Genomic DNA, 72089 nt, shown 5'->3' on the forward strand with positions numbered 1-72089 from the left:
ACTTTCATCACCCTGTCCTTACTTTGATGTTGTTGTTCCAATTTGCGTGTGGTTTTAACTTCTTCCAAGCATTGACTTATGCTACTTATCCTCCTATGCATTATTAACTGTCGAATTTTTGTGCTGATTGGTAACTGTTGGCTCCTTTATGCAGATATGATGCTGGGGAAGGATAGGATGGCTGAGCTACGCTCAATAGCCAAACTCCATAATCTTGCGGCGGGCTCCCAAACCGTCCCAAACTCTGTCGCGGAGATCGTCGTTGCCCAAGGCCAGTCTCCACCAGTTGGCCCGTCCAATGCTGTTGCTCTCCCCGCCGCTGAGCGAAAGAAACTGCCACCCAAAAGGGCTAAGAGGAAAGCCCCCAAGGGTTGTATCCGACGAGGAAGCGGACGAAAGCACCGAGGACGGGCTGATTTGCAAAAGGAAAAGGGGAGTTACAACTGAGCCACTGGCAGCTGAGGTCGCCCCTCCCGACTACATCGAGAATCCCCCAGTGCCTCCACACCCTTCGAGTCCGCTGGGGACGTTCTCACCTCCAACACCTCGGCTGCTGAAGTTGCGCCTGAACAGCTTGCTGATACACAAGCTTCCTCCCAAGCTGCAACAGAACTACCAGCCTCACCACCACGCCTCGAGGCTCCCCTCGCCATCCAACCTTGCGAGGGTGGTGGTGAGCATCAACCCCTACCTCCTCCTCCAACACCGGGCCTTCCAACTCCCCTCCAAGAAGCCTTGAAATCTTTCAACATGCGCCTACACACCATGGCCGACGAATGCCTTCCTCAAATTGTCGGCGAAGGGCTAAAAGGCTCCTTGGACAAACTTGAGCTCGATTGCCGCATCCACCAGGAGGTGGCAAGCACCGCGAGAGCCGAAGCCGAGAAAGTCAAATGCGACATGATGATGCAAGGCTTAGAGTTCTCGCGGATCGAAAACGCTCTCAACGAAGAGCTCCGAAGCTTGCGTAATGACAAGAAGGAATTGCGCAAAAAACTGCACGACAAGCTTCAGGACGCTGTTGAGTTGGAGAGTAAAATCGTTCCTATGAGGAAGCGAATCGTAGAGCTGGAGGAGGCCCGAAGGTCCGACGCAGATAAAATGTCCAAACTGGAGAAAAGGTCGACCGAACGGGAAACTCTTCTGGGCAAAGTTGAGCAAGATCGGGATAAGGCAGCCAAAGAATTGAGTGAGACGGCTACCGAGCTTGCCCGGGTTCGTGAAGAGAACAGCGGGTTCACGCAGAAAGCCGACGAGCTTGAGCTTGAAATCACCCGGGTTCGCGGAGAGAACGACAGGTTCAAGGAGAAGATCGACGAGCTTCAACTTGAAATCACCCAGGTTCGTGAAGAGAACAACGGTTCAAGGCAAAGATCGACGAGGTTCAGCTTGAGGCCGCCCAAGTTCTTACTTCCGGCTTTGGAGCAGCTTTGGAGCAGTTTGCTTGCAAATTCCCTTATCTCGACCTCTCTGAGTTTTCAGTGTACAACGAAGTGGTGGATGGCAAGATTATATGCCTCCAACTTAACTGCTCCCATCTGCCACTTCAATTTTATCACTTTGGAACCTCTTGTACTTAACTTTGATTTATATGTAATAATTTTCATTCTGCTCAAATTGTTTTGATATGCATGAATACGCGTGACTCTAGCTTTATCTTTTGTGCGACCACCTGATAACTGGTTGGTTTTTACTCAACCCAATTAACTTAGCACAAACTGACGCTTAATTCTCTGGAAATTAGCTTAACTTTGAACAAACGGTTAGTCTATAGCAATAACATTTGACGCGAAATTATTTACTGGGCAGTAGGCGTGGGTCATTCTTAGTATCTGAAATTTCGCTTGCCTGATTTGCCAAGTGACATGTGTATTTCTAGGTTATCGCCTGAAACTTCGTTGATCTGGCTCTCGCCGTGTAATGCTCTTTCCATTTCAGTCCCAAGCCATGGGCTTTTGGCGATGCCGTTTTTCTTTAACTGAAAATGTCCCCTGCGGGGCCATCACATGACTTCATCTTTGCTCATCTAGAAGGAGAGCTGCCCTCCGGATCTCCCCCCAACCTTCCCGAGTTTTTAACCTGAGATAACTTAAATCATTGTTCCCTCATCTGGGGTAGAGCCGCCTTTCGGATCCTTCTCTACCTCCCTGAGTTTTAGAACAATGATTTAGGTGGTGAGGTGTCCTCTGCGAACCTTCCCCAACCACCCTTTAACTTCCGATTTAACTGGTCTTACTAGGTCAATATTGATGTTTCACTCAAGGGGAAAGGAGTTTTTCTCCAACTCTCCTTTCCCATACTTAATATTATTAACACCCCTGACTTTTCGGCTTCATCTTGCCTGAACTCACTCGGGGGTGAGAAGGACTTTTCCTGATGCCTCGACTTGCCCAGGGGTTACATCTCCTCCCCCCTTGGGTGCATTGAGGGCTTTCAACTTGCCTCAATTTGCTTACGCAAAGAGGTCTTGTGATCTGCTCTTGCCTGTACTCGCTCAGGGCGAGGAGGACTTTAATCTTTTCTCGCCTACACTCGCTCGAGGCGAGGAGGTCTTTTTGATCTCTTTCTCGCCTACACTCACTCGAGGCAAGGAGGTCTTTTTGGTCTCTTTCTCGCCAGATGGCGATAAGAAAGTTTTATACTTGTGCCTCCGATCGCCGGGGGGCGGTGAGGACTTAAAACTTCATACTTTGAAAACTTTGTACTGGATGCATGCGACTTGGATTTACCATTGTTTAAAACTACACAAGGGCGATAAAGTCCCTTTGTGAAAACTTAAAAAATGATGAGCATGCAAACTTAATAACTGGGAAATTTCGATAAACTTCGAAACCTTCTTTATTGGGTGGCCTCATTAAAACCCTCCTTAGGAAAAAAGAGTGCCCCCTTGAAAAATTGTTTAAACTGAAACATCTTAAGCTTGTTCGAGTTAATTACTACTTACAATGCCTTAACTGTAATAAAACTTGAGATGGGTGGCGTTCCAAGTGCGAGGAATCGCCCCTCCTTCCAGCGACTCCAAGCGGTAGGCGCCGTTCCCGAGTGCTTCGGTTATTCTGAACGGTCCTGTCCACTTGGGCGACAATTTGTTCTCCATCTCGTACTGGTGAGCCTTCCTCATCACCAGGTCACCATCTCTGAATTGTCTCGGTCTTATTCTGGAGTTGTACTTACGCTCAACTCTTCTCTTCACCGCCTCAGCCTTCACCCGCGCTTCCTCCCTGACCTCATCCAGCAAATCCAAATTCATTCTCCTTTCTTCGTTCGAGTCTTCCGCCACGAAATTCTGGAATCTTGGCGAGCTTTCTTGGATTTCGACTGGAATCATCGCATCTTATCCATACACTAAGCTAAACGGGGTTTCATGGGTTCCCTATTGCTCAGTGGTATGATATGCCCACACTATGCGGGGAACCTCTTCAGCCCAAGACCCCTTGGCCTTTTCCAACCTCCTCTTCAAGCCTCTCAGCAGGACCCGATTAGCGGACTCCACTTGCCCATTCGTTTGCAGGTGCTCCACAGAAGCAAACACCTGTTGTGTCCCGATGTCCTCGCACAGCTTCTTCAACAGGTGACTTGCGAACTGAGTCCAATTATCTGACACTAAACGCTTGGGCACACCAAAACGACACACAATATTCTTCCACACGAAACTCTGGATTTTGTGCGCGGTGATCTGGGCTACTGGTTCTGCCTCAATCCACTTCGTGAAGTACTCGATCGCCACAACCAAATACTTCATTTGCCTGATCGCCAACGGGAAGGGCCCCAGGATGTCGATTCCCCACATGTGGAACGACCAGGAGATGTAGATTGACTTTAACTCTTCTGGGGGCGCCTTGTGCCAATCGGCGTGCTGCTGGCATTGCTTGCAACGCTGGCCATACCTCTTGCAATCTTCCTTCATTGGGCCAGTAATATCCTGCGCGGACAGTCCTTGTTGCCAGAGCTCGACCCCCGATGTGGCTTCCACAAATCCCTTCGTGGAGCTCGGCCATAATTCTCGTGCACTTCTCTCCGTGTACACATACAAGAAGAGGGTGTGTAAATCCGAACCTATACAGCTCGCCATCGATGAGGGTAAACTTGCTGGAGCTCTTCTTTATCTTTCTGGCCTCTGTTGAGTCCATAGGGAGCACGCCATCTGCCAAGTAGCGCTGGTATGGCGTTACCCATGTATCTGGTTCGTGGATAGCGCAGACTTGCATCGTTTTTACCTCTTCCGCTGGGCGCGCTCTGACCCTCGGCATCCTCAAAGTCTCCTGTGTTAAAGATCTATGGCTCCTCGCCGTCCTTTCCATCGACCTGCAAACATGAAGAACCTGGTGATCTGCCACGAATGCTCGAGGTGTCTTCAAAGTTTCTTGAATAACGGTCCTCTGTCTGCCCCCCTTGCCCGAACTGGCGAGCTTGGCTAGCAAGTCAGCTCGGGCATTCTGCTCTCTTGGCACGTGCACTACTTTAAACAAAACAAAGGATCTCCTTAACTCTTGCACGTACTGCTGGTAAGCCGCCATTTGCGAATCTTTGGCTTGGAACTCGCCGGTCACCTGCCCCGTGACCAACAGCGAATCACTCTTGGCCATCAGCACCTTTGCCCCCATCTCCTTTGCCAAAAGAATACCGACGATCAAAGCCTCATACTCCGCTTGATTGTTGCTTGCCTTAAAAGCGAACCTCAGGGACTGCTCTATCAACACACCGTTGGGTCCTTCCAAAATAACCCCAGCCTCGCTACCCAGCTGGTTGGACGACCCATCCACTGAGAGTACCCAACGAAAATCATCCTCAGCATCTTGCGCTGTTTCAGAAGATAGCTCGACCACGAAATCAGCGAAGATTTGCCCCTTGATCGGTCCCCGGGGCTCATACTTGATGTCGAATTCCGACAACTCCACCGTCCACTTCACCATCCTCCCAGCTACATCTGGTTTCTTCAAAATCTTCTGGATGGGCAAGTCAGTCATCACCAACACTATAAAGCTCTGGAAGTAATGGCGCAGCCTCCTCGCCGAAAATACAACTGCCAGTGTCGCCTTCTCTAAGGCCTGATACCTCACTTCTGGGCCTTGCAACACCTTGCTAACAAAATAGATGGGTTTCTGGACCTGATCTTGATCCTGTACGAGCACCACGCTTATTGCCCTCTCCGTTATGGCAAAATACAGCCTGAGGGGCGTTATCGCTTGGGGTTTGCATAGAACTGGCAGGCTCGCCAAGTATTCTTTGAGCTTCATAAAAGCTTCTTCACACTCCCTCGTCCAGAAAAACCTGTTATTCCTCTTCAAGCACTGGAAGTATGGATGGCCCTTCTCTCCACTGGCGGATACGAATCGGGACAGCGCGACCATCCGTCCCGTGAGCTGCTGCACCTCCTTCACAGTGGCAGGGCTCCTCATCGCCAAAATGGCGGCACATTTGTCGGGGTTGGCCTCGATTCCCCTCTCCTACAAGAGAAATCCTAGAAATTTCCCTGTCTCCACACCGAAAATACACTTCTCAGGATTCAGTTTCAGTTTGTACCTAGCTATCGTAACGAACAACTCTTCTAGATCGGCAACGTGCCTGCTCTTTTCCAGGGATGTTACGACCATGTCGTCAACATATGCCTGTACATTCCTCCCGAGCATAGGGGCGAGCACCTTGTCCATCAGCCTTTGGTACGTGGCTCACGCATTCTTCAACCCGAAGGGCATCACCTTGTAGCAATAGCATGACCTTTCCGTCATGAAAGCGGTCTTTTCTTCATCCATGGAGTGCATTTTGATTTGATTGTATCCTGAGAAGGCATCCAAAAAGCTGAGCAACTTGCACCCTGATGCGCTGTCTACCAGGGCGTTTATACTTGGCAAAGGATAAGAATCCTTTGGACAGGCCTTATTCAGATCTGTGAAGTCAACACACATCCGCCATTTCCCGCTACTCTTCTTGACCAGAACAACATTGGCGAGCCATTCTGGGTATTGGATCTCCCTGATGTGGCCTGCTGCAAGGAGTTTCTGCGTTTCGTCTTTGATCGCCTGCCTCTTTTCCTCCTTGAACTTTCTCCTTCTCTGACGGATGGGCCTGACTTGGGGATCCATTACTAAACGATGGCACAAGAAATCGGGATCGATTCCCGGCATGTTTGAAGCAGACCACGCAAATGCGTCCAGGTGTCTACTTATCACCCTGGCGATTCGGTCCTGTGTCTCGCTATCTAAGGTTTTCCCCAGTTTAAACGTCCTGTCGTTGATCTTCTTCTCAAGCCATTCCTCCACCGGCTTAGGCTTCTTCTCGCTGGCGATCAGCGCCCTCGCGATACCTGTCTCCCAGCGGTCTCCAAACAGTTCCTCCCTTCCTCTACTCGGGCGGTGCTCTCAGACCTCGCCTCGATATCTTCCATTTGCACATCGCCCTCGGCGGCCACCACCAACGTTGTACCCGCAACTCGCCGGTTTTCCCGCTCAGGCTCCACGCCATGGGGCGGCATTGTGGTTACGTGACATATAGATCTCTTGTTCTTGAGGCTGTTTTCATAGCACTTCTTCTCCTCCTTTTGGTCAGAACAGATGGTGATGATCAGCCCTTCCATTGATGGTAGCTTGACTTTCATGTGCCTTGTTGAAGGCACGGCTCCTGTCCTGTTGAGTGTTGGCCTTCCCAACAGGATGTTGTATGCCGACGGAGCGTTCACGACAAGATACCTGATCTTCTCTGTTCGTGAGGCTAAGCCATATGTGAACGTCGTCCTTAGCTCAATGTATCCCCTGACCTCCACTTGATCACTGGCAAAACCGTACAAGCAGCCCCCATATAGCCTCAGTTGGTCGGGGGATAGCTGTAACTTTTCAAAAGTCGGCCAAAACATCACATCCATCGAGCTTCCTTGATCCACCAACACCCGGTGGACAGTCCTTCCCGCCGTGACGAGCGAGATCACAATAGGGTCGTTGTCGTGAGGCATAACGTCCCTAAGGTCTCCTTTGGTGAACGTGATGTCCACGTCAGGTGAGTGATCCTCAAAAACTTCCACCGACATCACCGACCTTGCGTACTTCTTGCGATGCGATGCAGTACACCCTCCACTTGAGAACCCACCGGCTATGGTGTGGATCTCACCGTAAATGGGCACCTCGTGCTGTTGTCCCTCGTTGCCCGCCGGTTGGGAACCTGTCGATTGGCCCGCTTTCTTCTCCAGCAAGTAATCTTTCAAGAACCCACACTTGACCAACTCGGCGAGTTGGTATCCCAAAGCCAAACACGAGTTGATAGAGTGGCCAAAGCTCTTGTGGAACTCACACCACGCGTCTGGTTTTGGACCCAAAACCTTTTCTGTTGTCTTCTCAGGCACCTTGAGCCTGGCAGCAATATTCGGGATGGCGATCAGATCGGCCAACCCCATCACGAACTCATACCTTGGCAGGCGATTAGTCTCTCTGGGCCACCCCGGCCTCTTCCCCTTATTCTTCTTAAGGTCATAAGGATGACGCATCTTTTGTCTGGGACTGGACCCTTGTCTGGGCGCGCGGCTTAGCTGGGGCCACGTTTCCCCTTTTCTCGGAGACTTTGCTTTCAGCGGCGATGTGAGCCACGGCACGTCGCCGGATTTCAGCAAACGTGGCAGGGTGACTCCTGATAAGCGATTCACTAAAGGGTCCGAGCAACACACCCTTCTTGAAGGCATGTACAAACATTTCCTCATCTTTACCTGGCAAGCAGACTATCTGAGCTCCGAATCTGTTCACGTCGAACAGGTCGTAAGACACCAACGGTGGTGCCTTGTTGACTATATACTGCTCAACAAACATCTTGGAAAACTGCTGGAACGTGGTAATATGGCTAGTAGGTAAACTGACGAACCAGTCTAGCGTTGTTCCACTAAGAGTGCTCATGAACACCTTACAATAGACCGCGTCCGACCCCCCGAGAGCATCATCTGAGTGTGAAACGCCTTGAGATGAGCCTTAGGGTCCTCCACTCCGGTGAAAGACGCCTTCACCGCCATCGTATTAGCAGGGACCACTGAGTCCATGATCTCTTGAGAAAATGGCATGGGAAAGCTGCGCGGTGGGGATGGGGGCGCAAATCTGTCCCCAACCGCATGCTCCTCCCGTTCATGAAGAGTTTTACGCAGCTCCTCGTTGATCCTGTGGAGCTCTTCATTCCTAGCTTGTGAGGCCACCAGCGCCTCGTGCATTCTTTCTTGCTCAGAACGCGACGCTGCTACGTTCTCCTACAGCTTCTTAATCATATCCATCACCTGCGTCCTGGACACAACATCCTCATCTATCGACGGCGCGACTAAACTGGACCGCGTTGTCTTCATCCTTCCTCAACAAACTCAACAACTCAAAGAAACTCCAAACGAACGGTGAGAACTTCGAAAACTGACTGCGACAGCAAGCAGCCGAACAGAAAACACCAAAACTTTAACAAACTCGAACTGTGGTTGGGAATCACCTTTTATACAGCCCCACGGTGGGCGCCAGATGTTCCTGCCGGTTGACCTAGCGCAAGAGCGTTGCCTCGTCACGTTCTCCCTCACCAGCTTGGCACCATGTGCCCTTCAAGTCCACACCACAGATAGCCTCTCTGAGAACCTGAAAAACACAAGGTGGCGCCTCTGCGGCCGGTGACGCTCCGACGCTCAAGTCAGTGACAAGAACACCCAAAAATTGAGAGAAAAATATACTCTGTAGAACCATACTAAAGTGCACACAACCCTAGCAATGAGCCATAATGAAAAACGTACCTCTGCAAATTCTGTTAAGTTTACCTTTATAGCTAGGTTTTTTCTCTCTCCAAGCAGTTACGCTTTGGACGCGTGGCTCGCATCCAACCCTGCACGTGTCACCATCTGGGCTGGGGTAGCAGGTGGTACCCAGCCCTACACATGTCATCATCTGAGCTAAGGCAACTCGAGCGTCATTTCCATATTACATCCAACCCTACACGTGGCGTCATCTGGGTTGGGGTAACTTGAGCGTTATTTCTGTGTAGTAACCAGCCGCGCGGCTAAGTCTCTTATTCAAAGAGTCATCTGGCACGTACTACGCTGTGAAACACCACATGACAAGGCGAGTACCGGATGCAACAAAGTGCATCACCTTTGTGATATCGCTTGTCGTGAGTGTCACCCTTCCTCTTGCTACGCCATACACGTTCTAGCTGGGGAAGCCTTGCCACCAACGAATGTCCACTCTGGGAGTCCCGTCGCCGATGAGCAAGGTGTTCCCCCCAGCTTACTCAACCTTCGTTCCCTTCGCTGGTGTAACAACCATCTCACTGGAATCACTCGCTGGAAACTACTCTTCTGAGCCTCCAACAGTTAACTAAGTTTAACTAGGTCGCCTCACGTCTGACCACCCGATCTCCCATTGTCTAACACGTCGACGTCATACAAACCCGACGACAACCGGCTATGTTCATTGCAGCACGCCGCTTCCATGGGTCGGCGACTATACTCACTCCCGAACCATTCATCTCTCCCTTGTCCACGTGTTCTGCTGAGCACGCCCCACATGGTCACATGCCAGACACGTCATCACAACCAATGACCTGGTCGGTATAATCATGGTAAAACATTTTATTAATCATAAATAGTTTTATAAAAAGCCTAAAAATTTAGATCAGATTTATTAATGTTAGCTTTTTGTTCGAAATTATTGGTGGGAAAGTTATGCGGAGAGGGTAAAGAAAGAGCTACGAAATCTAGCAATAAGATTTTTAAGTCTAACTTGTAGTGTTATTGGGTGCAAAAGAAATTGGAACATATTTGATCAAGTGCATACTAAAAGAAGAAATTGCTTAGAAGAACAAAATTTAAATGCTCTTGTCTTTGTTAAGTATAACTTTCAACTTAAGATGAGGACAAAAGGTTAGAGAGGAAAAAATGGATACTTATGATCTTATATGTTTATCTGATATGGAATCAGATGATGAATGGATTACTGAAAAGGAAGATCTTTGCCTACCAAATGATGTTTCATGGATGGATATACATTAATATTTTACTCTTAAAGAGAGGACTTCAAGCAACAAAAGGAAGAGAGGTTCATGAAATTTAACTACTAAGGTTGATAGAAAGGGAAAATCCACCATAATCGCAAATGATAATGAGATTGAAGATATGGTTGAAGATGTGGAGGTAGAGGATGAAAATAAACTCCAAGAAAATGTTATATTAGAGGAAGAATATGATCTGAATGACGTTGATTTCGAAGATGATGAATGAAAACATAAGATTAGGATATAGAATTTAAATATAGAAAATATTTTACATTATATTATATTTTGATTGTGTGAATTGAACATTTTAACGAAATCTAGTTCCAGATCCATGTATTCTTTTTGTGCTATCTTTTTTTGTACTAGATTGAATTAAATTGCAACGAAATCTTTCATATAATTTTGAATTATTCTTTTTTATTTTAGTTGTTTTCGTTTTTTTTCTTTTTCTTAAATTCGAATCCGAAAAGACATTTATCTTTCTATTCATAATAACATTCGGTTCTATAACCATGTTAGTTGCCACTATTTATGTGTTGAACTTGCAACAGGATTTGAAATAAGGTAACACGTGATACCTTTAAAAAAACACCAGATTTTTAACCAATGTTAATATAGTAATATTTTCAAACACCATTAGCAGTCACTATTGTAGGTGTTGGTAAGTATGCTTATACATGATGACATTTCGTGTAAACATTACTTCAGCCACGCGTTATTAGACCATTAGTTACAACTGTTAGTTGTTCTAACGGTTTACTGTTTCTCTCCACCTCCATTCTTCTCACTCTGTTTATAACTCCTTCTTGTTGTTTCATCAATAAGATTTTCTTTCTCTTTTTGTTATTCTAATATGGTATCAGAGTCATTTTCGAGCCTATCCTAGCGAATGTTTGTGTTGGGCCTATCGTGCCACCCGCTATCGGGCCGCTATCGGACCACCCATAATATATAGTCCCACGCACGAGTTGGCAGTCTCGGCGTGAGGGGGGTGTGTTGAAGATCCCACATAGATTAGAGATTAGAGCCTTTCATAGTATATAAGTGGGTGCAAACCTCACCTCATTGAGCCGGTTTTAAGGGGTTGAGTTAGGCTTAAAGTCCATTTCGTAATGTGGTATCCTGAGCCAATTTTTTTTTTCTCCATGGCCTCTTCCTCTTCCTCTTCCTCGTCTTCTTCAACCTCTGTCCGGACCACCTTTGTTGTGGCTACGTCTCTCCCGGCTCATCAGTTCAATACCCCTTTCTCTCTCAAATTAAATGATGAGAACTTCCTCATATGGAAGCAACAAGTCCTCGCCACCTTGCGCGGTCTTGATCTCATGCATTTTCTGGATAACAATCATACTCCATCGGAGTTCCTACAAACTTCCGAAACCCCACTTACGGAAAATCCAACGTTTCGCTCTTACCACAAACAAGATCAGTTGATCGTTGCATGGCTTCTCGCTGCCATGACTTCTCCGCTTCTGACAAAAATGGTGGGTCTAGAAACCTCCACACAGATCTGGCATCGTCTTCTCACTCACTACGCTTCCCACACTCGTGCCATGGTCAAGAAGTTTCGAATGCTTCTAAAGACGCCCAAGAACGACAGATCCATCTCTGCGTATCTCAATGACATCAAGAAAGTTGATGATTCTCTAGTTGCAGTGGGTTCTCCGCTATCGACTGTCGATCACATTGATGTCATTCTTAATGGTCTATCTGCGGATTTTGATGGGTTCATCACGTCTGTTCTTTCCCGCAGTGACCCGTACAGTGTTGACGATCTAGAAGCACTCTTGCTGGCTCAAGAAGCACGCTTTGATAAACACAAACTATCGCATGATACTCTTCTTCAGGTAAATACTGTCTCTACTCCTACTCCTTGGCAATTCAAAACTCAAAATAAAAAGAAGTTCCATTCCATACTCCGCGTGGAGGCCGCTCTACAAATTCTTCTGGACCTAGCTTTTCTAGTTCGCACACTCGTCCTTCCTCACCTCAACCCTCTCCCTGGACTTCTATCAAGTTATCCTGTCAGATTTGTCATAAACTAGGTCATACTGCAGACACTTGCTGGCACCGTTATGAACCACCTGCTACACATCACTTTCATGCCAACGTCTCACAGTATGCACCTTCTTTTGACTAAGATTCCACTCCATCCATTCTTGGTGCTCCTTCTACCATTGACGACCCCCTATGGTACCCTGATACTGGTGACACCCACCACGTCACAAAAGACTCAAAGATTTTCTCACAGAAACAACCCTACCATGGCCCAGATGATCTTAAACTAGGTAATGGTCAAGGTACGCACATCTTACACACTGGCTCTGCTGTTTATACTTCTCCACATACGCACACTACTTTTACTCTTAATAACTTGCTTCATGTTCCTGCTATAACTAAAAATCTCATAAGTGTTGCTCAGTTTGCCAAGGATAACCATGTCTATTTTGAGTTTTTCCCTAACGTTTGCTATGTTAAAAATCAGGCCACTCATCAGATTTTACTTTAAGGAGTTCTTAAAGATGGCCTGTATGTGTTCCCACCATCACCCTCTGATTCCAATCACTACACTGCTAACTCTGCTTCTTACAAACCTTCTATTCCGCAATTACAACTATGGCACAACAGGCTTGGTCACTGTAATATGTCTATTGTTAAACGTATATTGAATACCTGCAACATTTCTTTTAAGTCAAACAATCATTTATGTGATCCTTGTATTCGCGGGAAGCACCATCAACTTCCTTTTCATAAATCTGATACACATTACACACACCCTTTACAGCTTGTTTTCATTGACATTTGGGGTCCTGCCCCCGTGTGCGCATCTAATGGTGCAAAATACTATATGTCGTTTTTAGATGCTACTACCAGATATACGTGGTTGTTTTTGTTGCATCAAAAGTCTCAAGCTTTAGATATGCTTATTTGCTTTAAACAGTTTGCTGAAAATCAAACAGGCTTTAAACTTTGTGTTATTCAATCCGATAATGCAAAAGAATTCATTTGTTTTAAACCTTTCACTCAAAAATTTGGAATCCTTCATCGCTTTACTTGTCCTCACACACATGAACAAAATGGTTCTATCGAACGTAAGCACAGGCACATCACTGATATGGGGCTAACCCTTCTTGTTGCTGCATCTCTCCCCATTAAATTCTGGGGTGAAGCTTTCACTACTACCGTGCATATCATAAATATTCTGCCTACTCCTGTTCTGTCAAATAAAACACCACATGCATCACTATTTAACATTGAACCTGATTATCGCACGTTAAAAACTTTTGGTTGTGCATGCTATCCATTACTGAGACCTTATAATCAACACAGACTTGATTTCAAGTCTACATGTTGTCTCTTTCTTGGTTACAGCGCTTAAAACAGGGGCTACATTTGCCTCTCACCTAGTGGTAAAGTATACATCTCTTGTCATGTTGTTTTCCATGAAGATTTATTTCCCTATAATATGCCTGAATATCGTTTTCACACTTCTGCTACTGATGCCCCTATTTTAGCATCTCCCGTTTCTCCTCTCACTGTGCTTGTTGATCCTGTTGATAATTCAACGTCTCATCCTTCTACTCCCTTTGACCCTTCTATATTTACACATTCTAATACTTCGCCTCTGCTTGTGCAATCTTTGTCCCCTAACAATGAACCCGTTAATCATCATCCCATGACCACACGATCAAAAGCAGGTATCTTCAAACCAAAAACTTTTCATACTGCAGTTAGTCACCACTCTGCTGTTCCTACGTCTGTCCAAGAAGCACTATCCTCTCCCTCCTGGCTTCAAGCAATGCACGATGAATACACGGCTCTTCTCCGCAATCACACGTGGTCTCTTACATCTCTTCCAGTTGGTGCTAAAACCGTTGGGTGCAAGTGGATATTCAAAAACAAGTTTCATGCAGATGGTTCATTTCAAAGACATAAAGCTCGTCTTGTAGCAAAAGGTTTCCATCAAACTGCAGGTTGTGATTATAATGAGACATATAGCCCTGTTGTAAAGCCCTCCACCATTCGTTTGGTGTTATCGCATGTTGTCACTGCCGCATGGCCCATCCATCAAGTTGACGTCAATAATGCATTCCTGAATGGTGATCTTAAAGAGGATGTTTATATGACCCAACCACCAGGTTTTGTGTCTTCTTCTCCACACCTCAACCCTCTCCCTGGACTTCTATCAAGTTATCCTGTCAGATTTGTCATAAACTAGGTCATACTGCAGACACTTGCTGGCACCGTTATGAACCACCTGCTACACATCACTTTCATGCCAACGTCTCACAGTATGCACCTTCTTTTGACTAAGATTCCACTCCATCCATTCTTGGTGCTCCTTCTACCATTGACGACCCCCTATGGTACCCTGATACTGGTGCCACCCACCACGTCACAAAAGACTCAAAGATTTTCTCACAGAAACAACCCTACCATGGCCCAGATGATCTTAAACTAGGTAATGGTCAAGGTACGCACATCTTACACACTGGCTCTGCTGTTTATACTTCTCCACATACGCACACTACTTTTACTCTTAATAACTTGCTTCATGTTCCTGCTATAACTAAAAATCTCATAAGTGTTGCTCAGTTTGCCAAGGATAACCATGTCTATTTTGAGTTTTTCCCTAACGTTTGCTATGTTAAAAATCAGGCCACTCATCAGATTTTACTTTAAGGAGTTCTTAAAGATGGCCTGTATGTGTTCCCACCATCACCCTCTGATTCCAATCACTACACTGCTAACTCTGCTTCTTACAAACCTTCTATTCCGCAATTACAACTATGGCACAACAGGCTTGGTCACTGTAATATGTCTATTGTTAAACGTATATTGAATACCTGCAACATTTCTTTTAAGTCAAACAATCATTTATGTGATCCTTGTATTCGCGGGAAGCACCATCAACTTCCTTTTCATAAATCTGATACACATTACACACACCCTTTACAGCTTGTTTTCATTGACATTTGGGGTCCTGCCCCCGTGTGCGCATCTAACGGTGCAAAATACTATATGTCGTTTTTAGATGCTACTACCAGATATACGTGGTTGTTTTTGTTGCATCAAAAGTCTCAAGCTTTAGATATGCTTATTTGCTTTAAACAGTTTGCTGAAAATCAAACAGGCTTTAAACTTTGTGTTATTCAATCCGATAATGCAAAAGAATTCATTTGTTTTAAACCTTTCACTCAAAAATTTGGAATCCTTCATCGCTTTACTTGTCCTCACACACATGAACAAAATGGTTCTATCGAACGTAAGCACAGGCACATCACTGATATGGGGCTAACCCTTCTTGTTGCTGCATCTCTCCCCATTAAATTCTGGGGTGAAGCTTTCACTACTACCGTGCATATCATAAATATTCTGCCTACTCCTGTTCTGTCAAATAAAACACCACATGCATCACTATTTAACATTGAACCTGATTATCGCACGTTAAAAACTTTTGGTTGTGCATGCTATCCATTACTGAGACCTTATAATCAACACAGACTTGATTTCAAGTCTACATGTTGTCTCTTTCTTGGTTACAGCGCTTAAAACAGGGGCTACATTTGCCTCTCACCTAGTGGTAAAGTATACATCTCTTGTCATGTTGTTTTCCATGAAGATTTATTTCCCTATAATATGCCTGAATATCGTTTTCACACTTCTGCTACTGATGCCCCTATTTTAGCATCTCCCGTTTCTCCTCTCACTGTGCTTGTTGATCCTGTTGATAATTCAACGTCTCATCCTTCTACTCCCTTTGACCCTTCTATATTTACACATTCTAATACTTCGCCTCTGCTTGTGCAATCTTTGTCCCCTAACAATGAACCCGTTAATCATCATCCCATGACCACACGATCAAAAGCAGGTATCTTCAAACCAAAAACTTTTCATACTGCAGTTAGTCACCACTCTGCTGTTCCTACGTCTGTCCAAGAAGCACTATCCTCTCCCTCCTGGCTTCAAGCAATGCACGATGAATACACGGCTCTTCTCCGCAATCACACGTGGTCTCTTACATCTCTTCCAGTTGGTGCTAAAACCGTTGGGTGCAAGTGGATATTCAAAAACAAGTTTCATGCAGATGGTTCATTTCAAAGACATAAAGCTCGTCTTGTAGCAAAAGGTTTCCATCAAACTGCAGGTTGTGATTATAATGAGACATATAGCCCTGTTGTAAAGCCCTCCACCATTCGTTTGGTGTTATCGCATGTTGTCACTGCCGCATGGCCCATCCATCAAGTTGACGTCAATAATGCATTCCTGAATGGTGATCTTAAAGAGGATGTTTATATGACCCAACCACCAGGTTTTGTGTCTTCTTCTCCACACCTCAACCCTCTCCCTGGACTTCTATCAAGTTATCCTGTCAGATTTGTCATAAACTAGGTCATACTGCAGACACTTGCTGGCACCGTTATGAACCACCTGCTACACATCACTTTCATGCCAACGTCTCACAGTATGCACCTTCTTTTGACTAAGATTCCACTCCATCCATTCTTGGTGCTCCTTCTACCATTGACGACCCCCTATGGTACCCTGATACTGGTGCCACCCACCACGTCACAAAAGACTCAAAGATTTTCTCACAGAAACAACCCTACCATGGCCCAGATGATCTTAAACTAGGTAATGGTCAAGGTACGCACATCTTACACACTGGCTCTGCTGTTTATACTTCTCCACATACGCACACTACTTTTACTCTTAATAACTTGCTTCATGTTCCTGCTATAACTAAAAATCTCATAAGTGTTGCTCAGTTTGCCAAGGATAACCATGTCTATTTTGAGTTTTTCCCTAACGTTTGCTATGTTAAAAATCAGGCCACTCATCAGATTTTACTTTAAGGAGTTCTTAAAGATGGCCTGTATGTGTTCCCACCATCACCCTCTGATTCCAATCACTACACTGCTAACTCTGCTTCTTACAAACCTTCTATTCCGCAATTACAACTATGGCACAACAGGCTTGGTCACTGTAATATGTCTATTGTTAAACGTATATTGAATACCTGCAACATTTCTTTTAAGTCAAACAATCATTTATGTGATCCTTGTATTCGCGGGAAGCACCATCAACTTCCTTTTCATAAATCTGATACACATTACACACACCCTTTACAGCTTGTTTTCATTGACATTTGGGGTCCTGCCCCCGTGTGCGCATCTAACGGTGCAAAATACTATATGTCGTTTTTAGATGCTACTACCAGATATACGTGGTTGTTTTTGTTGCATCAAAAGTCTCAAGCTTTAGATATGCTTATTTGCTTTAAACAGTTTGCTGAAAATCAAACAGGCTTTAAACTTTGTGTTATTCAATCCGATAATGCAAAAGAATTCATTTGTTTTAAACCTTTCACTCAAAAATTTGGAATCCTTCATCGCTTTACTTGTCCTCACACACATGAACAAAATGGTTCTATCGAACGTAAGCACAGGCACATCACTGATATGGGGCTAACCCTTCTTGTTGCTGCATCTCTCCCCATTAAATTCTGGGGTGAAGCTTTCACTACTACCGTGCATATCATAAATATTCTGCCTACTCCTGTTCTGTCAAATAAAACACCACATGCATCACTATTTAACATTGAACCTGATTATCGCACGTTAAAAACTTTTGGTTGTGCATGCTATCCATTACTGAGACCTTATAATCAACACAGACTTGATTTCAAGTCTACATGTTGTCTCTTTCTTGGTTACAGCGCTTAAAACAGGGGCTACATTTGCCTCTCACCTAGTGGTAAAGTATACATCTCTTGTCATGTTGTTTTCCATGAAGATTTATTTCCCTATAATATGCCTGAATATCGTTTTCACACTTCTGCTACTGATGCCCCTATTTTAGCATCTCCCGTTTCTCCTCTCACTGTGCTTGTTGATCCTGTTGATAATTCAACGTCTCATCCTTCTACTCCCTTTGACCCTTCTATATTTACACATTCTAATACTTCGCCTCTGCCTGTGCAATCTTTGTCCCCTAACAATGAACCCGTTAATCATCATCCCATGACCACACGATCAAAAGAAGGTATCTTCAAACCAAAAACTTTTCATACTGCAGTTAGTCACCACTCTGCTGTTCCTACGTCTGTCCAAGAAGCACTATCCTCTCCCTCCTGGCTTCAAGCAATGCACGATGAATACACGGCTCTTCTCCGCAATCACACGTGGTCTCTTACATCTCTTCCAGTTGGTGCTAAAACCGTTGGGTGCAAGTGGATATTCAAAAACAAGTTTCATGCAGATGGTTCATTTCAAAGACATAAAGCTCGTCTTGTAGCAAAAGGTTTCCATCAAACTGCAGGTTGTGATTATAATGAGACATATAGCCCTGTTGTAAAGCCCTCCACCATTCGTTTGGTGTTATCGCATGTTGTCACTGCCGCATGGCCCATCCATCAAGTTGACGTCAATAATGCATTCCTGAATGGTGATCTTAAAGAGGATGTTTATATGACCCAACCACCAGGTTTTGTGTCTTCTTCTCCACACCTCAACCCTCTCCCTGGACTTCTATCAAGTTATCCTGTCAGATTTGTCATAAACTAGGTCATACTGCAGACACTTGCTGGCACCGTTATGAACCACCTGCTACACATCACTTTCATGCCAACGTCTCACAGTATGCACCTTCTTTTGACTAAGTCCACTCCATCCATTCTTGGTGCTCCTTCTACCATTGACGACCCCCTATGGTACCCTGATACTGGTGCCACCCACCACGTCACAAAAGACTCAAAGATTTTCTCACAGAAACAACCCTACCATGGCCCAGATGATCTTAAACTAGGTAATGGTCAAGGTACGCACATCTTACACACTGGCTCTGCTGTTTATACTTCTCCACATACGCACACTACTTTTACTCTTAATAACTTGCTTCATGTTCCTGCTATAACTAAAAATCTCATAAGTGTTGCTCAGTTTGCCAAGGATAACCATGTCTATTTTGAGTTTTTCCCTAACGTTTGCTATGTTAAAAATCAGGCCACTCATCAGATTTTACTTTAAGGAGTTCTTAAAGATGGCCTGTATGTGTTCCCACCATCACCCTCTGATTCCAATCACTACACTGCTAACTCTGCTTCTTACAAACCTTCTATTCCGCAATTACAACTATGGCACAACAGGCTTGGTCACTGTAATATGTCTATTGTTAAACGTATATTGAATACCTGCAACATTTCTTTTAAGTCAAACAATCATTTATGTGATCCTTGTATTCGCGGGAAGCACCATCAACTTCCTTTTCATAAATCTGATACACATTACACACACCCTTTACAGCTTGTTTTCATTGACATTTGGGGTCCTGCCCCCGTGTGCGCATCTAACGGTGCAAAATACTATATGTCGTTTTTAGATGCTACTACCAGATATACGTGGTTGTTTTTGTTGCATCAAAAGTCTCAAGCTTTAGATATGCTTATTTGCTTTAAACAGTTTGCTGAAAATCAAACAGGCTTTAAACTTTGTGTTATTCAATCCGATAATGCAAAAGAATTCATTTGTTTTAAACCTTTCACTCAAAAATTTGGAATCCTTCATCGCTTTACTTGTCCTCACACACATGAACAAAATGGTTCTATCGAACGTAAGCACAGGCACATCACTGATATGGGGCTAACCCTTCTTGTTGCTGCATCTCTCCCCATTAAATTCTGGGGTGAAGCTTTCACTACTACCGTGCATATCATAAATATTCTGCCTACTCCTGTTCTGTCAAATAAAACACCACATGCATCACTATTTAACATTGAACCTGATTATCGCACGTTAAAAACTTTTGGTTGTGCATGCTATCCATTACTGAGACCTTATAATCAACACAGACTTGATTTCAAGTCTACATGTTGTCTCTTTCTTGGTTACAGCGCTTAAAACAGGGGCTACATTTGCCTCTCACCTAGTGGTAAAGTATACATCTCTTGTCATGTTGTTTTCCATGAAGATTTATTTCCCTATAATATGCCTGAATATCGTTTTCACACTTCTGCTACTGATGCCCCTATTTTAGCATCTCCCGTTTCTCCTCTCACTGTGCTTGTTGATCCTGTTGATAATTCAACGTCTCATCCTTCTACTCCCTTTGACCCTTCTATATTTACACATTCTAATACTTCGCCTCTGCTTGTGCAATCTTTGTCCCCTAACAATGAACCCGTTAATCATCATCCCATGACCACACGATCAAAAGCAGGTATCTTCAAACCAAAAACTTTTCATACTGCAGTTAGTCACCACTCTGCTGTTCCTACGTCTGTCCAAGAAGCACTATCCTCTCCCTCCTGGCTTCAAGCAATGCACGATGAATACACGGCTCTTCTCCGCAATCACACGTGGTCTCTTACATCTCTTCCAGTTGGTGCTAAAACCGTTGGGTGCAAGTGGATATTCAAAAACAAGTTTCATGCAGATGGTTCATTTCAAAGACATAAAGCTCGTCTTGTAGCAAAAGGTTTCCATCAAACTGCAGGTTGTGATTATAATGAGACATATAGCCCTGTTGTAAAGCCCTCCACCATTCGTTTGGTGTTATCGCATGTTGTCACTGCCGCATGGCCCATCCATCAAGTTGACGTCAATAATGCATTCCTGAATGGTGATCTTAAAGAGGATGTTTATATGACCCAACCACCAGGTTTTGTGTCTTCTTCTCCACACCTCAACCCTCTCCCTGGACTTCTATCAAGTTATCCTGTCAGATTTGTCATAAACTAGGTCATACTGCAGACACTTGCTGGCACCGTTATGAACCACCTGCTACACATCACTTTCATGCCAACGTCTCACAGTATGCACCTTCTTTTGACTAAGATTCCACTCCATCCATTCTTGGTGCTCCTTCTACCATTGACGACCCCCTATGGTACCCTGATACTGGTGCCACCCACCACGTCACAAAAGACTCAAAGATTTTCTCACAGAAACAACCCTACCATGGCCCAGATGATCTTAAACTAGGTAATGGTCAAGGTACGCACATCTTACACACTGGCTCTGCTGTTTATACTTCTCCACATACGCACACTACTTTTACTCTTAATAACTTGCTTCATGTTCCTGCTATAACTAAAAATCTCATAAGTGTTGCTCAGTTTGCCAAGGATAACCATGTCTATTTTGAGTTTTTCCCTAACGTTTGCTATGTTAAAAATCAGGCCACTCATCAGATTTTACTTTAAGGAGTTCTTAAAGATGGCCTGTATGTGTTCCCACCATCACCCTCTGATTCCAATCACTACACTGCTAACTCTGCTTCTTACAAACCTTCTATTCCGCAATTACAACTATGGCACAACAGGCTTGGTCACTGTAATATGTCTATTGTTAAACGTATATTGAATACCTGCAACATTTCTTTTAAGTCAAACAATCATTTATGTGATCCTTGTATTCGCGGGAAGCACCATCAACTTCCTTTTCATAAATCTGATACACATTACACACACCCTTTACAGCTTGTTTTCATTGACATTTGGGGTCCTGCCCCCGTGTGCGCATCTAACGGTGCAAAATACTATATGTCGTGTTTAGATGCTACTACCAGATATACGTGGTTGTTTTTGTTGCATCAAAAGTCTCAAGCTTTAGATATGCTTATTTGCTTTAAACAGTTTGCTGAAAATCAAACAGGCTTTAAACTTTGTGTTATTCAATCCGATAATGCAAAAGAATTCATTTGTTTTAAACCTTTCACTCAAAAATTTGGAATCCTTCATCGCTTTACTTGTCCTCACACACATGAACAAAATGGTTCTATCGAACGTAAGCACAGGCACATCACTGATATGGGGCTAACCCTTCTTGTTGCTGCATCTCTCCCCATTAAATTCTGGGGTGAAGCTTTCACTACTACTGTGCATATCATAAATATTCTGCCTACTCCTGTTCTGTCAAATAAAACACCACATGCATCACTATTTAACATTGAACCTGATTATCGCACGTTAAAAACTTTTGGTTGTGCATGCTATCCATTACTGAGACCTTATAATCAACACAAACTTGATTTCAAGTCTACATGTTGTCTCTTTCTTGGTTACAGCGCTTAAAACAGGGGCTACATTTGCCTCTCACCTAGTGGTAAAGTATACATCTCTTGTCATGTTGTTTTCCATGAAGATTTATTTCCCTATAATATGCCTGAATATCGTTTTCACACTTCTGCTACTGATGCCCCTATTTTAGCATCTCCCGTTTCTCCTCTCATTGTGCCTGTTGATCCTGGTGATAATTCAGCGTCTCATCCTTCTACTCCCTTTGACCCTTCTATATTTACACATTTTAATACTTCGCCTCTGCCTGTGCAATCTTCGTCCCCTAACAATGAACCCGTTAATCATCATCCCATGACCACACGATCAAATGCAGTTATCTTCAAACCAAAAACTTTTCATACTGAAGTTAGTCACCACTCTGTTGTTCCTATGTCTGTCCAAGAAGCACTATCCTCTCCCTCCTGGCTTCAAGCAATGCACGATGAATACACAGCTCTTCTCCGCAATCACACGTGGTCTCTTACATCTCTTCCAGCTGGTGCTAAAACCGTTGGGTGCAAGTGGATATTCAAAAACAAGTTTCATGCAGATGGTTCATTTCAAAGACATAAAGCTCGTCTTGTAGCAAAAGGTTTCCATCAAACTGCAGGTTGTGATTATAATGAGACATGTAGCCCTGTTGTAAAGCCCTCCACCATTCGTTTGGTGTTATCGCATGTTGTCACTGCCGCATGGCCCATCCATCAAGTTGACGTCAATAATGCATTCCTGAATGGTGATCTTAAAGAGGATGTTTATATGACCCAACCACCAGGTTTTGTGTCTTCTTCTCCACACCTCGTTTGCAAACTTCACAAAGCTTTGCATGGCTTAAAGCAAGCACCCAGGTCATGGTTCCAAAAGCTAAGCACCACTCTTCAAAACTTTGGTTTTCATTCTACAAAAAGCGATAACTCTATGTTTGTTCGTTACACCTCTACACATACTATTTTTTTCCTAATCTATGTTGATGACATTATCATCACAGGTTCTTCCTTGCATGAAGTTCAAAAACTCATATCCAAACTCAGTTCATGTTTTGCTCTCAAGGACCTAGGCCCTCTACATTACTTTCTCGGCGTTGAAGTAAAGCACCTCCATCATGGTGGACTGCACTTGTCTCAGCAAAAATACATCATTGACCTGCTTCACCGCACCAACATGCACGGTGCCAAACCGCTGCCCACACCCATGCAGACCAACCTCCGCCTACAACAGGATGCTTCCCCTACTCTCCATGATCCCTCACAGTTTCACTCTGTCGTGGGTGCACTCCAGTATATCCTCATCACTCGTCCAGAACTGTCCTTTGCAGTGAATAAAGTATGTCAATTCATGCACAACCCTCAAGAACACCATTGGAAGGCAGTGAAACGCATCCTTCGTTATCTTGCTGGCACTAGTTCTCATGGCTTACTCATTCAACCCAGTTCTACCACATATATCCATGCCTTCAATGATGCTGATTAGGGCAGTGATGTTGATGATAGGAAGTCCACTACTGGTTATTGTGTGTACTATGGTCTTAATCTCATTGCTTGGTCGTCCCACAAACAACGTGTTGTTTCGCGCAACAGTACTGGAGCTGAATATCGAAGTATTGCCACTGCACTAACTGAAGTCATATGGCTACAATCTCTCTTACATGAGCTCCATATCCAAACCAAGCAACCTCAGCTGTTTTCAGATAATTTGGGAGTTGTCTTACTAAGCACGAATCCTATCCTACACTCTCGCACCAAACACTTTGAATTAGACCTTCATTTCGTTCGGGACTATGTTCAACAAAATAGGCTTTCCTTACTTCATCTTCCTGCTAGATTTCAAGTAGCCGACATTCTTACCAAGCCCATCTCCAGTCCTTCCTTTTTAGACTTTAGACGTAAACTTATGGTTGGTGTTCCACATAAGTTTAAAGGAAGGATATTAGACCATTAGTTACAACTGTTAGCTTTTCTAACAGTTTACTGTTTCTCTCCACCTCCATTCTTCTCACTCTGTATATAACTCCTTCTTGCTGTTTCATCAATAAGATTTTCTTTCTCTTTCTGTTATTCTAATACGCGTCTTGGAACTTCAACCTACGTATCATTTTGGCAACTCGCTTCACTATTATAATGACACGATAGACAGTTATATCCATACATTTAAATTATTTTTGTGGAATACACTATTGAACAGCTCAACCTTTTCCTGTGTTCTGCAATTAACTGCCACTATAAAATACAAAAAATAAAATTAAACAGTCTCAACCAACATAGAACAGGATATGAAGGTAGATCGTCTTCATTAATGGGTCAAGAATTATATTTGCTATATACATTGATCCCTCCCTCTAGATGTAAAATTTAATAACTTGATCATCTGTACAAAATTGATCTTATTCAAGAACAATTATGATTCAGCGACTATTGTCCTCCAAATATGCAATGCATATACCAATGTGGACCACCATGATGCGCATCAACCCAATACATGTACTCAACATTCCCAAATAGTGTCTGCACCGTGATGATCTCCAGCCAATTCCCATAACCTGTACAATTCTCGAGACCCTATAAAAATGACAACGTCCTCCACTTCTCCCCTTTTTTTCATCACGAGGAGTGCTAAAAAGAATCAACCATTCTCATTGTTTAAAAAAACCAAAATTGGTTATGCAACTGTTCACTGCCAGTCTTTTAGGAAGCAAATTCCGGCTCACTCAGACTTGAAATAACTATCATCAATTGACAATTGGTCAAATGCATCGAAGTTTGCCTTCAGGCCAACATATTGGCTACCTTGTTGAGCACAACCACCATTTGGCCACCTGCAGCCTCCACCTCCAGAGCCAAATGGGCACAGAGTTTCACATACCCGAACAATCCCACTGTTTCCATCAACATCATCTGCTGTAACTAGTACTGAAACAGGCAGATCCGTTTTGTCATCACGCACAGTACTATTTGATTCTTTTCTAGAGGAACAGCACAGAATGTCTGGGTTGCTTTCAATGTCAACAGTGCATTCACCACTACCAGAGACATGAACCTTGCACCCCATTGACTGAATAGCACGCTTTATGGCCATATTTTCTTTGCTCGTAGTCTTTGCCATGTTCATAGCTGAGTTGTTTAGCTGCTTCTCCCGTCGTAATTCTGCATTCAATGACTCCATGGAATTTGTAACTTCTTTAGCTTTTCTTTCTGCCATTTCTTTACCCTGTTACCATCCCAAACAGATCAATAGTTACACAGAGGGCATTGTAAGGAAATAAATATTTTTTTGATAACTGACAAGAAAAAAGTGAACGGCAGCCACCAAAAATAAGGAGCTACAAATGTGTTAATCAGTAGTGGGTTTCCAAAAAAGAAGCAAGACAATAGTTTTTAAATGGGTCATATTCCAATCAGAAAATAGAGGAAAATAACTACCTTCTGCATCTCAGAGCATTTTATAAGTATCTTCCTGCATTGTGCTTCAATCTCCCCAGCTTGTGCTTCTTCTGGGCATGCCCAACGAAGGTGGAATTGGGGCCACAATGTAGGGGCCAATGCTGCTGCTGGGGGCAGAAGAGGACCATTATGCTTGAGTGGATCATAGAAGGGATTGTAATGCACATGGGAACCTCCTTCTGATGTCCGCAAATCAGCTAAATATACCCACAGACATCCACATGCCTCAAAAACATTGCATTGCTGCCTCTCCTTCTCACTACAAGAATTACAATCAGAACAAATACAATAACCAGCACCAGGACAACTGCAATTTGTCCAATACTTATTTCACATTTCCAATACTTTAATCCCCAGGTACATTAATCATTGTTACCTCTCTTGAGGTCATGCTAAATGACATTTATGCCCCCTAGTTTTAAAATAAACATACACCTCCCTTCTGTTTTTAATAAAATGACATTTATACCCCTTCTAGATTTTATAAATAGGCATCCACCCCTCCCTTATTGTTTTAATAAATAAAATGGCATTCATCGCCCTTATGTTTTTTTTAGTAAAGTGACACTCACCTTATTTTATTTAAACATAACATTTACTAAAACAAATAAAAAAGTAGGAAAATTAAAAATTAAAAATTAAAAATATAAAAAATTAAAGAATTTTTTAAATTTAAAATTAGAGAGGTGAGTGTCACTTTATTAAAATATAAGGAATGTAAATGTTAATTTATTAAAAACATAAGGAATATGAATGTCTATTTAAAAATTAGAGGGAATATACGAGTTTTTTTTAACAAAAACATTAGCAAGTTAAGTATCTATTTGAAGACTAAAGGAGATGCGAGTGTCATTTAACACGATTTCAGGAGAGGTAGGTGTAATAACTCTTTTTCATTTAATAGAGTCACAGATATGAGGTCTTCTTTATTGCTAATCTTAATACAAAAGTGCAGTGCTCCTTATACTAACAAACACCTCATGTTTTAAAATGAAATCATCAAACCAGTATCATGTGCTACTGTAGGTTATATTACTGAGTAGGGTTCAGCACCCTTGCGATATACATATATGGCTTTGAATGAAAATTAAAAGGGTTAGCAGTTACAGAGCTCACATCACATTAAAGCATACGAGGATAACAGAAACTATAACAGTAAGCATCTCCGAGAATAACCATAAAAAGTGCTGACTGAGTGAACAAGCAGAACATCATATCATAAATATAACAAGATGCAGTTTGATATAATGGATAGAGAAAGACTGATTTGAGAATTCGCTTACACAAACTTATATTTGACAATCAAAGATGGCACCTACAGTAAACTAGTAACAATATACCTAGAGAGAACCAAACCTGCAGGTCGACCTGGCTTATTATGGGTTCAGACGAGACTGTATCAAAAATTAGACTCAACCCACCTACGACCTAGTCCACCTAGGTTGAACCCATGGTGGATAGGTTGACACACCAACCTATCTAAATAAAGAAAAAATAAAAACATCTAATTGCAAAGATAATATGAAAAAAAAAAATTAATTCATTATGTATCATATAAAAACTTGGAATAGATAGATAAAACTATCCGAGAAAACATAAAGTTCACAAGGACTGAAGAGTGAGTTGGTATGGCATTTTTCATTCTTTATTATTTTTTAATTCTTATTTATGAATTATATGCAATATTCAATTTTTGATTATGAAGTCTTCATTTTCATGTATTATGTTTAGTTAAATATATTAAAAAAAAATTAAAAATCATTCTTTTTACTTTTAAAAATAACATAAGTTGATGAGTTAAACAAGTTGGTCAAGGTGAACTCACCCCCATCATACCCGATAGCCCATTTCGACAGCTATAAATATACGATGACAATACTTTTGTCCCAGTTAAATAACAAAATTTGAGGGATAAATGAAACCTAACTTTTCACAACTGTTTACTATATGTTAGCCTATGAGCAAAAATTCTATATTGCTATGATATTATGATTCTTAAATCCTAAACTACGTCTTACTAGTGAACCTACTCAATGCTACGTTGTATCTTTCACTACATTCATAGTGAAAAGAGTTAGAAAAAGGGTGTCAATGGCCACATCCATTCCATGGAGAAGACAAGTTACAAACAAAGTACCTGTTACATAAGAAGTTCCCAAAACGACAAGAAAGCATGCAGTCTATGAAGTCCACCAGGAAGGCCTGGACATTAAAAAATATAAGTTAATAAAGGAAAAGACACTAGAAAGAAAACCATGCAACGAAACAACTACATAAAATATTCAAGGGTACATACCGCAGAGAACTGAAAAGCAAAAGGATACATCCGCAATAATTGTGAAACACAGTCAACCCACTGAAACAAATGCAAGAAAGTAAGCCCACAATAGAAAAACACTGAAGATAACTGTTATACAAAACGTAGATTCAAATCGAAGTAAACCACCAATTCTAAAAGGCCAAGATAGAACAAAGCCATCCAAACTCCAAACCTAAACATGCAACTCTCCACATAATGAAAGCCAAGCTGAAATTGGTAGAAAATTATATTTTATGCATGCATACAAATAATGCCATTAAATGAATTTGAGTACAAGCGAACTCACTAGTACATAATCAAATTAACCAACCATCATTTCAAGTGAATAATACAAAATCATCCTTAAAAATGAAGAGCACGCCTGTAGTTAAATATAATTTTAAAAACATGAAAAACCAAAATAAACTAAAGATTGTCCAGAATCGGTGTAGGAAACAGGTACCACAATTTGATACTTTAAGCAAGGCAAATGTATGTACTTTGTAGCATAAAACAAAACCATCAAATTTTAGTGATATCAACCTTGAAATAATTAGCTTAAGCCATTAAAATAGAAAATGAAGCATGTCCTGTAGTCTGAATTTGAATGAGATTTCTAGAAAGGAAAAAACAAGAAACATAACCCAGTTAATTATTATAAACTACACAGTCGATTAAATGATGCCTATAAACAACAGAACCCCTTCTTCCCACTGGGTGCTGTGGGCTAATTAATGCCTAAACCATTTAAATCTATATCTAAAATAAGAAACCAACCTGCAAAAAAATAGGAGAATAGTTGTTGGAGTTATGTGAGTGAGATGAAGCTGGAGGTTGTGATGAGAATGTTCCTGATGACTGGCGCCCGGGTGAAGATGAGAAATTTCCGGTTGAAGGCTGCCTAGATAACTCAAAAGCCATGTTGCCAGTTCCAGAGACAGATGGCATTCCCACCCGATCAGAAAATGGATGACCAAAAGCAAGCCAGTCTTTTTCAATGAGTGCCTGCATAAGGAAGAAAAATGTGAAGCAAAATTAAATAGCACATGTATTGATTCCTTTTCCAAAATGTTAAAAAATTTGATAGTTGACTATATGGAATGTCAAATAAAACTTGCTAATAATGTTCGTATGGTGACATTGAAATAGATTATATTCAATTAGTTGAGTAATGAGAATCCCCTTACCTGAAACCCTGTGAATGTCCGATAATATGGATCAAGCAACAAATTAGCAAGTGAAACCAACTGGCTTGTCCTATCCCATCCATCACTGCATTAAACAAAAGGGAGTTGAAGGGGTGTAAGGCCGCTAGACACCAAACAAACTTAAATATCATCAGAAGGAATACATTAATAATTCTCGATCTGGATTTCACAGTTTTGACTAGCACCTGCAATGCACAAGGACAGAAGCGTTTTCCATTGCAACACGAGCAGCAATCCAAGCTGCTCCAGCCAACACATTCTGAACATGCAGTAACCATCCACTGTCCCCAAGGGTTGATACCGAAGCAGACATACTACTTAGATTGCCACCACCCCATGTTGACCCACCTTGTCTCTAAATAAACCCGTGAACAGTGAGAATAACATTCGGAAAAAATTAGATACACACTATGTTAACTGATCCCTAGCAAAGTCAACCTAGCCAACCATAAACTAAGGGTATTGAATATTAGATAAAAATCAGTTTGAAAAAGAAAAATCATCTGATCCAATCAATCATTGATTCGCCATACAAATAGATTTGTTTAAAATTTAAATCCAATTCAATCCACTCTATTTAAAAGCATTTCGGATTGGATCAATTTTCAATTTCAGTCGTACTTTCTTTTTCCTTTGAAGTACTAAAAAATACTAAGATATATAATAAATATAAAAAAAAAATTAAAAACACGAAGTATCTAGTCTACAAGTCATTATAGAGCTAATAGTTGTATAACTTTAAAAATATATAGTACGAAATTCAAAACTTGAAAGATGATAATTACATTTATATACTTTTTCTCAAATATAAACGTAAATATAAGTGATCTCATAAAGCTATAAATAAAAATATATTTGGATTTTATTGAATTTCCAAATCAAATCCAAAATTCAATATAAAAAATAGTTTTTTTTTTCTTCAGTTTTTTACAGTGGTTTTTATGAACAACCCTACATAAAACAATTCAGTAGAAAAGTATTAAAAATGCCATCAGTATTAATTTTAAATTGTTTAACCATGCTGGATGATTTGTAGAGGTATAAGAGAAACACTTTTGTGGATACAACATGATTCACATTTAAACTTTTCAAAATCAACAAAAAACCTCAACGCAAAAATTATCAAAACAGTTTACTAACAGCTCAAAGTGTGTTATTCTAATAGCCCACTCAATACATCCAAAGCTGCAACAGAAAATGTTCTAGCATTCACAGACTAACCAAAAAAGAGGACATTCCATCTGATGATGTTCTGCCATGAGTGTCCATGTATTCTCGGAGACGAACAAAGCTGTCTCTCATCGCATGGATGTTGTCTATCCCCAAAAAGACTACCTGGTAATATAAAATAAGAATTCAGGTACTTCGGAAATAAGGTCCAATTTATAATTATAACTGGAAAAACAACAAATCACAACTGGTCAGTTCAAGCCTATCACAACCTCAGATTGAAAATAGTTTGATGATGACTCTGAACCACCTCCCATGGCTCCATTAGCCAATGCGTTTTTTCTTGGCCGTGCATCAACAATATACAACTTTCTGAAATATAATTTGGAAAGAAGTTTAAAAAATGCAGAGAATTGCACCAAATTACACCACAACCAGAACACTCCCTCACACATACAAAAAAGATACATAACTACCTGAAGATAGCAACATATATTCTGTCAGTAGAATATTTAAATGGAAGTATAATTACTTTTTGAAATGCTTCACATGGGACCAAAAAATTCAGGTGGTTTTTTCCCAGCAAGAATGGGAAGGAATTGATAGAACCCTTGACAAAGACAGCAGGAAAGGTAATTTTTTATTGATTAATAGGGAATATCTGCCAATGAGAATGACACAAGCTCCAGATATTTCAAGAGGTTTGGTCAACTCCTTACAACTTTCTAATTCTTGGAAGTCCCTCAGCAGTATCCCATTAAACCCCTTTTTTTAAACTCTAGAGAAGAGAGAAACACTAAATGAAACTGTGTGTTTCTGAGACAGAACAAGTACTTTATACAAGAAAAAGAAATTAATAAATAGAAGATATTTGATATCCTCTAATAACAAAGAAGTGATGAGAAGAAATAAGGAAGTTCCTAATAATACATATATAATATAGATATTCTTGATTATATAAGATCAACTCCTTATTTAAATATTCCCTGATTATATAGGATTAACTCCTTAATTCTATAATTATAACACTCCCCCCCTCAAGTTGGAGCATATTGTCATATGTGCAAGCTTGCTGCAAATATAATCAATCATCAGTCCTCTTAGAGATTGGTGAATATGTCAATCAATTGTTCCTTAGAGTTAACAAATGTAGTGGTGATGTCTCTAGACTCTAGTTCTTCTCTTATCAAATGAAAATCCACCTCAATATATTTTATCATCTCATGAAAGATAGGATTAGAGGTAATGTGTATTACTTCCTGATTGTCACATACAAGGTACATTTGGGAACTTCTTTCATATGAGCTCATAAGTCACTAATGTCATCACCCTGTATTTTACTTCTGCCCTTGACCTTGCCACAACACTTTCTTTCTTACTTTTCCATGATATTTAAGTACCTCAAACAAGAACACAATATGCCCCTAAGTGGAGTGTCTATCCCTTGGTGACCCTACCCAGTCCCCTCACAATACCTATCAATTTGAGTACTTCTATTATCTTCATAAATGAAGCCTTTTCCAGGAGCTTTCTTAATATATTTTAGGATTTGTACAGTATCCTAATGGTCTTGATAAGGAGAGCTTAAAAATCGACTTACTACATTCACTGCAAAGATGATGTCAAGACATATCACAATGAGATAATTTAGCTTACCAACTAACCTTTTGTATCTCCTAGGATCAAAATAAAGTTCTCCTTCGTCAGGTACACGTTAGACACTTGGATCCATTGGTATGTCTACATGCTTAGCCTTTATCATCCTTGTTTCTTCTAGAATGACGGGAGCATAATTTCTTTGAGATATGACCAAGCCATCCTTGGATTGTGCTACTTCTATACCAAGGAAATACCTTAGGTGCTCAAGATCTTTTGTTTGGAACTTGAGAATTGTTGTAGTTGTTATTACTTTTTGTGATAACAATTTCGTCCACATACAATGAGATGGATACATCCTTGGAGAGAATGACAATAGAACAAAGATTGATCAACATCACTTTGTATCATTCCAAACTGTTGGATGACAGTCTGAAAATGCCCAAACCATGCACGAAGTGATTGCTTGAGGCCATATAGGGTCCTGCATTGGCGACATACCATATTAGATGACTACCATTGAGTAACAAATCCAATAGGTTGCTCGATGTAGACTTCTTCATCAAAGTCACCGTGTAGAAATGCATTTTGATGTCAAGCTAAAACATGGACCAACGGTGAATAAGCAATGGAAAAAAGATGTTGAACACATGTCATTTTTGCAAAAGAGAGAAAGTGTAAGTATAATCTTGGCCATAGACTTGTGTGTATCCTTTGGCAACTAGACGAACTTTATAGGGATTAATGTTACCATTAGGTCCTATTTTAAGAATATATAACTATTGACACCCAACAATTGATTTAGCAACACGAAGAGGAGTCAATTCCCAAGTACCACTCCAATTGCACTCACATTCTGGTCAACTACATGTCAAACTTAAAATCTATTGGCTTTTGTAAGTTGGGAGTTGCGTGCCCATAATTCTTCTACCATTAAGCTATAAAAGCAAAGAAAGTAACTTAGAATGTAGTCATTATATGATATAATTTATATCTTAATGCAATTTAGAAAGTGTTTATGTATCTCACCTCAAGATGTGGTCTTCCTTGATTCTTTGACAAAGTCATCACCAAAGAGTCCGCTTCCACTCTTATAAAGAGGTGACCCAGTTAAATTTTGTTGTTACACATCTTTACTTGGCATCAACTTCTTGAAGCAAGCATACAATCCATTTTGTAAATTCCAAATCCTATTCCATATTTGGGTTCAAATAATAGAACTTTGGATTCCAAAAGTGACCAATTGCATGCAGGGGGCAATGAACTTAACATGTCCATCTATTATGAATGATTGTAAATACATCCTTGTATTTACTTTCACTGTTGTTATTGAATGACTTCATTTTTGTTTCCTTGACTTTCTTTATTGCTTCATATATATAGCCCATAGCTACTTTTCTTTCCCCATCCACCAGACGAAGTACATGAACAAGAGGAGCCATGACTTTAAGAGTAAATACAACATGATTCCAAAAGAAAGGAAAAAAAATAATTTTTGTAGCTCATGTTGTGAATGTAGTTAGTCAGTTTATGCATGATCCGAGAGATATTTTACAAGCTATGAACAAAATCCTTCATTATTTTAAGACAAGTACAGGAAGGGGATTATTGTTCAAGAGGAATGAAAAACTAAAAATAAAAGTGTATACTGATGCAGATTATGCAGTGTCACAAATAGAAAATCTACCTCAGGATATGCATGTTCTTGGGTGGATATTTGATGACTTGGAGAAGTAAGAAACAAAATGTTGCAAGTATCAGCCATGGCATCGCCATGGCGGATTTCGGTGGCAATTTTCCTGACCACCGCCACAACAAGGCGGTGGTGAATCAGATTTTTCATTGCAGCCCATGGCGGCCGCTATCGCCATGTCGGAGTTCTAACGAATATCGGAAATATCCAAAATATCGGAAAAAAATGGTGGCAGCAGAGCATGAAGAAGAAGAGTTGCAGTTGATGAAGAAGGTCGGGGCTGATGAAGAAGAAGGTCGGGGCTGATGAAGAAGAAGGTCGGGGCTGAAGTAGAAAAAGGTTGTGGAAGACCTAAACCTAGTTTTTAAAAAACAAAAGTTGGTTGATTCTCCCTGCACCCAATCAATTCTGATTGGCACCCAATTGTCTGTTTGAAGTGTCCATAACACCCTTAATGATCTATGTGAAATGACCATAACACCCTTAATGAAGTGAAATTAGGTTACATGCACCCAACAACCAAGCACAGTGCACAATGTCGTTCATTGTTTTTTGTGGACATTCTCTTCCGGAAGCCTTACACACACGCAAGCACCGTTCAACGTCGTTCAGGCAACGCTTTTGAGCCACTTCGACAGTGACAGAGAGCGAAGGCACCGGAGAAGTAGATGCGTCGCAGAACAGTGAGTTTTTGCATTTCTTGTGGGTTCCGAATATTTTTGTCCATAACTGTGTTATGAGTTTTGGATATAAACATCTGTATGCACTGCAGATGAGCTTATCCAGAAGTCTTTTTCATTAGGTCCGGATTTGAAAATCCAAAATGTGTTTATTGGGTATTTTTTTTCTGCTCTCAATGATGTTCTATCTCTGCCCTCAATGGTTAATGCATTTGGAAGTATATAAATGATAATATAAATATTTTAGAATGAAAAGCAAGTGCTTTGGTTTTATGGATACCTTTTAATGTTCAGTTTACTTGTATTTTATAAATTGGTTTGGTTTAGTGGTTTTAATCCATTAAAAGTAACAAAATCATCACACTGCCAAAAAAGAAAGTTCAGGATGATTGGCTTCTGGATATGTATATCCATAAGCATGATGGTGCCTTCCGGATAAAAATGTTCGTAGTCAAAGAGTGCTAGTTCCGGATCCAAAATATCGGAAAAAAATGGTGGCAGCAGAGCATGAAGAAGAAGAGTTGCCGTTGATGAAGAAGAAGGTCGGGGCTGATGAAGAAGAAGGTCGGGTTGATGTAGAAAAAGGTTGTGGAAGACCTAAACCTAGTTTTTAAAAACAAAAGTTGGTTGATTCTCCCTGCACCCAATCAATTCTGATTGGCACCCAATTGTCTTTTTGAAGTGTCCATAACACCCTTAATGATCTATGTGAAATGACCATAACACCCTTAATGAAGTGAAATTAGATTACCTGCACCCAATAACCAAGCACAGTGCACAATGGTGTTCATTGTTTTTTTGTGGACATTCTCTTCTGGAAGCCTTACACACACACGCAAGCACCATTCAGCGTCGTTCAGGCAACGCTTTTGAGCCACTTCGACAGTGACAGAGAGAGAAGGCACCGGAGAAGGTGATGCGTCGCAGAACAGTGAGTTTTTGCGTTTCTTGTGGGTTCTGGATATTTTTGTCCATAACTGTGTTATGAGTTTTGGATATAAACATTTGTATGCACTGCATATGAGCTGATCCAGAAGTCTTTTTCATTAGGTCCGGATTTGAAAATCCAGAATGTGTTTATTGGGTATTTTTTTTCTGCTCTCAATGATGTTTTATCTCTGCCCTTAATGGTTAATGCATTTGGAAGTATATAAATGATAATATAAATATTTTAGAATGAAAAGCAAGTGCTCTGGTTTTATGGATACCTTTTAATGTTGATTTTACTTGTATTTTATAAATTGGTTTGGTTTAGTGGTTTTAATCCATTAAAAGTAACAAAATCATCACACTGCCAAAAAAGAAAGTTCAGGATGATTGGCTTCCGGATATGTATATCCAGAAGCATGATGGTACCTTCCGGATAAAAATGTTCGTAGTCAAAGAGTGCTAGTTCCGGATGCCAATGTCTGTAGCAAAGCTGACACTTTTGGATGTCAATATCCGTAGTACATATATAATATAGATATTCCTAATTATATAGGATCAACTCCTTTTTAAATATTCTGCTGATTATATAGGATTAGCTCCTTATTTCTACAAATATGCAATAATAGATTACAGTTTATAATGGGCCCATCCATCTGTGGCCCAACTATGTCTACCTAAAACACACTTGCTTATAATCACATTTCTTCAATCAGAAACACCAGCAGAAAGAGATTCACATATGGGTGTGGGAAGTATAACGACATTTAAACTTCCCTTGCTTCCCATTTTTCATGATCCTCGGTATAATATCAAAGCCTCTCTAAACGAGTGATCCCAAATTCAACTCTCACTGCCATTCTTTATAATTAAGTTTAAATTCAACAAGGTAAAATGGGCATGTACATTGCCCGCATAACACAATCCAAGAGTATAACATTAGTATATATCTTACCTTCTTGAGCCATTATCTAGTTTGCTACAGAGTGCAGCCACAAGTTTTTCATCCATGTTGCTGGAGCAAAAAACATGACAAAGCTTGTTAGCGTTCTGTTCATTTCATTTATTATAAAAGAACTTATTCAAAGAAAGCACCATCTAGGAAAGAAAAAGAAAACACATGATATAAACAATCCCCTCTCCCCCATAAAACAAATAAATAAAGAAATCAGTGCACCATAGGAAATAAAGAAATCACATTTCACTCCATTCACAATATATACTACACTAAACGAACACACTTCTACACGGACTTGCTTGCAATCCATCCGTCTACAGAGAATAAATACTCACTGTTTATGCAGTATAAAGGAATTAAAATCATATTAGGTATTGAACCAATTAAAGCGTTGATTGAAGATCCAATAGTTCAACTATAGTCAGACCGGCACTAATAAAATAATAACAATGTTTTAAGAATACATTAAATAATATAATAAAGAAACATAATATCAAACTCTAAAACACTAAAAGTAAAAGTAAAAAATTATAACATTCAAAGTACACATGAAAATGAAAAATGTATATATCATAATACTTAGGGTTTTAACAATATATAATAATATTCATCAATAATAAGATCACATAGAGAATAAAAACTAAATGAAAAATATCTGGGGTTGGTTTTTCATTTTTTAAGAGAAAAATCAAATGATGTAGTATTTAATAGTTTTATTGACTCACATGTGCCGATTTTCTGAAAGGTCATATTTATGGTTTATTTGAACTAGCCACTAGACCAACAGTTGGCCGGCAGTTTTCAAAACCATATCTAGAACTACTATTAAACTATAATAGAAAGAGAATCATTGAGTTGAAACTGTATGTCTGAAAACAATATAAGTGATCTATTTATATTAAGAAAAAGAAAGCAATACAATAAATAAAGGAGATTTGATATCATCTAATAACACAGACAGATCCTTAAACACTACAAATACCATCCTGATATCTATAATTATAAAAGAATGATCCTTGGTTCTCTAGAGATTTGGTGAATAAGTCTATCAGTTGTTCACTAGAGTTGACAAATCTAGTGATGACATCTCCATACTGCAACTTTTCTCTTATGAGCTGACAATTTACTTCAATGTTTGGTTCTTTCATGGAAGATAGGATTAGAAACATGTATTGTTGTTTGATTGACACATAAGGTGCATTTGGAAATTTTCCTCAAATTTAAGCTCTTTGAGAAGTTCTTTCATTGCCCTATATCCTGCTTCTACACTTGTTCTTGCCACAACATTTCGCTCTTATTTTTCCAAGATATTAAATTACTCCCAACAAGAACACAGTATGTATCCTGAAGTAGAGCTTCTATCATTAGGTAGGTGTGTCTGCCTAGTCAGCATCAAAATACCCAACAATTTGAATTTTCCCCTTATTGTCATAAATAAGGCCTTTTCCTTGGACATTCTTAATATATTGTAGGACTTGAACATATGCATCCTAATGATCTTGACAAGGAGAATTAAAAAATATAGTTACTACGCTCACTACAAAGGCAAAGTCAAGAAGCGTCACCATGAGATAACTTAGTTTACCAATTAACTATTTGTATCTCCCAGGATCCGGCTTTCCTTGGTCTAATACAAGTTTGATACTTGAATCCATTGGTTCGTCTACAGGCTTAGCTTTTAAGATCCTTATGTCTTAGGTTGACTCATTTTTTCAGAAGAAAAAAATCTCAATCTTTTAGTTAAAAAGAGAATTAGAAAGAACAAAACTTCAAAACTTATTTTTAAATAAAAAGAAGAATTAAAAAGTAAATAATAGACAACAGTATGATTAGAACAGAACTAGGAAGTAGAGACTAGAGTATGTGTTTTGTTATTATAACAGTATTATGAATGTTGTTAACAAACAAGTGTGATCGATGAGAAGAACAGAAAGGAGAGGAAGAGAGAGAATAGAATAGGAAAAAGAGGGAGAGGATGGAAAGTAAAAAATAGGAAGAAAAAACAAAGCAAGACCCCAATTGCCTGAAGAACCACTGGAGACTTGCTTAAATGTCTGAAGGAGAGCATGAGAGTAGGAATATGGAGCAAAGAGGGGCCACGGACTGACAGTTTAGAGGAATATTTGAATGAAAATGGCAGTGTGAGTGTAACTATTGAAGACATGGGACATGTGAGTTGTGACATTTTCAAGTTTTTCAATAAAAACACTAAATTGCGTTTGCAGGAAATTTTAAAGATTGTGCACCCTTTGAAATAACCCTCAAGTTACATGGTCCACCATGGGTGCCACACTAACTGTGCCCACCAAAAGCTGCCACAACATGCCCTTCTCATGGTGTTTACACAAAATTTACAAATGTATTCCACCAGAGTTCCATTTGACAATGCACCTAGAACATACAATTTGTTTATTTTGCCTTTAAGAGGGCATGTTTGATAAAATAGGAACCATTACCTCCTCATGTTCATCATAAGACCAACTAAGGGTTGAGAAGATCGTGCAACAACTGCTCCAGTCACTATAATCAGGACTCCATAGAGTTAGAAGGCAATCCTCAAATTACAATAACAAAAGGAAAATGTACAGAACTGAAAAGAATGTAAAAACAAGAAACAGAAGCGTGTCAACTATTAAATGAAACCTAGATTCTGCACATACAAGGATGGCACCATGAAACTACAGGTAGTCGACATCTTGCACGGAAGCTGCATGCCTGGAGTACTTCATCATCACTACCATTGAGACAATTCATGGTAAACAAATAGTGGTTCAGTGGTCTCAAGCTTGTCAATATAGACAAAAATCACAACTAGTGCAAAATTAGAAAGTTTGGCCCTTAATAAATTACCTAATGATCTTTGGAACAATGAAAGCAAATGGATAACTCTGGCACATTGTATAATTGGAATTCACACTACTTATTCTCCATAGGTCATTTGACAACGTGTATGACCCATTTTCAATTATATCGATTGATGCACAAAAAGAACCTAGGCAAAGAAGCCGAGAATATTCATCCAGTAAACGGACCAGTGGAGTAGTGTTGTTAAACCTAGAAGGTCCTGATGCAAAAGCATAAAGATCCCATAATCTTGCGGGCTTTGTACACCTCAATAGCGCATCAAATACCACACGTCTCTGTAAGATTTTCATAATTAACATTAGATCCAAAACATGTTATAAGAAAATAAAAAGCATCCACCAACATCCTCACTAGCCTACAACACTTTTAAAGTGAAGTGTACCAACTACTTCAGATATTTTTCTATGTCAAAATATAAAAAATGATTAATAGACCAGCAAGAATTCCAACTAGTACAAAATATAATTAAATTTCTATATTTTCACTTAAATTTGTTGTTTTTTCCTGCCAGTGGAAGTTGGCACAATTGGGAGGGTTATGATTTAAGCTGAACTGACTTAAAGGTCTTGGATCTGATTCTTGCTGATGATCCGTTATCAGTAAGCATCCCCTAATTGTTGTGCACTTTACCTTGGTGGTGAAACAATTCAAGCACGCCCACGATTTTTGTATAAAAAACTTAATGAGAGGTTAATAGAAACCCAAATACAGTTGGTAAGAAGATGAATTTGCTCTACATTTAAACCAGCCTCTCCATGCATGTCAACAAACAACCAACCTTAAATGTTGAGGCCCCAAAAAGTTAGGGCAAAAGAATATTAATGAATAAATCAATTAATCATTAGTAGAAGCAGATATCTAGAAGAGAACTTGCATAAAATATCAAGCCAATTTATCCGTGTTCAAGGATCATCCACAAAGACCTGCTGAAAATAAAACAGAGGTTTGTATTTCATTCTATTCGTGTATGCTGAAATTACATGGATCTCAAACTCGTTTATGATGCTCTCATAGGATACATGTGAAGGACTATTTTGTGTTTGGTTACAGTTCCTGGTGAAGGAATGGAGGAAAAAAGTGGAACTAAATTGATAGATTAGAAGTATTCACAGCAGCCTTGTTAATAAAAGTGAGACTTGCACCATTTTACAAGGTTACAACTCTTGGTAGAATTACCTGTTTTGTACGTGGTCTGAAACTGAAGACTATAATTCTCATATCTTTTCCTGCATAAGTAAATCAAGAATATTATTTTTCTTCTATAAAAAAAGCAATTGAGATTTAAGACATTAAAATACCACAAAGGTGGAGTATAAAGAATATACCCCTTAACAAAAAAGGAAAAAAGTAACGCAGCTGCTCAATTTATATTAAAAAGTAAATCCTTAAGACCATGCACTTTACACCAAACAGAAGCAGCACACAATGTACACTAGTATTTATTAATATTAATTAAAAAATAAATAAAGACAGAAAGAACTAACTAGCTAGCTATTAAGACATCAAAATTTAAAGTAATACCCAGTTTTACGCTAAACTCAAAACAACATTGTTCCAAATAAAAGTGGTCATCATCACAGTATTACAGTAAAACGTTTCAAACTATAATACATTTAATGCATATACCAAAAGAGCAAGCAATTTATGGTGCCCATAAATTTGCAACATACTAATATTTCTCATAAATATAAAACCAACTATGTGGCTTCCCTAGCAACATATTAACTGGGCACGATTACAATCTGTGTCAACCCCATTCTTCTACAATATGTTGAATTTAAGCACAAAGTAGAACAAGCATGTGTGCCACCCATGCTTTAAGGCTGAAGGAATCTTGAGTAAGAAGGTAAGATAGAGGTCTATAACCCATATTGTAAGTGAGTTTTAGGCTACTTTAACACATTGTCTCAGTTGAACTTGAGCCTATTATTGAATTTAAAGAGTCAACCTTAAGGGAACTTAAGTTTCCAATCCATTGCAAGATTTATCTTCTATTTAATAATTAATAATTTATGTACAAATCTTGTATATTGATTTCATTAATTACATATTTAAAGAAAAATATTGATTTAGAGGAGCTTTTGCATACCAATCACCTGAAGCAGTCTCTGTGCTGGTGTCTTGTCTACATGACGACTATTTGACTGAACCTTTACAACCTAGATTTAAAAGAAAGCAATGTATGAGGTTCCAGATAATTGCAACAAAAAAGGTACCAGAATCAAGTCACGCAAAATACAGTCATTCGTTCATAAGTCATAACACCATATAAATATAGTTCAAAATTTTCACAACATTAATAGAATGAGAAAGAATAAAGATAATCATTCCTGTTGCTGAGCTCATTAGAGAAAATCACCTAATGACACAGATCCATCTCATTTACAAGTCAATCAAATAAAAAAAATTCAGAACCATTCAAAATAATTTTTTACAGAACAAACCATTTAAAATATCAAAGTTCTATTTTCCATTCATGAGTCAGTCTAAGTATACTTTGGGTATTTGTGGTAAATACAACAATCAGTAATGATTTCAAGACTTCATGTATTCTACGACCAATACCTAAAATCTAATGTAAAATAATATGAAAGTGTGTCCAGGTGAACATTTGTGCATTGAAAAGGGAAGCAAAAGAATAAAACAAAAATAAAGAATAGATGGGATTAAAATGGAGGCTGAAAAAAGTAATATAAAAGGGATATGCATGGTCACTCCAAAATTATTATTCGAATTGCATTTCCTATCTCCGATTATAGTATATTAGTATGTCAATGTATATGTGAAGCAGAAGAGAAAGTTTCGATCAATCTAATGCAATATAACTAAAGTAGATAATAATATACACACAAAAGAAAATAGTATGCAGAAAATATTGCATGAACTTACCATCTTGTTAAACTTCTCAATGGTTGCTAGTGGTATCGTTCCAAGGGAAATAACTTTTCTAGTGCCCTCACTCTAGAAAATGCAAGGAAATCAAAGAACAAAGTCAATACAGGTTATTTACAAATAACTAGGCAGGTAACAATTTCCAAGACAAACAACTGAAGTTGATGCAGAAAAAGACACACCAATCCACAACAGAACTCAGGAGCTTAATTAACCTGATATTGGATGAAGGGGTGAGGCAACTAATTGCTACCAACTGTATCCAATAAAAGAAAGAATTCGGCACAAGAAAATAATGTTCCATAAACTAATTATATAATTCACATTTCATACACCAGATGCAAATGTTCAGCATATGAATCAAAAGTTAGATTCTGCAAGTGCAAAACATAAGCGACTTACAAAAGAAGAGAAACACCTATGCTATCAGATTTTAAATGATTAATCAAGGGACATCAACCAGCATGAAATCAAAATAAACACTTCCTCTTTCAGTCAGTGACTTATTTTTGTTTCTCCTCTCTCCATTTAAAGTAACACACCAAACCAATTGTTTTTAAGTAGAGCAGTTTTTATCTGCCTTTAACACCACAACACCCCAAAAATACCAAGGACCTTTCTTTGTAAAATCTCCCCTCCCCTGCTCTACTCAACTCAGCATGCTTCTAATTCCACTGCCCCTCTTGTCATCTTTTCTTTTTCTAATCATTTTACATATTTCCGTACCAACTATATTGTATTTTTTAGTTCTTTTGTGGAAAGTGTTTTTGGTCCCAGTACTTTTGGTCAAATTTAATTTGGGTCCAAAATCAAATTTGATCAAAAGCACGGTGACTCAAACCATATTTTTTCTCTTTCTATTTTGAATAAGCAGACACCGACCTTGTCAGAACATATCTAAGTCTAAGACCAGTAAACATTGAAGTTGATGCACTTCAGATTGGAATCAACCATAGGTAGAAAGGTACTCATGAGTAATGTCTAGACTCACACACATGCATTAGCTTGACGATCAGGTCAGGTTCTATGATTCTATGAATAGTACTTACTAACAGCATACATATTTGAAGCATCGAAAGATTGGGAAAAAAAGAAGAAATGATCAACAAAAACTATGGTAGGGTGAATTTTCAATGTCGGCAAAGCAATCGGTTCGGGTAACATGGAAATTAAAATGCAATTTTTTTCTAATATACCTAACAAGTCGATTATATTTCCAAAACTTCCTCCTTATCAAGTGGTCGGGCCAAATAAAAAGTCAAAAAATCTTCAACCAGTAGCATGCCATGAATTTGTCAACCAAAATTCTAAAATATCACACCATTATATATTATTATTGTCTTTCCTATGGGTATTAGTCACCTTTCTAGGTTGCAGGCATTCCCAAATCAAAAATTGAAGACTGCTACAGCATCATAGTACCTCATAAAGAATTATTCAGGAGTTACATAGAAAGTACTTCAAAACTGAACTTACCAGAAAAATAAGACGGAAATTCGTTACCATCAATGTGCCAGCATCATCCGTATTAACAAGAACAACACCATGTCCCTGAAAATAAACACCAACACCAACTTAGTTTCATTCAATACATTCAATCATGATAAATATGAATTTAAAATATTAAAGCCTTGTATTAAAAGTTAACAAAAGGTTCACACCAAAGAGAAATTTCTAGGAACATTTTCTTTCCAGGTATATCATCCTGTTTCACTGCTGAAGAGGTTTACAATGGAGAGAAATCAATTGCTTTCTTGGGTATACTTTGTTCTAATACATGCAAGTCAGGATTTCTCAAAAAAAACTCCAAATCATATTTTAATTATCAGTTCACGAATGCTCAGATTCTCTCTCCCTCTTTTTCCTTTCCAAGTATTGCACCACTTTCTATGCATCACGTATATTTTCAGAAATCCTTTGTAGTTCTAATTAATACGTCAAACATTATTCTCAAGCTCAAGATGATTTCAAAGCAAAAAACTATTGCCTCTAAATTAAACCAAGAGAGATAAACTCAAAATAAAGGCAAGGGAAATTAACTGGAAAATGCATATACTAAACTAAATATTAATTTTTTACTATATCACTGCAGAACTCATAATTAGACAGACATCTATCATCACTCCTCCGCTGCCAGACTGAAATACATGGCTAGTCAGTCATCCATCTATTGACAAAAAGGAAGTGGTTTCACTTGGCTGATTTTTCATATTTAAGTAATAGTGAAATAACCATCCAATTTGTTTCAAAACATGTTCCACTTCAGCAAATCAATAAAGTGTTCATTTTTTTCAAATAAGGGTATTTTGGTCAAATTTGTCACAGCAGTGCATTTTATTATTACAAAGAAGTGTGCACTGCATTAAATTTTGGTAATGGAGCGAGTATATAGGAAACCTAACATAAAATTGAGAAAATATATTAGCTCTTTGGCTGCCCAATTGCACTAAAGATTTGAGCAGTATCAAATCAAGTAATGGACATATATAGGAGGCATTGGTTAGGCAATATCTTATTTTCCCAATATCTGTAGGCCATTTATAAGAAGTTTAGGTATATTATTCAATATTTACATTAAAAAAATCAACATTGTGTCCAGTGTTTAACATGTCATATCCAGGTCAAATATCTTGAACTCTGACTAAATGTTTGTTTTCGGAAATGTCATCTACCAAATTGAACTTGCAGTAAGATAATGTGAAGCGAGGAACAGAAAGTCCTATCCACCAGTCCCACCAGGGAACTATCTTGTTTGACTCCATAATGACTTGAAATATTGAGAAGGAAAGTCTGAGTTGGCACTCAGCTGTATATTATATATGTGTGTGTGTCTGTCAAAAAAGGAGCAATGAGTAAACTGCCAAGAAGAAAGAAGAGCAGACTGTGCCTATAGATGTGTATTTCCACGTCATTATTTCAATGACATGTTCATTGTTGACGTAGATGTCCTTAGCCACATTAGCAACAAGTGTAGGTGAGAAACAAAATTTTCTGAAATTATGGGACTAAGAAAGGCAATTTAAATTTGGAGGATAAAAGGAAAAAAATAACTCAAATTTAAGGGACTGGAAACATATTTAAGTCATATACTTACATGACTTTATTAAGTTTTAACTTTTAAGTACCTTATAAACTTAAGTATTTTCAATTGAGTCCCTATTTGCATTCCATTGTCCTCAAAATATTTTTTTATTTCGTCTAAATACCCTATTGTTTGACTTTGACGGCAAAAACCAAATCAGCAAGGCACTTAGACAAAAATAAAAAATATTTTAAGCACTCAATTGAAAATATCCAAATTTATAAGGTACTTAAAACTTAATTAAGCATATATATACACACACACACACCCACACATATATTAAAGATCAATGAGTACACTAACAGAAGAAAAAAAAAACATACCAAATTGAGCCTATAAATGGCCGCAGGCTACAATTCAGAATAGGGGCGAAGAAAAGAGCTTTTAACAATTACAAGATATACATATAATATATTGTCTAGTTTAAATCTAACATAATGAATGGTGCACCACCAAGGCTCTATCACCTAGTGCAAATGCCCCTATATCAGGGAAGCCCTAAAGTGTTATAAATTTCTAATGCATCGTTTGGTTGAGGGAGCAAGTGACATCGCCCTTTGACCCATCACAATTAATCTCACTCTCACCTACTACTCAATTTTCTGCCAACTCACCCAATTGTCAAAGGTCTACCCTGAAGAGTGAGGCATTGAAAACATTCACCCACAAGCCTCCAATACATAGTTCAATGTTCTTTGTATACTGAAGCATACGCTGAAAATTTGGCAATTAAGCAGTGTGGTCTGACAGCACATCTTTAGCTGAATCAGCCTTAAATGCTTGGTAGAAGGTTCCCTGGAAGACAAGAGGGACACCCCAAAAGAGCTGAGGGTAAAGGGATATGCATCCACAGAAAGAGAAGAAACCTAAGAGTGAGAGACATTCTTGAACCCTTAACCCTGTAACAAAGTTTCAGCATCCTAGCCATTTGCCCCATATCCCTGTTACCCTATCATCTAGAGAGCAGTGAGGGTCAAAAGGGGTAAATCATTGCCACTTCAAAGGATAACAGCGGTTATGGTACTGGTGCTAAATTGAGTGCTCTTAATAAGGCTTGGCTCACGAGTAGATGCCCACTTCGGTGATTTATTGCTGCCCTTTATTACCCTTGCAATATGTGCTACATTTGTTCTCTAATAACACGTGATCACTCATCAAAGAGTAATAAGCCAGGACTCATTCAATATACCCCTCAGGGTACATTACCGTTACACACTTCCAGAGCAATGTCAACCAAATATCTATGAACACGTTTCCAATTAAACGGGAAACTAGAATGGACATTTTCCAAATACTAACATACTCGAAACATAAACCGGATGTATAACACAACATAACAATCAATATCTGAACATCATATTATTTGAGTGCATGACTGTAATGATTGAGAGCCAATTAGTTGTTGCGGGACAGAATTTTCTTATGGATATTAAATTGGCAGATTGTTTGCAGGTCACATGCGTCAAACTCAGCATGCAGTGATTCCACAATGTATTGCACATTCACACGGAGGTAGCAAAAACAACAGAACTACTAATCCTGATAAAGATTTCAAGAATTCGGTAAGCTATCTAGTTGGGTAAAGAGCATGATGACTTCAATACAACTTAAGTTTCTGAAACGAATCTTGATGAGCTAGCACAAAGCCCTACATGTACTTCGGGCAAATTCTCAATCACCCTTACCATTCTCAGTCCTATCTTCATTCTCCACATTCCACACACTTTCGTCGACTGAACACACACGATCAAAACTAGACTAATTAATTCCAAAACAAAACTTCTAAACAAAAAAACCACAACCTCTCCACAAATAACACTAGAAACAGCCTAAATTACGAAAACAAGAAAGACAAACGGCGAATTCTCAAAAAAATCTTGGAAACAAATTAAACAACAGAGAGAGAGTTTAAGGAAGGAATTGTTGCATACTTCGGCGACAACTTGCTCCGCCTCGATCAAGAAATCGAGATTCGCATGCGAGACGAAGCGCGCAATTGGCTGCAAATAAATTAAGGAGAGAGGCGAATAACAGATTGAATCGAGAAATGAAGAAGGTTAAATAAAAGAAAAGGAAAAGAAGAAAGAAACCTCAATTTTGGTCCATTCGATGGCGTCCCAGCTTCCGGTGCCTTCCATCTTGGAGGAGTCAGAGGCATCCCGGAGAGAGGTTGTTCGAGTGGCACGGTGCTTGGGCACATCCATGCCGGAGACGGCGGAAGAGGTTGGACTCCGGCGAGTGATGTAAGAGGAGAAGAGAAGAGGAGAGAAAGAGAAAGGGTTGCGTGAAATGGAAGAGTACCAAACGTTGAAGCGGGTTGTTGTTTGGTGTGGTAAGTTTCGTGCTCCCGCGTCACATTATTAAGTTATGGTGTGCCATACCAAACTTCTAGGTGTTTGTTTCTAGTGCTGTTTCTACCGCCGCAGTGTTCCAACCCAAGGTATCGTTATCTTCCTCTTCCTAAACATCCTTTCTTATTTTCATTTCCACTATTATATTTATTATTATTACTTACCAAAACATTATTTATTTTATTAATTAAATCAAAATTAATTTTATTTATTAAAGAATAAAATTATCTAATTTAAAGTAAATAAAAATAATTTTTATAACTTTTTAAATAGTTTTTTCTCATTTTATAGATACTTTCTTTATATATTTATTTTAATTTTAAAAACTAGTTATTTAAAGAATAAAAGGATAAGAAATTGTATCCACAAGGAAAATTTCCCTTTATTATTATAGATTATTATTATTATTACAACAGCTCAGTTTTTCTAATTTCTTTCTTTCATCATATAATATCTTTTTTTGTGTATTTTTTACGACTTTTCAAAATAGTTAAAATCTAATTATATGTTGGATTTATTCAGAACAGATTCTCGTCAAATCAATTACTTTTTAAGGAAATATTTTTTTATCATAGATAAACCTGAATCAACTTCTACTTTCAAAAAAGTAATTAGTATTTATTTATATCAGGACTTTTTCTATTTTCATTTAAAACAAACTGATTCATTTCTTTACTATCCCCGATTTATAAAATAATTTAAGATAATTATTTGTGTTTGAAATTAATTTATGTATATCTTTTAAATAAATTAATTATTTACTTTTAATGGACTCAAATAAAAACTTTGAATAGAAAGTTGTATTAAATATTTAGATGATGGTACCCTACTTTAGTTCGTATACATATATAAATATTTTGTCTTCTTAGCTTTTATGTAAATTTTTAAATTTAGATTCTTGTTCTAAATTTCATTCGCTTTCTTTCCTTTCTTAGGAAAAAAATATTCGATAATTAATAGAGATTTAACGTATGATTGCTTTCAGTGGATTCGCAATGAATGACGTGCCAAATAGTTTAATGAAAATAAAACTTAATAATGTTTTTATTTCTATTTTTGTTTAAATATTTTATACATTTTCTTCATTATTAATCCATATAATCAATGTGATAACACGCATTTGATATATTATCATTAATTGTTAAATAAAGTTTATGATGAGAAATTTAGTTTTAACGGTTAAAAGGTTGTAAAAGCTAAATATGAATAGTTATACCATTGAAATAAGTTGATTAATCTGAAGACTCAATACAACTTAAATAAATTGATTCGGGTTTTTTTTTTATAATTGTATCAAACTTAAACCATTAAATCTAACTTTTTTTTTAGGACTAGGTGATAGGTTTTTTATGGTGAATCTCAAATTCATTCTAACTAAAATTATTAATTAATACTAACATTATAATTGAATACATTTCATTATTTTATTGATCAAATGTGTATTTTTAAAATATTAAATTATTCAAATATTAAATAACATAATCTATTTCTAGATCAAGATATTCTAAAGAGTGTTTTGAAATTATCAAATTTAACAGAAAGAATTAAAAAAACAACGATTCAACCCAATTAAATATGTGTTGATTAAATTGAGTTTAATAAAAAAAATATAATTTGATACAATTCAACTTTAAATAAAAAGGATGTTTGTGCCAGTGAATTTTTACTTAATTAAAGCTCTTAAAATATGATCACTGGGGAAAAAAAGTTTTCTACGCCGTTAGACCAGTTTTCATTTAGTTCGAACCAGTCAATTGATATTTTATTGAAAAGAATGGATAATTCTGATTAAAAACTATGCACAAGAAATTTGGAGATTTTTAATCTTGTTTTGGTTGCAAATATTAAATAAACGTTCAATTATAATATTTAAAATATCACCATAAATAATCAAATAGTAAGTTCAAAATCTATCTTTCATATAATCAAAATATTACTAACAATTTAATGTTGATTGAACTATAACGGGAGCAAGGGCCGTGATCTGTCACTGATCATAAAAATATTATTTTAATTGCTGTCTGTAAACATTTTAAAACAAGAAATAAAATGAAAACAATATAACATTTTTAAATAATATTAAAAAAAATTATCTTTACATATCATAATAAATATAAAGCATTTGAAATCTTTGTCTCACCATTCAAAAGATGTGAAAGTAGAAATTTATAGAATTCAACAGATATCGATATAGAAATATCCAGGTTGATAAAAGCTATACATTTAATAATACATATAAAGCTCATAAATAAGCATCCACAGGGACAACTATTCAAAGATGAGATTTTGGATCCATGTTAAATCAGCAATATCTCCTCCCAAAAGAAAAATAATACCGAATATTTAAAATGAACATTTCTCACCAAGACTGCATTTCTGACCCTAAATACCAGTGTATGCGGGTATTTATCCCATGCTCCACTGCACCTGTTTCTCATTCACTGAGATTTAAGAAGCCCCCAGAAAAGATTCACCCCAAATCAATTGTCAGGGACTGCATTTTTGTTGAAAAATGAAGCCTGCCATGAATTTGACTTAGAGTGCTTATACATTTAGGTGAGAATATCCATTATCTACCCCACCATTGCCAGAGTCTAGAAGAGCTTTCTTATTGAACTCCCTAGCATATCTCCACACATAATTCAGACCCACAAGAAGCTCAGTGATTATTGCTTCTGTTTTTTCTTGATTTGCAAAGTAAAGGGTCTGTACCAGCAGCACATTTGTCCGGGAAACAAAACAATGTTGCTCATAACTTCTCTCAGATTGCCATCTTAGCATGTTGTGAGCAAGCGGGGCTAACCATTCTAATATACCTGTCATTGCTTCGGTCCATTCTTCTGCTAGACCTGCATCATACACTGCTGAAGCCATGGCCCTGGAATATGGCTTTAGTTTGATGCTAATAGCAACTCTTACACGTCTAGGTAACATGTTGTACAGATCATCTCTTGCATCAAGACCAATCAAGTAAGGAGATGTTGCTAGCTTCTCAATCATGATGATTACATTTGCATAGTGCAGGGCTAAAGAAGCAGCACCAAGGGAGTCGGATGGAGGCTTTAACCTGCACAGGTAATGGAAAGTTGATTGAGGGCTATGAACCTCTTTTCTAGGAGTGACAAGGTTTGCCTTAGGGTCATTGGGATTCTGTGATGCTAAATGAACATCATTTGGGCTTGAGTGGCTATCAATGACCAGAGAACTGTCGGCCAGTATAGATCCTTTGAAAGGTTCTACTTGAGTCAGTCGACTATGTCTTGCGTTAATTTCCTTCCCACGTGCAGCAGTTGAGTGGCCATGAAAGTTCCAAATCTTGCTGTTTTTATTTGTTCCATTATCTGGGACAGGCTTTTTTGAATTTTTTCCAAGAGGACCTGAGAAAAATCTGATACTTCTATTCTTTACTGAAATTAGGCCTGGCTTTGTGGACGAGTCTCCAGCATCTGAAGGAAACATGCTAGCTTTATCTGTTCGAACATTTGGACGAGAGGTAGCAGCAAAAGCACCAAGTGGTCCTGAAGCAAATGTGGCCCGAACTTTGCTGGAGGGTTGGGCTGAAGGTTGCAATACTTCAGAAACTGATCGACTACCATCAGCGTGATCAGAATTCAAAGCACTTCTATTCTTGATTTTACCAACGTCTATTATCTCTTGAATGCCAAATACATTGTTGATCCTACTGAATATCGTAAATAAAGATCTTGCTAAAAAGTTCACCGTGTAATCATATGTTCTGTTCCATAGAGAACTAGCCTTTAAGTTCTTCACCTCCAGCCTCTTCCACGCAACCTTCTTTTGATAGTCAATTAAATTTGGTCCATCTGACTCGGTGTAAGCCTTCATTCTTCCAAGAGTTTGCTCAAGATCAGCAAGCAGTTCCATCTCTTGGTATAAAGTTGCATTAGTTGATATAAACTTTTCCATCCTTTTTACCTTTTTTTCCATTTTTTTGGAAGAGAACTCCCACCGATATGGATCAAAACCAAAAGTGATAAATTCATCAAAGGCATTCTCAAAACCTTTCAAACTTTGATCACTGCATTTTTTCCCTAGCCTAGCCACAGATTCAGCCACATGTGCCATATTCTCGAGCATCTCCAGACTGATTAGACGTACAATGAAATTATCGTCTTCTGAAACAAGTTTTCTGATACCCACTGAATTTGTTATCTCTTCTCTCAACTTAGCAACCTGTTTATCACTCAAAGACTGCCACAAGTTAACAAGCTTGGACATCAAGCTTGCAACTTCAAATGCTAATACTCCAAGCGCTGCCTTCTCAGAATGAGCATCATCCTTCCGTTGAATCTTCCATATAGTTCGAAACCATGATGGACCAACCATTGCTTACCTAAGAATGGTAAAAAAATGTTCTTTAAGACAAGTCCTTGGTCATAGCTCTGTAGTACTCCATAAATAACACAAAATAAGATTGTCAAAATGGGCTTTAAGTATCTAGATAAATTTCAATCGGAATCAAATACTTTATGATGCTCAGTATAATATAACAAAATAAAATATGTACTTGGTCTTTCTACAAACCTCTTTTTGCTATTCTGGCCCATGGCAGGGTAAGGAAGGGGCATGGAAGATTGAACTTGAAGTAATTAAATTTGGCCAAGTGCAAAACAGTTTTTTCTTATTACACACTGCATGTGGCATGCAGTGGACTATCCTAACATCTTTCAACCATGGCAAACTATTCCAAGTATTTAGATTTGATAGTTTATTATATCATCTTCTACAATTGTGAAAATTCTACATATTTCAAGTACAACAATGGTTTATTTGTGAATTAAAAGGCATCTTTTTCCTTTGGAAACCAAACTATCTTTGTCATTCAACTGCTCTAAAGCTTGTCTAACTCATGTGAAACAACCTATTGGTTGATCCTCTTTAGCTTTATAAGGTCATATTTAGTATTTTTGATGCAAATAGATGGGCTTATGTGTTTGACAAAATCTAACAGAAACAAACTACGAAACATTTGACATGGATATCTATATCTTATGCAAATTAAATTGATGTATACCAACAACAATTATACTATGGTTTAAACCAAATGGGATATAATTCACAGTAAGTTCTTAATTTTGACATTAACTGTAGTAAAAAATGTTCAAGTTGACCAGACATCAGTCATAATCTTGTATAGATAGCAACCTTAGTGTAACCCACAACCACAGACAGAAAAAAAAAAGAGAAAGTTTACATGAATTTTTAACAAAAAAGGGAAAAGAAAATAAAAAGAAGAAATAGGTCCCAACCAAAAAAAAAGATTCTTTTCATTTACATGATTTTGCCTAAGCATATAATTATAGGGGAAAAATAAGCTCTGACATCTAACTCCATAATTTCATTATAGCAAATACTGCTCAAGAATATTTACTGATTTTTTTTTTGTAAGAAAAAGGAGAATATAAACCAAAATCTGGAGATTCTTCTATTGTTTCTCTATTCTCCTCCTTTTCTGTTAACTTTTTTTTATTAACAAACAGTGGCTAACTAGAATCACCTAAAAGGAATATACTTTGGGGAGAATGGTTCCACACCAATTCTGAGTGCAATTACAAAGAAAAATGGCAGAAACCATACAAAAAAAGAAGATAAAAACCACAATTAATAATGAGTTTACAAGTTCTAAACCATCTAATATGCAGAAAAATTAATAGTGATAGTGGGAGACCCAGAAACTCACCGATCAAAAGAAAAAAAAAAGGAAGAGTTGGGCTTGGAGAGAAATCGTTGAGCTGAGAGAGAGAAATGGAAGTATATGGAAGTTGTGCAGTGAAAAGGAAAAGGAGGCGAAATTGCAGAGAAAGCTAGTTTATATATTATGTATGAATAAATGGAATTAAAGACACACATTTTATAGGTTGTTTTTTTATTCCCTTTCACACCCTCCACATTTATTATTTACCAAAACTAATATACAAACAAGTAGTTTAAAAAGCACTTAACATGCTATTGAAAACTTTTTTGTCTTCGTTGAATTCTTCTTTAAATATAGAGTCCTTAACTAAACTTGCCACTTAATCTTGAAATGGATTGAAGCAAATTAAGATTACTTGAATGTGAAATTAAAATATTTAATTGCTTTTACTGTTATGTATTTTACTTAAAATTTTGGTTTTGAAGTATTTATTATGCACAGTTCTATTGATATTTATTTTTATTACAAAAATTGGTAAATTGTATTTATTGGATTTTTCTTCTTTGAGTATTTTTTTCTACTTATAAGGTAGAATATTTTATTTAAGACACGGAGTGCTTATTTTTGCAATTTTGACTTTGACTAGCATTAACTTTTGTCTACTTTGTTGTTAATTTATGAATTGGAATAGCGTGTACACACGCTTCTTACATCTACTTTTATACTATTATGGATCTAAATTTTTACATTAGAATTAGAGCATTTTTAAGTAATGGTAATATTATCTATTTTCTTTATTTAAATTTAATTATGACAGTAACATTTTATTACAAAACAAATGTTTTTATTAATTTTATAATTTTATAATTATATAATATTTGAGGATAATTATTATTTATTATAAGTAATTTTATAAGTAATAAAATAAATTAATAAAAATGATAATATATGTACACTGAAAGGGAAATTTTCTTTATTAATAATTATAAATTGTAGATAATTTGTATTATTATTCAATTACTTTTATTGATTCTTACAAAACTATATTAAAAGATGTATTTAGGATTAGTGCATAGTTTAGACCCTCTGGTATTACTAATTCATATAAGTTAAACATTTTCTCTAATATATACTGAGAGAAATTTTTAAAGTAAGCATTTAATTATATTCTTTAAATTAAGACCAACTATTCACAATGCCTATTTAATTTTAAATTTTTTGTTAATTAAAAATCAAAAGAAAGTTATAGTTAAATATGTTATACGAGTAATTAATTTTAATTTAATAGTTATATTAAATATCTTAATTTCTCCTGCTTTTGCATCTACTCTATTAATTTGCATGTTGAAAAATAGTTAATGTTCTTGATTTTATAAGAATTTTTTTAAAGTTTTAATATATTATTTATCTCTGTTAATAATTGTTTTACTTGTAATAACTACTCAAGGCAATTTAGTATTAAAAACAACAGTTGATGTTAAGTTAAGAAGTGAAAGATAAAAAATCAGAAGACTTAACTAGTCAATAAATTAATTTTAGTTGGTCAATAATATATCGATTATATCTCCATATTGAAATGGTCATACATAACAACAATTTACAAGCAAAGTATAATGTATATAAAAATTAAACACACACAAATATAAATTAGCTTAATTCATATAAATTTTTTTATTGATAATATAAATAAAAAGACCAAAATATAGTTTAAATGTCTGAAAGGTAACTACAACAACTAAAATGAAGATAGAGAAATTAATTTAATTAATTAATATCTAATTATCACCATCTAATCCAGGGAGTAAATAGAGTGTGTGAGTTATAAAATATTTTGACATAGATTAAATGTGTATGTATGAATAAAAAAAAAGTAATTAATACATCACTGTGTTTATGTAATTTAATTTCAATAAATAAATTCAAAAGACATGTTATAAATTTTTTAAATGCTAATATTATTACACTTTTGAAAGAATAAGCTTAAATTTATAAAATAAAGCAAAATAACTAACATTTAACTATTCTAATCATTAATAAAAAAATTATGTAATTTTTAGGTTTAAAAAGTAAAAATAATATTATACACTTATTTCCATCTCTAACCCTTAATTAGTTACATATTTGGAAAAGAAAACTCTTTCAAATAATGATTGGTGTTTTTTCTACAATATAATTTTGTAGTTAAGAAGAAAAATAAAAACTCAAAACGAATTAGCACAAATATCATCTTACATAAAAGCTGCTTGTCGACACCAATTTAGACTTTTTTTACCAAAATATTTATTTTGTGGATAAATAAGACATCCATCATAATCTAAAAACCATTCACCACCTACTAAAATAAATTAATAAAATTATCTAAATAAATGTTGTTAAGGTGTTTTATTATATATATATATATATATATATATATATATATATTGCCCTATGCATATGTTTTAACATGAAAAATCACTTTTATACAATAATATACATTTTTATGTGTAAGATAAGATAATTTTTTTGCCTATACGAACTATTTATTTTTTGTGGGATGTGTATTTTTAAATTTTTACATTAAGTTAAATCAATATATTTTCTCTTTAACTGTTTATTTAAATAGTTTTTAAAATTTTATAAATAAATATTGGACAGGATTATAATATCTATAAATTATAGTAAAACAATATTTTATTTGTGAAACTAATTTTGAGATTTTTAAAAATAAAGGTTCTGATATAGACTTTTTATCTTTAAATTTATATCACTAATTAAGTAATACTTTTATAATAAATTAACATTCCATGCAATTTATGTGGAGTTTATGAAACTCAGACACTTTTCTTACATGACGTATTCGTGTTAGGTATATGTATTAAACATTGACATTCATATGATACTTGTAGGAAGTACCAAATTCAAAAAATATTTGTTGTATTTATGACAATTATATCATAGGTCTAACACAATTTTAAAAATAAAAAATAAATTATTTTGAACTAACCATGAAAAACATCTCTTGCTTAATTAAAAAAATGAAACATACTTAATATATGTAAATCTTTATTATTAATTGATATAATTTATAATTACATAATATATAATATATAAATCGTGTTTCGTATCCGTATATTTTAAACTAATGTTATGTCACTCTAGCATGAAATACATTAATAAATTTATATTAGATACACATTAAAAATTTATTATTAAAATTGAATCTGAAATCACGGAGTATTATATATAAGAAAATTGGCAGTGGAAGAGATAAAATTGGAAGGTAAGAGTGATGAATTCCATTCCATCACGATCAGGCACGAGTGGCAATTACGCGGATTTGTGACATTTTACCAATATGGCCTCCACGTAGTCCTCACTGGGGCCCACATATTAAAAAAATGGTCCCAGTTGCATTAAAATACAATTTAATCAATCACTCTGTCTTTGATTTTTCTTTTTCTCATCACTTTGCCTTTCATTTATTATGGCGACAAAATTTTATATTATCCATTCACATCTTATTCTCTCATTACACAACATTGACTTCCATTTACAAACCAATTTAATTCTTAAACAAGTTTTCTTTTTTTTTCAAGTCAAGGTGTAAATGACCCGTTATAATTTTATATTTCTGGGAAATTATCATAGAATTTCAAGTTTATTAACTGTTTAAGTATGATTTTATTGTGTTTTGCATTCAATTAAATATGTTGAAATTCTTATAAATATAATGATTTCTTATTTTTTATTAAAACTATTATTTTAAAGAGTCTATTTGTTAAATATAAATAGACTTGTAAAACCTTCAAGGAACCAGACTACAATGGGCTAGGTCAAACCTTGTGAGTTTAGAACTTTCTTTTTTCTTTTACACCCCCAGTTTTAATATGCACCCCTAGTTTTAATATGGACCCATATAGTAAAGGACTAAAATATCCTTAAGAAATATTCAGAAAACACTTCCATAACTCTTCCTCCTACAGGCCTTCATAACTCCAATGCCATTAAGCTCTGTCTATGCCATCTTTGTCACGTTCCATTTACAATAAACTTATATGTATGCTCTTTTAGGATAAGTCTAAGTTTAAGTTTTTGAAAGGGTACTCCCATAATATATTCAAGAGTGACTTGTTTTAATAAGATAAAAAAATAAAGATGAAAGATTATAGATAAAAATAACCTCCAAAGAATTTGATAATCCATATACGTATTTTAGATTAGTTTTTTTATAAGTTGAGTATTTTTTGTAGGTATAGTTCTACAAATTAGGTTACTAAAAATACATTTTTAATGAACTTTTGAAATAGTATTCTAGATTAAACAATTTACAACTAGGGGATTGAGCAGATTAAGTAATATAGAATCGTTGAAAATTAAATGTTAGACAACTATGACTAGGAAAAGGTGATGAGAAGACAAAAGCAAAATTATTCTAATGTTCATTTGGGGAAGAATATTGATGTTACACACAAGAAAGATGGGTGATACTTTAAAATCTAAAACTAGGTTCTTATAACTAAAACCTCCTTAAAGTTGTCAGAAAAATAAATACTTAATTTTATTTTAGAATTTATATATATGTCATTGTATTGCAACTATATCCTTTTATAGCTAAATTATGTGACACTCTAGAGAACCATTAATGAATTTCACTAAATTTAACTAATTTTCACTAAGTAGTTTTTAATGTCCATTAGCAATTAACTCTACTAGTGTTGCCTTTAATTTTCATATTTCGAAATGCATAATTATTTCTCACCATGGGAATATAGATGCTTTACCTTCTCGCATAATTTTTTATCTTTTGATGTGATAATTGAGTCACTTAATTAAAGAAATATAATAAAAATTATAAACAAAACTAAAAATTATATAGACTTCATTTAGATCATATCAAAAAAGGATTTCCTTCTTGACTTATGTGTGAGACAAATTACCTTTCCATGTTAGAGAGAACAACGAAGATATAGTCATATGAACAATGATATTGAAGAAACTGTGCGCCAAAAGGATGCATAAGTACCCCTTGATGAATCGTTTATGGGGGACTTGGAGATACTTCAATACTAATAATGCACGAAGATCACGTGGCTTGTAATTCTTGGACGAGATTTGAACATTGAATATTTTTATATTTTAGTTTGCTTCTAATTAGAAAACAATTGTTGGCATTTGTAGGATTGTGAGGAGTTGAAGTTGGTAGCATATAGATACAACATGAATAAGTCAGGGGTCACACACCACCACAAAGAGGTTGTAGTTGAACTTTGTGGATTGTTACCACTTTGCATCGTTAGTTTGTCTAATTTTATTCAGCTAAGATGTGGTGCAAGGAGACCAACAACTTTAATCTAATAATTGGTGAGATGGTCAACACACTAGATAATGTGTTATCCTTCACATACCAATCATGGGTTGGTTTTATATGTATGTAAACTTTGACGCGATAACCAAAACAACAAAGGTGTGGTAGAGTTGCTTGGTTTTGACCATGAGGATGCATTTATAGATACTACACATCTTACAACTAGACATGTGTTCCTGAGCTGGTTATAGGATGTGTATAATGATTCTTATGAAAACAGGAAATTGACCTTTAGGACTCGAGCTTATTTGTTGCATCTTCTGTGTTGCACATTTTTTGTGTGGACAAGAGTCTCATCTAGGTCATTGTTGTTGGGTTTAATAGTGCCAAAGTTCAAGAGGGGGGGTGAATTGACCTTTTAAAACTTTCTCGCAGAAACAGTGTTTAACACAGTTTTACAGAAAATAAATCGATTTATGTGAAAATGAACAGATTTATTTCAGCACTGTTTTTGTTTGAAAAGCTTTTATACAGCAAGGTTAATCACAAGATTATGCAGATAGATTTTCCAGATGCACACACACAGATATCAGATTGAAAAACAGTGAAACACAAAAACAGCAAACCTTAATTCCAATTAATGTGATTTAGGTTCAGTTAAGAGCTTGACAATTAGTGAGACAATCTATCACACTCAACCTGTTTTATTAGCCTTCAACAGATTATCAGTGTTCTTATTGAAACCAGACAGTTTTCCAGAAATTAAGAACAGTATGCACAGCGTCCAGAAAGAACAGATTTATTTTCAACTGAACAGATTTATTTCTTTGCTGTTTTATCAATTATGCAGAAACGAAATTGCTGAGAGTGAGAGAGAATGAACACAAGCAGTTATACTGGTTCACTCAACTGAGCTACATCCAGTCTTCACCAAAACCAGGTGGAAATCACTAAAACACAGTACAACCAAGTACAATTCCCACTGTTCTTGAAACCTACAAGAACTTAGGTACTCTTGCTGAAAAAACCTATTTCAGCACACACCCACTCTTCAAGAAAACATATCAAGAAGAGTGTTCAACCACACTATTACAAGAAATGAGAAGTGAAACGACTACACCTGATTGAGGATACAAAGATCTGCCTTAAACCAGTAGGCAAGATTGCTAGAACAGTAGCAGCACCTCACACCAAGCTTTTGGAACCAAACCAAGAACGAGCACTTTGTGATTTTTTTGAAATCTTTGAAGAACAAATGCTAATCCTTTGTAAACTTTTAATCCTCTGCTGTCAAAACTTGTTTTTGCAAATGTATGAACTCTTATTAAACTCAGAAACAAGTTTTCATTTTATAGAAAACCAACTTATAATAGAATTTTGAAAAACAGTTAAAGCTGTTCTAAAATGAACAGATTGAAAATAAAATGAACAAATTTATTTTCAAAAGCAGTTAGAGAATTTGTTAAGTGAGGAGACTTAGTCAACCATTCTGGTGCTGAGATAAAACTGAAAATCGTTTAAGCTTGACATGGCACCAGAGACAAAAAGAATCTATTCATTTATAGATGAACAGATTTATTTTTCAAAACGAAAACAGAAAAGCTTAACTGTTTGAAACACAGTCGTTTTGAAAGATAGAAGACTTAGTCAAAATACATGATGCACAAAATCTAATTTTCACAAGACTTAGCCAAGGCATCAGTGTAAAAATGAATCTGTTTATTTAGAAAAGAACAGATTTATTTTTATGCAGTAAACGTGTTTTTTGTAAAACATGTGAAAAACAGTTTAAGAAAACTTATGCTTGTTCTTATCACATGGCCAGTGGTTATGAGGTGAGTTACTCAGCAAAAAACCCACTATAAAACAACCTCTAAGCACTACCTAGGACACACTTAAAGCAAAGCAAAATACAAATGAAATGTACATAGAAGTCTTCATCAAACACAATCTTGAAGGGGCAGCAACCATCTTCAACAATTGTATCATACTTGATTTATGATGTGACCAAATGATATGATAAAAATATTATTGGGGAGCAATTACACTAACTCCTTTATATGAATAATTTATAAATATTACCTTTGCACACACAAAGCAACTAGTGGGGTGTGCAACTTTGTTACAGGTGATCAATTTCTTTCTATGCATATTTTTTTAACATTATGCAATCGTACATGTACTAACTGCATGCATAAATATTCTTCATATAACAAGTATGTATATATGAACACTTTCATGAAATTTGTTTAAGGGGTGCCAACATGGGATATGTTGAGGGACCTTTCTGTTAATATAAATATATGGCTGCGAGATTGTCTGGACTTGCAACAATTTGACTCCAAATAGTTAATTTAACCCTAAATGGGTTAAATGGAGGTCATGCAATGAGCATCAACTAGTTAAGTTCTAATCGAAACTCAATTTTTTTGGGTTGTATTCAATTGGGATGTGTAGGAATCTTCATATGCCATAACATGTTTTTTAGCAATATGACTATGTAAAAAACATACCTTTTCACTTGTTTACATTGATTAATTGATCACCTTCTGCTGAGTAATTGGATGCTCGTTGAATTCACTTTGTAGATTGTTTGGTGATGGACGCCGATGAGCTTATCCATCAGAATGTGTGGTTTTGTGTGATTTCGTAGCCTTATATCATATAGTTGGATGAGGATGAGTGTTTGAATGTAAGATTATTATTTTCACATAGGAATGTTGGTGTTAGGGGTGATAATGATGGCCTATAAGTGGAACATCATGTTATGGTAAGTGGATTTGAACCCATATTTGTTATGTATGTTTGATTTTTTGAATATTGTTTAAGTACAAACATTTCAATCATTACATGGGATATGTCAAAGAATTGTCTCAATATATTAAATATGATTGATCATATTGTTGGGTTTAATAGTGTCAAAGTTCAAGAGGGGGGGGGGGGGGGTAAATTGACCTTTTAAATGTTTCTCGCAGAATCAGTGTTTATCACAGTTTACAGAAAATAAATCGATTTATTTGGGAATTGAACAGATTTGAAAAAAGTTTATACAGCCAGGTTAATCACGAGATTATGCAGATAGATTTTCCAGATACACACACTGATATTAGAACGAAAAACAGTGAATCACAAAATAACAAACTTCAATTTTAAGCAAGTGATTAAGGTTCAATTGATAGCTTGACAATTAATTGAGTAACCTATCACAGTCAACTTGTTTCAGTGGCTTTTAACAGATTATATATGTTCTTTTCAGAATCAAACAGATTTTCCAGAAACTAAGAACAGTATGTAACAAGCCCAGAAAGAACAAATTTATTATTAATTGAACAGATTTATTTCTTGACAGTTTAACAGTTATGCAGAAATTTAAGTGCAGAGATTAAGGGAGAATGAACACAAGGCAATTATATTGGTTCACTCAACTGAGCTACATCCAGTCTTCACCTAAACCAAGGTGAAATTCACTAAAACACAATTCAAACAAACACAAATCCCACTGTTCTTGAAACCTACAAGAACTTAGGTACACTTGCTGAAAAACCCTATTTCAGCATACACACTCCTCAAGAAACCCTATCAAGAGAAGTTTACAACCACAATTTTATAGAAATGAAATGTGAAACGAATACACCTGATAGAGGATGCAGAAATCTGCCTTAAACCAGTAGAACAGATCGCTAAAACTGTAGCAGCACCTCTCACCAAGCTTTGGAACCAAACAAGAACAAGCACACTTTTGATTTTCGAAATCTTTCAAGAACAAATGCTAATTCTTTGTAAAACCTTAATTCTCTTATGCAAAACTTGTTTTCTCAATTGTATGATCGATTTTTAAACTTAGAAACAAGTTTTCTTTTTATAGAAAACTAACTTATAACAGATTTTTGAAAAACAGTTAAAGCTGTTATAAAAAGAACAGATTGAAAATAAAATGAACAGATTTATTTTCAAAAGCAGTTAGAGAATTTGTTATGTGAGAAGACTTAGTCAGCCGTTCTGGTGCAGGAACAAAACTGAAAACCGTTTAAGATAGACATGGCACCAGAGTAAAAAAGAATCTATTCATTTACAGATGAACAAATTTATTTTTCAAAACGATAACAGAAAAAGCTTAACTATTAGAACACAGTCGTTTTGAAAGGTAGAAGGCTTAGTCAAAATACTTGATGCACAAAATCTAATTTTCACAAGACTTAGCCAATGCATCAGTTTAAAAATGAATCTGTTTGTTTAGAAAAGAACATATTTATTTTTATGCAGTAAACGTGTTTTTTGTAAAACATGTGAAAAACAGTTTAAGAAATTTTGTGCTTGCTCTTATCACATGGTCAGTGGTTAAGAGGTGAGTTACTCAGCAAAAAGCCTACTCTTAAACAACCTCTAAACACTACCTAAGACATTCTTAAAGCAAAAGAAAATATACATGAATTGTACATAAGAGTCTTCATCAAACACATGTCTTGAAGGGGCAACAACCATCTTCAACACATATGGTTATGTGATCAAGGAAACCCTAACATGGAATGATAATCGTTTGACTTTATAGTTAGCAAACAGAGTGATGGATGAGATATTCATCTATACTCGAAATACATGTGTATGACATAAAATGTGTGGTGAAGTTGCATGATTGATATAATTGTTATTATTTTTTTTTATCATATATGAGTATTTTTTAGTTCTTAGATACAATGTTTAATTTAGGTTTAAGCAATACAATTTAGATTATTTAATTTAGTATTAAAGTTTGATTTATCTTATTTTGTAGAAGATATATATTTTTATTTTATTTATATGCCCGAATATATGGATGTGTTAAATTATTCACAAATGTTGCTAACACAATGCATGATTTATCTCATTAATTGAACTCGTAATATAATTATCATTCAATCCTTAAAAATGTTAACAGATTAATGTTTAATGTTCACTTTTTTGTTTGTAAGAAACTTGCATTTGATTAATGTAGAATGATGATTAAGATTTAATTTCCTTGTAGTAACGTGTAAACTATAACACATTTATAATTGGTACCAAGCAATAATATTTTAAGAAAACTTGCACAAATAAAAGAAAAAAAAATGTCAAAAAGATTTTGAAAGATTATGATTATATAACAAAATGATTTTCAAGAACATTTGTAACGTAAATGAAACAATGTAAAACTAGGTTGATTTCTTTTTCTCATACATTTTCAAGTGAAAAATACATGAGCACAACATTATATCAACTTGTAATAACATATCTTATAACATGTATAATCATTCATTCATTTACACTTGTCTAAAAAATAAAATATCATATAACATAAATCTAAGTATAAAAAAATATTATTGTAATAAAAATAATATATTCATACATTTTTCATTTATAATCGATCAATAATGAAGGATTTTTTTTAGATGCTCTAAAGACTCATAACCTCCAAATGATTTGACATATTTTTCAACCATAATTAATTAGTTTTATATCAACCATATTTAGTTTTCTTTTTATTTATTTTTTTTGTATTTTTCTTTTTATCTATTTTTTCTATTGTTTTATATTTTTTTGTTATATCCATTTTTATATAAACTCATAATGCATACTTCATTTGAGGGATAACAATACTTTTATTGGATTGTGCTACCTCAATCTCCAAGAAATATGAGTTTTTCGAGATCATTGGTCCGAAAGTGGTGACAAGTATGTTGTTTTATTTGAGAGATGTCATGGTGATCATTACGTGTAAGAACAATGTCATCAACATATACTACTAAATAAATACACTAGACACTTGAGTAACGATAAAAATCGGAATGATTTGTCTCACTGTGAGTCATACCAAATTGTAAAACATTACTAAACTTTCTAAACCATGCTTAGGAGACTACTTGAGTCCATATAAATATTTGTAAAGATAACATATCAATCTAGAAGACTTCCCTGAGTAACAAAAATAGGAGGTTGCTCCATATAAATTTCTTCATGCAAATCCCCATTAAGAAAATAATTTTTGACATCCACTTGATAAAGAGGTCATTTTTAAACCTGCCTACGAATAAATGAACAAAAGCCATCTTTGCCATTGGAAACAACGTATCACCGTATTCTAAACCAAAAAATTATGTATAACCTTTAACCACAAGACAAGCTTTGAGTCAATCAATAATATCATCAAGACCAACTTTGATAGCAAAAACCCACTCACAACCAATAATAGATTTTCCAGAAAATAAAGGAAAAAGTTCGCAAGTTGCACTGGTCTGAAGAGCACTTATTTCATGATGCATTGTTTAACACCAACCAGGATAAGCTAAGACATCACCTACAAACTTTGGAATGGACACAAAAGAAATAGACAAAAGGCAAGTATAAAAAGGTTGAGATAGTCGATAGTAGTTTAAAGTTGTATAATGTGAAGAGGGATTACTGGTATAATGTATACCTTTATGGATGACAATGTGAATATCAAGTTCAACCATCACAATCGAAAGGGACGAAAGAGCTGACACTATAAGAGAATCATCCATTGGACGATGGGAAGTCTGACGACAACTATAAACTTGAATAGGTGGTGGAAGAGAAGAATCTTTAAGTACACTAGACACAACAAGAGGATTAAAGACAACAAAAAATATGTACTTGATCAGATGGACACACAATGGAAAATAAAAATACTTCAAATAAAAAGAAGACTTAGTGAAGGTGACATACGTAGAAATGAAATAGCAGTTAAGAGGGGGTGAAAAATATTTATATCATTTTTTAGATCTAGTGAATCCTAAGTAAACACATTTGTATGACCTAACATATAATTTATCAAGATTAAGACAAAATTTGTGAACAAAGCATGTAGACCCAAAAACTTTAAGTGGTAGGGGATGAATATGTTCATGAGGAAATAAAATAGAATGATCAATTTTATTCTAAAAACCAAAGATGACATATGATTAATTAGATAACATGCCAAAAACGTTGAGAAACTTTACCATGATTTAAAAAAATGCGAGTAGTTTCAACAATATGTCTATTCTTGCGCTCAACTATCCCATTTTGTTGAGGGGTATAAACACACGAGACTTTGTGAAGAATGCCATGATATTTCATAAAAGTGGTAAAATAATGAGAAAGATACTCACGAGCATTATCATTGCGTAAGGTTTGAATTGAAACTCCAAATTGATTTTTAATTTCATTATAGATTGAAATATAAAAAAAGAACTCAACGAGTTTTTATTGAAAATAACCAAATACATCTTGAATAATCATAAACAAAAGTAACAAAATATTGAAACCCTAAATTAGACATAACACGACTTGGTTCTCAAATGTCATAGTGAATTGAGGCAAAAAGGGACAAATCATGTTGTGAAACATGACTAGGAAAATAACTATGACTTTATTTACCTAAATAACATGACTCACACGATAAACTAGACACTTTGGAAAAACTTGGAATAAGGTATTGCATCTTGGCAAGACTAGGATGACCTAGTTGAGCATGAATGAGGGATGGAAAATCCATGATCGTGCCAACATGTGCAGATGTTCGTAGGTGATAAAAATCATGAGACTCACATCTGGGGCCAATCATCCGTCCCGAACTCCGGTCCTGTAAACAAACAAAATCTTTGATAAAAGAAACAACACAATCAAAGGAACACGTTTGACGATTAATAGATAATAAGTTGAAAGGACACCCAAGAACATAAAGAACATTATCAATAGATAAAGAAGGAAGAAGATGAATAATACCAACATCATAGGATGAGACCCTATAGCCATTAGTCATGGTAATAGATGGTAAATAACTAGACATATTTCAGTAATGTGATTTGTGTTACCTGAGTCTAGAACCCAAAGACCAAGACAATTGGAGTGAGTGATAAGTGTCATATTTCAGTAATATTTTATATTAAAAGACAAACACTTATGAATATTTATTGATAAAATAACTATAATTTAACCCCTAATTTATGAATTTAAACCTTTTTACATACTTTGTGACTATAATATGAATAAGAATGATTTATTCCTAAATTTGTGTTAATTTCAGGATTTTAGGGGAATATGGAGATGAAAACGCTAAAGGAGAATATACAAGATGAAAAGGGAAAGCTGGAACGTTTGATGTGAGTTGATTTTAGATTGCTTCATTTTAGATGTGACACTTTACTTTAAGATTGAGATTTTAGGAGTTAATGGTGAGGTCCTAAGAAAGATTCCCATTGGACATGAACTTAACCAAATGGTTAAGTAAGTGTGAAGGTTCACTTCACAAAGGCAAAGATGGAAAAACAAGATATGGTGAATATGGAATGCAATTGCGGAAATGAATTGGAAACATGGTAAGCATAAATGGTGGTAATTGCCAAAACAAATGATGATCCATACTCAATAAATGAGCCAAAACCCAAGAACACAATTCAAGGAAACATATGAAAATTAAGAACATAAATGGAATGGAAAATGGAAAGGAAAATGGAAGAAGAAACTTATGGAGATGGTGGTGGGTGGTCACGCCACTTGGTGGGTGGAAACCACCAAGATAAGTGCTAGGCCGTCACTCGAGAGTTTCATTCTCTTCAAGATAAGATCAAAAGGAAGAGGAAACAATACCCATTCAAGCTCTCACAATATTTGTGCAGAGTAACTTTTCTATTCAATTTCAACATGTCAAATACAATGGGTATGCCTCATATTTATAGGTGAAGGAGCCTTAGAAAACAAGCAAGAGAGGTAGGATGGGAAAAGGGAAAAGATTGGCAGCCTTAGGGTTTGACTTAGTCAAACCCGCATCCTAGGTTTGTCCTTCTAGAAACTAGGTCAAATTGTCTTCCTAAAGGGCTAAGAACAAGCTAAAATGATACCTACACCCCATATTATGCTAAATACACCTTATTATAGCCTATCTGTGCTATTTGGACCCCTAAAGTGAGCCCATATTATTTACAACTTGTTTTATTCTTTAAGAAGTCTAGCAAGAAGAACATCAGATGCTCTGGTTTATGTCCATTTCTTCCTCTGGTGAGGTCTGCTAAATCCTTGGTGAGGTCTTCACTTAACTGTTGAGATGACTTCTCATAGTGTGCATCCTTGGTCATCTCCTTGTTGGCTTGGTTTGCATCAACGTTCAAAAACTCACCCAAGCCAGATCACTCTAGAGGAACTCGCCTAATCTCACCCAAGTAAGATCACTCAAGAGAAATTGGGCTTTTTTCTCATCCAACTCGCCCAAGCAAGTTGTAACTCGCCTAAGCGAGAAGTCACTTAGCCCAAGTCCAATGAGCTTAGATATGAGGCGTGAGGCATAACCCTAAAGATCATTAGGAGAATAAAAGGTGATAGAAAATCGTAGAAGAGGTAGTCGTCAAGGAAAAACATCATGAATCTTCTTTTCTTGCTTTACATGCTTGTAATGGCCAACATGAGTGGGTAATTCTACCATTTAGGATTGACAGTAATATGTTCCAACTCTTACGTATTGAGGTGATATTTAAATATAATATTATGTTCTTTATTGATGATTGGTATTGCCATTTTATTCTTAATGCCTTTTTTTATCATGATTTTGAGGACGAGTGTGATCATTACGTTAAAAAGCAAAAGAGTTATCAACAAGAGTATGTATATTAGTGGTGTGTTTACCTGGAACACACAGAAGGGTGTAACAACTGAAAGTAGATTTGGGCACAATAGGAGATCCCAAAATCAGGAAATCCATGTAAGCCTAGTAACATAAAGAAATGGGACCTTTGCTCTAGTTCTTGGGAAGGAATGGAGGCATGAGACAATAAATCATTAAAATTATGAAGAAGGGCATGAAGTTTACCCAGATATTAAGTCATTGTACCATTAAGACATCTAAGAGCAACAACTCTGAGGAGATTTTGAGACACACCATAAAGACGTTAAGTATCATTGGTTTATAATAATTTTTCATGTTTCCAAACTTCTAAACATGTCTCATAATCATGAAAATTTTGTTTTAAAAATGAGTGAATTAATGGTAGATTTGATAACAATGTATAATTGATCATCAATTTTCAACTAATGGAAAATCTCATTTTCAGCAATATTGGGAACACACTTGGTAAGATGATCAGTACAACATTGACTCTTAATCCATAATTTAATATCAGAGGCTCAAGTGTCATAATTAGTTCCATCCATTTTGTCAATGGAGAGATGAATAATGACATAATTAGTATAAATAGACCGATCATGCATAGTGGCAGCGAAAGAAGACATAGATGAAGAGGAAAGATAAAATTAAGAAAATGCTAAAAAAATCAAATGAGCTCTGATTAGGATGACAAGGACAGATCCATAAAGAGGACAACACGACAATTGCGACGATGGTAATCACCACAAAAGAAAGTCTCAGACGTGCTGCCACGCACGACGGAAAACGATGACGATGATGCAACAAAGCGAGGCACATGAGGGCGCATCAGAGCTTTGACCGCTGACAATCTTTATGGTGCGGTGGTCGCCTGACCAAGGCGAGTCGAACGATGGTGTTGTCAGTCCAATCGACGGTGGCAGAGCAACGACGATGATGGCTAGAAAACACTGGGGAACAGTGAATTTACCAACAAAATTGAACCCTAACTCTATGCTCTAGATATCATATTAAGAATAAAGAAAATAAATATATGATTAGTTTCCCTTATATAAAATATGGTTATTTATTTATAAATAAAAATAATATAACAAAATAAAAAAACTATAGATTAAACCCATTACCTTCAACATTATGTTTTCTCTTTCTAAGGTTCATTATCTTCTTTCTTCTAATATGAATTTAATCATTTGTGCTTATTTTATTAATATTCATCATGTTAATTCCTAATTTCTTTATATAAGTCTATTTGAACTAGAGATCACCCCGTGCCCAATAATGTAGCAACAACATAAAAACCACAATGTCCATATTCACTAAAAGAAAATCATTAAATAGAAACCAATTTTAGAGACAAAAAAAAACTAGTTGTTATAGTGACTAATTAGAGACCATTTTAGAGACTAAAAAAATTATTGGTTTCTAAATTAATTTTTATTCACTACAAAAAATAATTAATTTTAAAAGGGGTTTATTACTAGAGGTTGTAACAACCTCTAGTAAGACAATGAAGTAGTAGATGTTTTTTAAACCTCAGTAAATATCAAACAGTTTTTCTAATAAATCTTAGTAAAGGTAAAATATTTTTATTATTTTTTTAATTAAGCCCATCTCTTCCCTTTCGCACTCTGAAAAACTTAACACCTTTGTTACTGCAACATGTTCACTCTTCTCCTATGACTTTTCAAACCCTAAAGAAATTCCATCCAGTAAATAATTCTAATATAATGCTCCCTCACCTCTCCTTGATCTCAATCGTTCATCCCACTACAATATTTTTTACTTTAGACAACGTTAAAATAGGTCACGGGTATAAAAGTGTTGCCTGAACATACTAGACCACGGTTTTAGCAAAGTGACTTAAAATTTATAAGAAACCATGGTCATGAAAGTGTTGATACTTTAGATCATGGTTATAAAAACGTTAATACTTGTGACTTTTTAGTTTAAAAAAATATCTAAAATATAATATAAACAAAATCTATTTTTGGGTGAAAATTTTGTCTAGTTTAAAATAACTTTTAATAAGTGTTAATTTGTGATGAAACCTTTTGATACATCACACCTTCTTGAGAAAACTCGGTATACTGATGCGTCAAGGTACAAATTGTAAAAGATGCTTAGTGAATTAGCACGGTTGAAAGAATCTAAGTTTCAATTTTCAGGTGAAATACTCAAAAAGAGAGAGAACTAATATTGAATTAATTCACTCATATTAGGAGTTCTGATAACATATATAGATTTTTTTTTTAATTAAATTTGTGTTTTACATTCTCTTAAAAAAATAAAAAAAAATAAAGAAAGAAAGAAAACTTCACTGTATGAGTCATTTTCCTTTTTTATTGTACATAACAAAGTTTTTGTAAGCATTTTTACTAAACAGGTTTGGTTAGATTGTTCAGAGAACCTAGTCTCTTTTGGGGTACAAGGAACATGGTCATTCCATAAGCTTTTATCATCTTTGCTACTCTGCAAACCAATAAGATTCGTGTATGACATGGATACTCCAAGATAACATTCAAGATAGGAAGAGTCATATTCTGACATGTATTTAAAATGTGCAATTCCACAAAGATGTTTTTGTTTCTTTGCTCCAAATATCTATATGGTTTCATCAAATATAGAAAATGGGAGCCATGAGGTTAATGTCCCACATGAATGGACCCTTGACTAGGTTCTCTATCTCATGTGGCAGATGCTTAAGGTTGTGCATGCAACTATTTATTTGTCTCAAAACATCTAACTTTTATCCTTTCTGACTTTTGGGCCTTCTTTCTTTTTCTTTCTTTTTCGTTTCAATTAGAAAACTGCAAGGCTGATTCTCCACCACCATATCAATTCAGATTTGTGGTTAACACACCGATGCGAAATTTTCATTTTGTCCTTAATGATTTAAATTTTTTGTCTTCTGGATATTCATATCCGTAAGTCAAATTACAAAGTTTTGGATATATAAATCTGGAACTAATATGTTACTTTCGAATTTTACCATCCGGAAGTTTATTTGGACAGTATAAATGACTTTCTGGATGTCAAGATCCCTAAGTAAACATAAATGAGTTTTGAATCTCAATTATCAGCACCATTTATAGCACATAATTCTGGATATGAAAATCTGAAACTCATAACTCACTTCTGGATATGACCATCCGGAAGCTTAAATGAAATATGAAAATAACTTTCCGGATTTCGAAATCCAGAATGTATAAAAATCACTTTCCGATATTGACATCCATAAGCAAATCCGATATTGACATCCATAAACAAATGTGTGAAAAGGGCATAATGAAGTTTTAAAATTTTCTTTGATTGGGTGCAGTAAGCAGTTGCGAAAGTGTAATTGTTCTAACCAAAGATGGTAGGAGTAAACAATGGGCTGCAATAGTTGAACAATTATTGCAATTTATATCTTTGTTCAAGTTGCATGCAGAGCTCATCCAAAGCGAACACTAACACTAAACTTTGTCCGGTTCTAAAACCTATATCAAATGGGTTGTTTGGCTTTTAACACTATTAACAGTTTTCAATATTTGAAGCATAAAGATAGGGCTAATTCTAGTGAACCATGTATGAGATTAAATGTTTGGTTGCACTATGCTGTGAAGTACCATTTTAACCAATGAAAGCTCAACTTCTTGAAAAGTATGTCTCTTCATTTTACTATTTGAGATATCATATATCCATTTTTACCTTATGCTAAATTCAATGAAAGTCTTCAAGATTTAAATTCTAATAAGTAAATTAGTTGACTATTTAAGTTGTTTACATGATTATGCAGATTGGATTTAGTGATCTCTCAGTAGAAATCCAATAGCATGTAAAGCTCAACTTGTAACTTCAACTTAGTTTGCTAAGAGTTAGAGAAATTTGCTAAGAGTTTGAGAAATTTAATAACTGAGATTTGTACTTCAAAGGCTAATACTACTAAACCTGTAAAGTTAATGCTTGCTTGACTCAAGTTAGCAAATGAGTGTGACTATGCAGGAGACAAACATTTATCTTAAAGTATAATTCAAATAAAATTGTATCACAAAATGTTATTGCAAATAAAATTAATCTCTCTAAAAAATAAATTCAAATAATTTGTACAACAAATTTAAGGTTAAATGAAATTGATCTCTTTAAAAAATAACTTTTCTTCAATAAATCTAAATAAAAAATATTAATCTGTAAAATAAAATTTTAATCCCTTCTTCAATTAATAATATTTTATTTTGTGAAAAAAAAATTATTTTGAGAATTTGGATTTTAAAAAATTCCAAATAAAAACTATTAACCATTTTAATTTTAAAATTAAAATTAATAAAAAATAATATTTTATTATTTGTTATAATGT

The 72089-nt window shown here is 36.3% G+C and overlaps 2 protein-coding genes across 10 annotated transcripts; both read right to left on the bottom strand.

Moving 5' to 3' along the window:
• Window positions 1–24310: 24310 nt before the first annotated feature.
• LOC137827679 (phosphatidylinositol-3-phosphatase myotubularin-1) lies at window positions 24311–47328 on the bottom strand. Of its 8 annotated transcripts, none has more exons than XM_068633924.2 (19): window positions 46943–47328; window positions 46784–46852; window positions 43247–43321; window positions 41768–41839; window positions 40968–41037; window positions 40055–40104; window positions 38864–39153; window positions 38674–38747; window positions 38470–38533; window positions 36011–36070; window positions 30432–30531; window positions 30211–30324; window positions 29175–29344; window positions 28969–29053; window positions 28559–28786; window positions 27779–27838; window positions 27620–27684; window positions 25462–25741; window positions 24311–25249 (listed from the first exon to the last, which is right to left on the bottom strand). In XM_068633924.2, the coding sequence occupies exons 1-19, from the start codon at window positions 47054–47056 to the stop codon at window positions 24746–24748; spliced, it is 2544 nt and encodes an 847-aa protein (XP_068490025.1). In that variant the 5' UTR covers window positions 47057–47328; the 3' UTR covers window positions 24311–24745. The 8 variants fall into 8 exon arrangements, with proteins under 8 accessions (XP_068490025.1, XP_068490026.1, XP_090160720.1 ...); XM_068633925.2 differs by having other exon boundaries at window positions 40975–41037; window positions 46943–47325; XM_090304594.1 differs by having other exon boundaries at window positions 38657–38747; window positions 46943–47186.
• A 2026-nt stretch (window positions 47329–49354) lies between these two features.
• LOC137827704 (uncharacterized) lies at window positions 49355–53065 on the bottom strand. 2 transcript variants are annotated; one of them, XM_068633977.2, is made up of 2 exons: window positions 52905–53065; window positions 49355–51557 (listed from the first exon to the last, which is right to left on the bottom strand). In XM_068633977.2, exon 2 carries the CDS (start codon window positions 51548–51550, stop codon window positions 49748–49750), a length of 1803 nt encoding a protein of 600 aa, XP_068490078.1. In that variant the 5' UTR covers window positions 51551–51557; window positions 52905–53065; the 3' UTR covers window positions 49355–49747. The 2 variants fall into 2 exon arrangements, with proteins under 2 accessions (XP_068490078.1, XP_068490077.1); XM_068633976.2 differs by having other exon boundaries at window positions 49355–51606; window positions 52905–53062.
• Window positions 53066–72089: the final 19024 nt, after the last annotated feature.

Source organism: Phaseolus vulgaris, chromosome 7 (assembly GCF_051622355.1).
Source record: "Phaseolus vulgaris cultivar YP4 chromosome 7, ASM5162235v1, whole genome shotgun sequence".
In the NCBI taxonomy this organism is placed as follows: domain Eukaryota; kingdom Viridiplantae; phylum Streptophyta; class Magnoliopsida; order Fabales; family Fabaceae; genus Phaseolus; species Phaseolus vulgaris.

Bases quoted from the DNA above. Each gene is read 5' to 3' on its own strand.
- LOC137827679 (XM_068633924.2), bottom strand. From the start codon at position 47,056: ATGGATGTGCCCAAGCACCGTGCCACTCGAACAACCTCTCTCCGGGAT. The intron at 38,534-38,673 runs GTATGTGCAGAA...TCCTGATTATAG, and splicing joins AGTTTCATGGTGCCATCCTT to TGACTGGAGCAGTTGTTGCA. The intron at 30,532-36,010 runs GTAAGATATATA...ATTATATTTCAG, and splicing joins CTAGATAATGGCTCAAGAAG to AAAGTTGTATATTGTTGATG.
- LOC137827704 (XM_068633977.2), bottom strand. From the start codon at position 51,550: ATGGTTGGTCCATCATGGTTTCGAACTATATGGAAGATTCAACGGAAG.